The sequence below is a fragment of the Berghia stephanieae genome, chromosome 6 (genome assembly GCF_034508935.2).
Source record: "Berghia stephanieae isolate SIO BIC M18660-M18661 chromosome 6, UCSD_Bste_1.3, whole genome shotgun sequence".
In the NCBI taxonomy this organism is placed as follows: domain Eukaryota; kingdom Metazoa; phylum Mollusca; class Gastropoda; order Nudibranchia; family Aeolidiidae; genus Berghia; species Berghia stephanieae.
This window is the reverse complement of record NC_088365.1, coordinates 61,901,305-61,961,304: the sequence shown is the minus strand read 5'-3', so window position 1 is coordinate 61,961,304 and position 60,000 is coordinate 61,901,305. Positions and strand designations below refer to the sequence as shown.

The window sequence follows — 60,000 nt, the reverse complement described above, 5'->3', positions numbered from 1 at the left end:
GAAGAAGAAGAAGAAGAAGAAGAAGAAGAAGAAATGGAAGAAGAGGAAGAAGAAGAAGAAGACTTTCATAGCTTTAATCTCACCTGTTTCTGATTGTCCCTTAAGCTCCTCAACGTTACATTCTCCATGTTTGTTCGACACAAAAGCTTGGACCCAAATGTCGATTTGACTAGAGAAATCAGCTGTTGGTGTTGGTCTGAATTCATCTCGTAGAAATGATTGAAGTCAATGATGATTACCTCCCCTGAATGGTTATCCAGGAATTCCTTCATTTCTCCAAAGGCATCTGTTATCTATTTTCATGAAACATAATAACAAATGAAACCATATAAGTTGTGGAGTGGTCAATTAATCCTATCAATACAAGGCTTCTAGACTTACACTTGGTACAAGGCTGGGTCTGACTGACTCATATACTCTCAAAGAGTAAAATACTTTTAACGTACACTTCGCACTAGACTCGGTCTGACTGACTCATATACTCTCAAAGGGTAAAATACTTTTAACGTACACTTGGCACTAGACCCGGTCTGCCTGACTCATATACTCTCAAAGAGTAAAATAATTTTAACTTACACTTAGTACTAGACTGGCATTATGTCTAGATGAGTCGGGGAATGAAAAGTGAATTTAGAACTGGCGATTATTGGTAGTTAAAATGATAAGAAATCAGAACTTTGAGTGTTTATCAATGAGAGTAAATATTATATCAGTTCTCCATCATATCTAATACGGTCAGCGGATCAAACCTCTGAAGTCTACATTCGAACTTTGCGCACCATGTTTTATTTAATTTCAGTAAGATCAGACCACTGATGTCATCAGCGGTGTGATCCACCCAAACTTAAATAAAACATGGTGCGCAAAGCTCGTATGTGGAATTCAGAGGTTTGATCTGCCGATTGTGAAAATCAGGACTTCAGAGGTTTGATCTGCCGATTGTGAAAATCGGGACTTCAGAGGTTTGATCCGCCAACCATTGATAACAATTTGGTCCCAAGTTTCATATCTGTGTCAATAAATTAAATTTCATGTACCAAGTTGATCCCACCATATTACCACTTTGAGATAGTGGATCACAATTTTATATCAAGATTCAGAGCCTTGCAACCAAATGAGCTGGAGTTTGTTTTTAATTATCTGTATTGTAGAAAAAGCAGTTAAAACTATTTAAAACCTCGTTATCTTCGAGACGATCACAAATATAGATAATCACACTATGTTAGTAGAATTCAATTTTAAAAATGATTGTGAAATAAAATGATTATCTACAATTCGAATTGCTTGATGGCACATCTTAATAAATTTGATTAGGGGAGTTAGGTGGAGTGGTCAATTGAGCAGAGTAATTTTTTCAAGATATTTTTTTTTTGTTTTTGTAAAAGTGTAGCACATAAGGTAAGTATGTGCAATTACGCTGATTGAATTGTATTAGAACTTTTTAAACGTTTAAACTGTCAAAATTCCTAATTTGATACATTTGAATCATACTGTCGCTTCTATCAAACCATCAATGTGTTTACATACTATTTCAAACAGAGAAAAAAAATAATTCAAAACACAAACCTTTGGTCCGCAGAGTGAATGCACAAGATAAAAATCCTCAGACCCTAACTTTGAAGAGATTCGTAGATCCAGATACCGAATGCCAGAAATTAACTGATCTTTGATGCATATCTTTTGGCAGTTGGACCACTTTTGTAACACAGCCTTCAATCTGCCAGCACCGGGGAATTTATACAATATTTTCAAGAAACCAAGAGCATCTGGAGCCAAATCTGATGACAAGTTATATGCCCCTGAATTGTGGGAACCTGTAAAGGAAGCAAATTGTTGGGGGTACCGTATGTAAAACATGGCCAGTTGGGAGGGGAGATAATGTAAAAAATTGTATTACATCATTGATTGTTGTCTTCAGTTTTAACTCACTCAACCCTAACAGCGACTATATCCGTAGTATGCCCCGGGTTACTTTTACCCCATGCCTATTTATTACATTTTTTCTAGGACAAATTATAGCCGTAGTATCAAAGCTAATGTTCTTAATGTTTACATGTTCATGGGAGTTGAATAAAAATATCTATGCGCATGCTCATTTTTAATACATTTTTTTCCAATTTTGAAAAGTAACAAAAATCTCTAGGATTGAGTGAGTTAACCTAAATAAATAACCCCTTTATTTTCTTTTGCTGTTTTAAGTGCGTGAAGGAAATGCTAGCAAAGGCTGAGTTAATATGACAAATGAAACATGAAACATGAGCATTCATATAGAGCAACATCCACTAAACATGTATTGGATTGTCAATGCAATTCTGTGGTCCTGTGCATAAACGTGATCAGCCACATTTTCTTGAAAAATGAATTAATAAGAAAAATATATTGACTATGAAACTTATTTGTGTAAGTATTAAATATTTAATAATTTGAAATAGTAACTATATACTCAAAATTGTCAGATTAATAATGAATGGTGCTAATACAATTTTGAAAAATTGTATCTGTGTATGAAAGTTTCATAGAGCATTTAAAAGTTTTTAAAACCCCTTAAATGATACAATATATATAGTCGAAAACGGATATAACTACATCTATATATCTACCAGGACTGAAATAAAATGTTGATATAAGAGTCAAGTTGGTATTTCAAAAATTCTTTTATACGCCTATAAATGTTTTACTAAGGTGGGTCCTTCTTACTTACAATGAAAGAAATAAACAGCATTAATAATTTTCACAAGAAAGCTTTTAACTGTACAGCTCTACGTCTGTGGAGCTCTCTTTTTTAGAAAATAATCTGCTCCTAGTGTTCTGAAGAAGCATCTTAAGACTGAATTATTTTACACGTCATTTTATGATTGATGTATTTTAAAAATGTATATATACATATGTGTGGGCCAGTTTTATATGTGTGTGTTTGTGTGTGTGTGTGTGTGTGTGTGTGTGTTTGTGTATGTGCGTATGCGTTAATTGTAAAGTGCTGTAGAGCACTTTTAAGTAGATGCTTAGGCGCTATAGAAATATATTATTATTGTTATTATTATTATTATTATTATTATTATTATTATTATTATATTATTATTATTATTATTATTATTATTATATTATTATTATTATTTATTATTATTATTATTATTATTATTATTATTATTATTATTATTATTATTATTATTATTATTATTATTATAATACTATTATTATTATTATTATTATTATTATTATTATTATATTATTATTATTTTATTATTATTATTATTATTATTATTATTATTATTATTATTATTATTATTATTATTATTATTATAAATACTATTATTATTATCATAAATACTATTATTATTATAAATACTATTATTATTATTATCATTATTATTATTATTATTATTATTATTATTATTATTATTATTATTATTATTATTATTATTATTATCATTATTATTATTATTATTATTATTATTATTATTATTATTATTATTATTATTATTATTATTATTATATAATAATAATAATAATAATAATAATAATAATAATAATATATAATAATAATAATTATTATTATTATTATTATTATTATTATTATTATTATTATTATTATCATTGTAATTACTATTATTAATATATATCAGTCCTTCCAAAAAGTGAAAGAGAAACAAACGGTAAAAGGAAAATAACAATAAGGGAAGTTAATCTGGTCTGTTTGGTTGCGTTCCAAGTACCGGTATTGGTACGAGAAATGCTTGCGTCGTTCAGACCAAGACTTCACAACTGACCTCATGATTCACAGAATATCATTGGCTATTATTTTATCTCATAGCAGGATATCAGCATTTTCATTGGCAGTTGTGTTTTTACTTAACTTTGCAGGAGATTGTTCATCGTTAGATATTTATAAATTAGTCTTGTTTGCTTTTTTTAATCTGTTTTTTTTTTATTCTTTTAAAACCAATCATTGATATTTTTGATAGATCGCAATGTTGATATAACCATCTTCTGGTAGAATTTACATCGGTATACGAGACCTTTAATTGGTAAAGTTGTATAGCAAAAATAAACGAGACGTTGATCTGATGTCGATATAAGGGTTGTCAATATATCCGCTCTGCACTGTATTCCTCGTAGCTATTTTTAATACATTTTTCAAGTGTGGATAATAAGTAGATGAAATAAAATATTGTTCCATTTTATCGAAACAAAGCTGATACATAATTATTGTTTTCCTTGCAATTCTGTGTTTGATTTTCTCAGCTGCATTATAATGTGGGTTATCAGGTCCATGCAGGGGCCACATAACTGGAGTAAATTTTACTGATATCAGTCACAGAGAGACGACTTCATCTTTAAAAACAATAATAATAAACAAATAGAAGATAACTATAGGAGAACCTGATAGATAGCTCAGTAGGTAGAACACTCGCTTAACAAGCAAAGGGGCCAAGGTCGATCCTGGGAGCAGTCGATTTTCTGACTCCCTGTCCACCTAGCAGTGATAGGACAGCTGGGCCTATTACTATTAGAGCTGGTGGAAAGTACATTGAGATAGTGGTGGAAAGTACATTGGGATAGACTAGTATCTCATCAAAGGATAGTAAGCAATTGCTATTGTCCATTTTCACGCATGCTATAGACGCCAGAATAAACTCTAAAGTACTAACATGGGCCTTATGGCTCTGATAACTATAACCTACCAGGGATGGCTAGCCTGTTCAATGGAAGATCAAGAAGTTCATCAGGTAAGTTTGACATCCAATCCGATTCCATTATAGAAGATTTGTTTCATTAGAATTTGTTTTAGAATTGTCTTTTTTGGGGGCTATGTTGAATATTGATAGTCTCTAGTCTAGACATTTTCTCTCATGACACTAGATTGTTTTAGTGTGATTGTAATACAGTGGAACTCAAATACAACGGGGATAGTGGGACTTGCAAATAAAAATCCCCATTGTAGCCGAATCTTGTTATATGTATGCATATAATTATAATCAAAAAGGCCATAGGTACTGAAGGTTTTGAGTGTTTTTTTTTTTTTTTAAAGACAAGGAACGCATTTTAAGTTATATATATCTTCTTAATTAACTAAAAAAATTTTTTTTTTAATCAGACGCCTCCCCCCCCCCCCTTCCCCATTATCACCTATTTCAGAACAAAAGCCGAGTTGGAACAATGCAACATTCTACTTTCTACCATCCTCCAACTCCCCCCCCCCCCCCCCCCCCCCCCCCCCCCCCCAACCACCACTAGACTAGATACTACAAGAGACAGCCACTGCCACCGCTAACTGCACTTCAAAACAAAGTATCTTTATACGGCCAAGACTTACAAATGGCAATAAATGTACACAGAATTTTTCATCAAGCTTGAATGACGTGAACATCGTTTGGCTCACTACACTATCACTAAACAGGGCGTCGGTGTCGTAGTCGAGAACATTGGCCGTTGGCTGGCCAACGCCCATGACTCTCTCAGGGCGCCACTTGGCATATCAGAACTATTCAATTTCATAAGTTCATTCAGCGTTATGGTAATCAAGACAGGGTCACGGAACTACATAAATGGAATAATTATATCTTGTTCTTGCACAGATACCGGAACATTTCATGAATAATGATTATGATTATGGATCAAAATTGACTTTGTTTACAGTCGGTATGGAATCTTATGCTTTGGCAGTGCGATAGTTTGCCGCAGTTGATAAAATTTATTTATTAAAAACATCGTTTCTGGTAAATATCGTATTTTATATAAATTAGCAAATAATTAAGTTATAAAAGTGTTACAAATCGTCTCAAAACGGTGTTAAGTCGGTGTGATTTAAGATTGAATTTAGATTCATATATGTGAGACTTGGGAGCTTTACTGAGGACAATCGATAGATTTAAAAAGAAAAAAAAAATCTCAAATCTCTTGTCAATTTAAATCCTCATCATCGTCGTTCTCTAGTAGCTCCAAAGAGATAAAGTAATTCCAATTGTTTGAGGAACGATCCACAGTTTACAGTTTCATCTACTTTCTCTTCTCACATTCATACACGAACGTAATGTAGACTCACACGAGTACATGCAGGACACAAACGGAGATTTTAGTTACCACTGATGTAGAATTTGAATTATTCGTGTGGATGTCTTGTGGGAGTTTAATTCTTATACGTTCGGAACGTCGTGTAATTATTTGCAGGTCTGACATTTGAACCCAATTATGGGCCTATTTTAACATTGTTGTAATGGACAATATTTTGAGTCATTTTATTTTTTTAGATTTCCGTTACAACAATGAGCCCATAATGAATTGGGTTATCAGACCTGCAAATAAGTACACGTCGATACGGAAGGTTGTTCCAAAGTTTAATTGTAGAGGGAGAGAATGGGTTTAACTGTAGCCATCGTAAAGTTATAGCCTGACACTGACCAAAAAATGACGTCAAAATGCCAGTCTTTTGCCACAAAAGAAAACAAATCGTGAGTTGTTATGTTCGACAAATGAAATAACTTGTTTCCTTGAGCTCTACTAACGACAACTCACTGGACGCTACACAAACCTAAGAAGTGACGTAAAACTGCCAGTCCTAGAGGGTTCTAGTGTCAGGGAATTTGTATGGAACATTTTTGCTTTATCTCTATCAATCTTCGTGTGCGGCTTTGTGGTCCTGTGTGGTATGACACTCGCTTTCAGATCGGAAGGTCCTGGGTTCGAGCCGCGCTCGGCGCATAGCTGAGTCCTTGGAAAAGGCTCTTTATTCACATTCTATCAACGTAAAATGTAAAATGAATGCCTGGTCATTAACAGCGTTGTCTCTGTTGAAGAAAAAAAATAGTAATATTGTCCAACAAGAGTCATGTCTCGTTCTACATGTTAGGTGTTGCTAACTAGAACTCTTCATTTGACTGTTTCCCTCCCAGCCAAGGACAAAACCAAGCAATCTCACTCCAAGACAAAGACAGAAATCAAGTTGGAAAACAGATATAAGGGGATAGAAGAACATTAAATGCCACCCTGCCCACTATGGGAGGCCAAGAACCCCACCCAGCTTTCTGCCTTTGTCTTGGAATGATTTTTTATTTTGTCTCATTCCAAGACAAAGGCAGGAAATAAGTTGAACTTGAAGTTCCAAGACAGATATAGGGGGATAGAAGACATAGTAATAACTAAGTGCCTCCCAGCCCACATTGGGAGGTCAAAGACCCCACCCCAGAAGCCAGGACCGGTACTTAATATTACCCAAAAAAAATATTTTAAAATTAAGCTTTATACAGCGCAATATCCACTAAATGTGCTCAAAGTGCTTTCCAATGGACCCTGGACAACAGCAACATTTAACATGTAGGATGGGACATGCCGCCTGTTAGGCGATATTACAATTTTTCGGACAACGACAACGCTGTTAACGGCCAGGTACTCATTTTACACATTTTTGAGAGAATGTGAGTAAAGAGCCTTTTCCAAGGACTCAACTATGCGCAGTGCGCGAGGCTCGAACCCAGGACCTTCCGATCCGAAAGCGAGTGTCATACCACAAGACCACATAGCCGCACAAAGAGGGCAAAGATGTACCAAGCAAAACAAATAATGAAACAACCAGTGGGAAATGGTAATCTAGAACTTTTATTCGTCTTTGACAAAATAAAATAAATGAATATGATATTACTGTATTTACAATTTGGTGAAAAACCATTGTTGAGACAAAAAAAACTTAACAATTAAATAATAAAAATATGGCCAAACATTTATTTAAATAACATAGACAGTCATTTTTAAAGACAAGTGGACTATCCCACATTATAAAAAAGGTTTTGATAAAGCTTCTTCGACACCGTTTAAAAAAAAAAAATTATATATATATATATATATTATATATATATATATATATTCAAAACATATCTAGGTAGTCTATCAAACCCTTAGGACTGGAGTCAATAGCAGTTGCTTGCTATCCTTTGGATAGGATGCTAGTTTATTGCAAAGTACTTTCAACAAGATCTATCAGACCCAGTTACCCAATCACTGCTGGGTGGATGGGGGTCAGAAGAAAAAAAAATCTCAACTACACGCGCTGGAATCGATCACGCCCCTTTGCTTGTGAACCGACTGCTTTTACCAACTGAGCTATCGGCACCCCCAACAACAAGAAGAACTGAAATGGTGAGTGGTTAGGAGGAGGTCATCTTAAGGCCAATTGTCCGATGAAGACTATCGGACAGCCCACTTATCTTCTTACCGTCAATATCTTTTAACACATCTCATTTTTTTAAAAATGTGTTAGAGCACGACATAATCAGTCGGAAGGTGAACATTTGGGATTTGCATTTATTTACATCATCTGAAAACATATGCTCACCACAGCATTTTAATCCCTAATTGAAGTAAATAGGGTGATTTTTCATGAGGTCATGGTCAGATGTATGGCAAAGCATCCAGATAATTTTCTCAAATTTCATACTTTTTCAACTTGACTTGCTGTAAAAAATATTTAGAAGTGAAATTAACCTTTGATATATCCCAAAGATGAACAAAAAAGGTTGATTTAACCATTTATGACAAGAACTCAATTTGGATAAAAATTGAGATTCTAACTAAACTTGGCAATATCTCAGTTTTCACCATCCGACTGATTATGTCATTCATTGTAACATATTCCTAGCATAACGTCTATTCTCACAACACTTTCAAAATATAATTTGTATAAACAATATTAATCAAATAAACAACAGTGTTTCATAAATATCAAACACAGATAAAATATTTTTCAATTCACTTTGCTGTCGAGAAAATAATATATATTTGTAAAACAAAATAATATTTGATTTCATTTTAATACAAAAAACATACAGAACAATTTTGCGTGAAATCTATTTCAATTCAAGACAGATAGATAGATAGTGTATGAGAAGAGAGAGAGAGAGAGAGAGAGAGAGAGAGAGAGAGAGAGAGAGAGAGAGAGAGAGAGAGAGAGAGAGAGAGAGAGAGAGAGAGAGAGAGAGAGAGAGAGAGAGAGAGAGAGAGAGAGAGAGATGTGTGTACGTGTGTGTGTGTGGGGGGGGGGGGGAAGAGGATTGATAAGATCATAAGTAAATTGAAATAAAATCTAACATATAAGTTTTATAAATAAGCTTTGAGATTGGAATGTCACCTGTCCTGATGGCACTCTATCCAATAATTCATTTTTTTTATTTTTAAACATTAACTTCAATTTTACCAATAGTCAAAAATATGATTTTTAAAAAAGCAAAAACCAACAAACAAAAAAATAAAACAATAAATTTTGTATAAAAACAAAAAACAAAAATTCTTTTTAACCACGTACTCATACTTTGCAGGTATGATAATCCCACGCATGTAGTATAGGCTTGATTTAACATTGTTGTAATGGACACAATTTTGCGTTGGTTTGAAAGCACCTAATTTAATAACAATATCGGGCCAATTTGGGTTACCAGACCTGAAAATAAGAACACATCATTTCATATTTAAAATAATAATAATAATAATAATAATAATAATAATAATAATAATAATAATAATAATAATAATTAATAAATAAATAAATTTAAAAAAGGAGTAAATGCATCCATGAAAAGCAATTGTTGCTGCAATTCACTGTAACTTTCGTGCGTTGAGGTAAACAGCTATGCTTATTTTAAAAATTCAAACCTTGGGAAAGACTCTTTAAATGCATTTGAGATGGGTGTAAAATCAGATCTTCTTGATGCAAAAAAAATATTGTAAAAGCATCTAGAAGGTAAAATATATTATTGAAAAAAAAATCCCACCCCCAGCATCCATTGAATTGAAATAGAAAATATTGTCAAGTGCTGAAACCCTGTATAAGCCCAGTATATTGTTTGTTTTTAAGGTTTTGCGCCGCTTGCAACACGTTCAGGTCATATCAGAGCCGGTAGAAAGGATGAAAATGGGATAGCAAAAACATTCTAGGTGTAGAATTAACAGGACTTGAGGAAAAAGTAAGACAAATGGTAATAGTACAAATTGGGAACAGATGTAGATTCCAAGAGCACACTATCAGTGTACTTAGTTTGAGATTATCTAAATGTTTCACCCAGACACCAGCACAAGATCCCACTAAGAGGAATACACTCAAATGTTAACAAATCATACGTTAAAATTAAAAAAAAAATAAAAATAACAGTACATATCAGAGAGATGATTTACAAGGAAAAAAAAAAAAACATCTCCCAAAACTATAATTATACATTCAACTGTTTCCCTCCCAGTCAAGGACTCCGGCCAGGGTCAGGACAAAACTTAGTAATCTCATTCCAAGACAAAGACAGAAACAATTGGAAAACAGATACAAGGGGATAGAAGACACAACGACTACCTCCCTGCCCACAATGGGAGGTCAGGAACCCCACCCAGAAGCCCTGTATATGAAAATAATAATTAAAAAAAAATAATAATAAAATAAAAATTAAGCTCTCGGCATCCCATGAAGGAATATAAACAATCTGTCAAAAAGACGTCTGATGTCAACAGGAATCTCCCATGTTGTCCAAAGTGATCAAAATGGGGGTTATTAATATTGCCCAAGGAGGAAAAATAAATAAATCCAAAAAAACTGAAGTACTTGAAGCAGGCATCGAACCCCGGTAATGGTGCGATGCTTTTAACACCTCAACCACTTCAATAAAGAATGTAAAAATGCAATATTATATCTTGTACACACAATAAAAGCCGACAAAAGAGGTGGCATAACCTTATATAATAATTATTATTATTATTATTATCATTATAATAACAACAATAATAATAATAATAATAATAATAATAATAATAATAATAATAATAATAATAATAATAATAATAAATAATAATAATAATAATAATAATAATAATAATATAATATTTCTATAGCGCAATACCAGTACCAAGTACTGTGCTCACACTCACACATCTAGGCACGAAAATCTGAAAAGGTGAGTATGAAATAAGGCCAGACAAAGCAGAAAAAAAAATTCCACAAAATTCTGCCTCCTCAATTGGGAGCAACACATGTAGGACAGGACACGAAGCCTGTCAGGCGATAATAAAATTTGCTTTTTGCCTGAGATAACGCTGTTAACGGCCAGGTACTCATTTTATACCTGAGTACAGTGAAAGAAAGTGAGTAAAGAGCCTTTTCCATGGACTCAACTATGCGCCGAGCCCAGAAACTTCTGATCCGAAAACGAGTGTCATAACACTAGACCACATAGCCGCACAAACATATATACATATATAAAAATACATAAATGGACAAACTGAAATTGAATCAAAAGTAGGATTAGTCCAAATTAATTTTCTAAAAAAAATTGATAAATAAATAACAACAAAAAGATTAATTAATCAATTAATAAGATTGTCGGTTTTAATCTTATTCAGTTTCTGTTGTTGATATTTTGCTATTAGGCATTTGCTGCTATTAGATCATTTCAGCACCAGTAAAAAGGAAGATGGGTAGATCAGTAAAAAAAATTGGACCCAGCTATTTAGCGAAAAAGAAAATATAAGACATATGTGTGACTTGTTCCAACAGAGATCAGAAGTTGATCCAAGAGAGACATTATATTCCGATTGCAGCTAATCTGAAACAGCTTTAAAATTCCCAATTGATTCCTGCCAATCGGGATACACTTGGTTACAAAATTATACATTTTAATACTAAAAAAAAACAACCTTATATTGGCATAACATAATATTGACACAACAAATACAGAATGGAAAGTTGATTAACAAGGTAAAAAAAAAATGTATCATCTCTCACAAAAAGCCCTTTGTTTTTTCCTTTCAAAATTTAAAAAAAAAAAAAAAAAATCAGGCAAAATCATATGGTCCAGAATATGGACCCAATTCAAAAATGTTCTTCATTGTCGGAAATAGTATGCATATTACTCAGAATACATAAGAGTAATAATAATCGCATATAAAAAATAATAATAATAATTTTTTAAAAAGATAAATGTTAGATATTTATTATCTTTCTCCGACATCTAAAATTATTATTCACAAATAGAAAAATTACATTGTGCACTATAACACTTTTTTCTTACTCCCTTTAGAAATTAGAATTAAGATATATTTTCTTAATTTAAAATATGAACATTTAAATGTAATGACCCACTTGAAATAAACAAAAGCTTTGGGTTAAGAACATTTTTCACCATCGCATAAAGATGTTTTTTAAATTGGATAAAAGAGGACGTTTCTCTTATGTGTTTTGGCAAACTGGTCCACAACACTGCAGCACTATATTGAAAATATTTCTTTCTGAAAGAGGTAATTTTTGGTTTTCAGAAAAGTGAGGCTTTTCGTATGGACTAAAATTATATGTTCTTTCTTTGAAAGTTATTAGGTTGTTGAGTATTGGAGGGACAAATTGTAAAGGATCAAAAAAGGTGTGATGTCCCTATGGACCTATGTGTTCCATCTCCTCAAGACGAATATCTAGTCACACATATGAAGCCCGAGATACGTTAACAAATTTCATTGGGGATACTCAATGCATGTGCTTAATGTCACAAAAACAGAGCTGCCTACTTGAAATTTTTTTTTAAATTTTGTATTTTCAACGGGACAATAGAAAAAGTCATTTAAAAAAGCTTTAGAAATAAATTACTTGCCCTCAGCATGATTCAAAAATGCTTCAACGTCCTTAAAAAGGATGAAAGGAACTAAAGTTTACTTTTCTACAAGATTTATTGAGTCAAAGAGGCGAATGTAGTTCTGTAGCTGGAGCCAAAATTCGTATTTTTACGAATTTATCGTAGTAGTGGGCAGGTCTGCAAAAATTAAAATCTGACATTTCTAGTCATTTTCACTTTAAAATCATTCTTTATAGAAAATCCTATTTTTATTATGCATCTGGGTCATCCCGATATAATACCGATGTATTGAGACAACCGATCACAATTGAGTTAGAGGGATAGAAGAGAAAGTAAGACCGATGAAACTCCCAATGGTTTGAGTTAGATCCCAAGTCCCCGTGGCCCCAAGGGGGAAATTGCACCCATTGCCTTGGATTCTTTAAAATCCTTTCATACTGACGTATGTCTTCCCATATTATGAAACCTACAACTTCAAAATGGTATAATAATATTAATAAGTCGTGATGATTTAGATTTAAAATGTGACTTCAGAGCAAATTGGGGGTAAATAATCTTGCCCAAGGTAAAAAAAAAAAGGGCTGAAGCGTGTTAAGATAATGATTTAATCTTTTGCTTAATACATTATTATTATTTTGATTGGAAGTCTATGTGGAATCACTTCACTTTGCTTGCTATTGTTTTGTTACTTCCTATTTCCGGGTATGATTAGTCTACTTTCACTTTCTTTTTATCCTGTCGACATGGCAGACGTTCCTGTTCATTAAAAACATATTAAACTTATCATCTGCCTCCATCGCGTTTATCCTTTAATTATAAAGATGGCCAAACATATTTTAACAGGTTATGGGCCCAGCGCAACCAGCAAAAACATATATTCGATGGAGACGAACGAAAATTCGAATTATGGGAAACCAAGTTCTTAGCATACATGAAGCTGAGAGGCTTAAAAGATGTTTTTGACAATGATACAGAAAGATGCGAAGAAGCATATGCTGAATTAGTGCAATGTTTAGATGATAGGTCCCTCTCAATTATTATGAGAGAGGCCAACAACAATGGTACTACTGCTCTCAACATTCTGCGGAGACATTACAGACCGAAAGGCAAGTCACGCATTATTGCACTCTATAACGAGTTGACGACACTAATTAAACAGCCACATGAATCAATAACAGATTACATCATTAGAGCGGAGACTGCATCAAATTCACTGATACAAGCAGGTGAGAAAATAAGTGATTCACTTCTGATAGCTATGGTGCTTAAAGGATTACCTAACCAATACCAGTCATTCAAAACGGTGACTACACAAAGGGACAGTGAACAAACATTCCTAGAATTTAAAGAAAGTCTAAGAAATCAAGAAGACAATGTCTCTAACAATGAATCTTCTGTTCTTTCGGTACAGTATTCCCAGCGACCATCAAATTACTAAGATACTCGTTCTGCTGAAACATCCTCTTTGAGACGACAAAATCATTCTGCTGAAACATCCTCTTCGAGACGACAAAATCACTATCGTGCTCCACAGAATTATACAAATGGTGTACGAATTGTAAGACAAATACCCACAACACCAAAGATTGTCGAAGAAAACAAACATGGTGTGACAACTGCAAATCAAAAACCCATGACACATCATATTGTCGAAATATCAATAAACCTTCTGCAAAATTTATAATAGATATCAATAAATCAGTAGAAACTGAAAATCGTCACTTCAGCTTTGCAGTCAACTATCCTGTCCAACTTCAACAACCGATCAACAGTGCTAACTTCTTGCTCGTGGATAGTGGTGCTTCGGCACATATAATCAACGATATTAATAAATTCGTTAAATTAGATTCTTCGTTTCAATCGTCAAACCACGCAATTGAATTGGCAGATGGCCAAAGAATAAATGATATGATCAAAGGTCAAGGTCATGCCCTTGTCACCCTTACGGATACAAAAGGAATCAAACATGAAGTAAGCTTGAAAAATGCTTTATATATTCCAGCTTTTAAACAAAATATTTTTTCTATATCGGCCGCTGTAAATGGAATAACTTCTCCAAAGATATCATTTGATAAGCATTGTGCTATGCTCACTTGTGATAATGATACAAAATTTGAAATGGAGAAATGAGGAAATTTATACTATCTATACTCATCATCGGTCAAAAATCGTTGTGCCACCCATACACTAAAAGAATGGCATACAATTCTCGGTCATTGCAATGTGAAAGATCTGACGAAATTAGAAAAATGTGTTGATGGTATGAAAATTGTTCCAAATGAAAATTCTGATAACAATGGATTATAGGGCTTTAGATGTGAAACCTGTCTTCTTGGAAAGATGACTGAATCAAAGAACCGACAACCAGATGTACGTTCGACGAAAATCCTGGAGAAAGTTCATATTGATCTTACGGGTCCAATAACTCCAATTTCGAAAGACAATTTCCAATATGCTATGTGTATCTGAAATGAGTCCATATGGACATGTTAAGTGTGTGAGAAGTGATGGAGGTGGGGAATTTACTTCAAAAGAGTTTGAAACTTTATTGGTAAATAACAAAATAAAACATGAAAAATCTTGCCCACACAGTCCTCACCAGAACGGGACCGCCGAAAGGTGCTTTCGAACCCTATTTGAAATGGCAAGGTGTCTGCTTATCTCGGCTAAATTACCGAAAGAGCTATGGACATATACCGTCACTTACGCAGCTTACATACGAAACAGGTGTTTCAATCACCGACTCCAGTGTACCCCTTTTGAAGCCTTTACAAATTTGAAACCAAATCTGTCTGAGTTGCAGACATTTGGAAGCATCTGTTATGCTTTTGTACAAAATCCTAGGAAGCTTGATGATAGAAGCAAAAAGGGAATTTTCTTGGGATTTGATAAAAGTAGTCCAGCTTATGCTGTATATTTGCCTGATACTAAAAATGTCATGAAAGTAAGAATTGTCAAATTTACTCAATCAGTCAAATTCAAATATGATGATAATAATATTCATGATGTTGTAGATGAAAATGATTACATGCTTATTCCTTTAACCAAACCACAAGAAAACACAATACCAAATGCAGTAAATCCAACTGCTGATTGTGACCCTGAATACCAAGAGCCTGAACCCACTCTTGATGAAAGTGTGAACCCAAGTCAATCAGATACTGACGACACTGACACAAACACTAATTGTGAAAGAGACCCAAGAAGAATGAAAAGAAACCTAAGTATTTAGAGGACTATGTTGTTAATGATGAAATTGATCATTATTTGAATGCTACTACCCATCATTGTTATGCTATTCATGACATGCCAAAATGCTATAAGGAAGCTATATCTAGTGTTTCATCTGAGAAATGGCAAAATGCAATGATTGAGGAAATAGAGACTTTGAATGAGAATGATACTTTTGAATTAACTCCTTTACCTCCAGGCAGGGAAGCAGTGGGGGGAAGATGGGTCTATGCTATTAAAGAAAATCAATCAGACCAAATTCAGTATAAAGCTAGATTTGTGGCAAAGGGATATTCTCAAGTGCCTGATATTGACTATACAGAAACATTCTCACCCACAGCTCTCATGACCTCAATCAGAACATTATTGCAGTTAGCAGCACAAAATGATATGGACATAGACCAAATGGATGTCAAAGCGGCATTTCTAACTGCTCCTATTGATACTGAGATATTTATTGAACAACCATAAGGTTTTGAGATAAAACATAAGAATAACAAAAATGAATAACTTGTAAGAAATCTTTATATGGGTTGAAACAGAGTGGTCGAAATTGGAACCTTACTCTACATTCTCATTTATCTGATCAGGGATTTACTCAGTCATTGGCTGACCCATGTCTATATGTGAAAACCTATTTTGATAAACAAAATAAGAAAGAAGTCAGAATTATTCTCATAGTTTGGTCGATGATTTACTGATATCATCTCACAGTAAGAGTGCAATAGAAGAAGTAAAGGATAAATTAAAGTCTAACTTTAAAATGAAAGATTTGGGAAGAGTTTCTAAGTTTTTGGGAATCAAATTTGAATTCCAGCAGGATATGATTTCTATGTCACAGACAGATTATATTACAAAGTTCATAAAAAGATTTGGACTTGAACACTGTAAACCCAGATATACACCTAGTGAAATTGATACAAATAAAGTAAACAATGAAATATGTTCTGATCAAGATACTAGAAAGTATAGGGAAATAATTGGAGGTCTCATAGACATTATGACTGCCACTAGACCTGATCTTTCATACATAGTCACAAAACTGTCTCAATTCATGTCCAAACCTGATACATACCATATGATTATGGCTAAGCATGTTTTAAGATATTTGAAAGGTACAATCAACCAGAAACTACTGTTTAAGAAGACAGACCAGCCACTAGCCCTATCGGGATATTGTGATGCAGACTGGGGTAGCTCAAGTGACCGGAAAAGCATTACTGGCTATGGATTCGAACTATCTGATGAAGGCCCATTGATTTCATGGAAATCAAAGAAACAGCCAACGGTGCCTTTATCCTCATGTGAAGCCCAATATATGGCATTAGCTGCTGCTACACAGGAAGGAAAATTTTTGAAAGCCTTGTTGAATGATATGTTTGACTTTGGTATCAACAAATTTACTCTATATTGTGACAACCAAGGTGCTATGGCACTAGCAAAGAACCGGGTACAGCACCAAAGGTCAAAACACATTGATTTAAGATTCCATTTTATTAGAAATGAGATGATTGATGATAAGCTGCAATTGATATATGTTCCATCTGATAACAATTTGGCAGATGTGTTTACTAAACCAGTAAGCAAATTTAGAAATACAAACTTTCTTGATCTTTTAATGGGGAAATGAATAATAATAATATTGTTCATTCTAATCTATATTCACATTATTATTCTTTATTATGCTCTCTTAACTTGAAGAAAATCAAGCTTGATTATCAATAAACTATATTTTTTTTATTTTGTAATTTGTAATAGATAGGTACATAAATTTTCATTGTCCTATTCCTTTTTATTTTTATTAGTCTGTTGCTTGATTAACCAACATTTCATTAAAGTTAAATAAATCAGTTAAATAACCTTTTTTTTTTGATGGATTACACATCACATTTCTCTTTTCTTTAATTTAAATGTCAAAGGATATGATGTGTAACATAAAGGTATATATATATTATATTTTAAAGCTAGATTAAATCAAGTGGGGGTGTTAAGATTTGTTACTTCCTATTTCCGGGTATGATTAGTCTACTTTCACTTTCTTTTTATCCTGTCGACATGGCAGACGTTCCTGTTCATTAAAAACATATTAAACTTATCATCTGCCTCCATCGCGTTTATCCTTTAATTATAAAGATGGCCAAACATATTTTAACAAAGCGGAGCTCAAAACCTAGGATCTTCCACGATCATAATGCAATGCCTAAACCCCTTCAGCCACCTTGCCCCTCTTTGATTAAGTTGATGTTTTATATCACGGAGGATAAAAATTGCTTCTAAAGAGAACAAAAATCTAAAATGTCACATTTTTTTCTCAGATTGCAAAATTGGAACAGACTCGATTTTATCAGAACAGTTGGCCTCTATACATCATGATTCAGTGACTTCATCATTTTCAAAATAAACCAGCTCTTCATTGAGCAAAATCAGAGACAAGTGACCTTTGCCCTATTGTATTCTACACATTTTTAATTTTTAAAAAAATTATTTGCTTTCAGGTTTCTGACATCGACATTCCGAATTAATACTGTTCAGAAATCTGCTGCAACAAGATCAGTCCGATCTAGAAAAAAGACCAGAGGATTTCTAGCTTTTTTATTTTTGACAAATTTTAAATCTTCAAATTCCCATCCCTGTGGTTCTGTGGATAAAAGACAATATCGGCATTGATGCTTAACAGAGCACTTATTTAGATTCTTGAGTTCAGAGTTCACACTGAGATTCCTGAGGTCAAGGTCGGATGGTTAAATTTGAATGTCTGTGTGTTTGTTAAAAAATCAACAAGTGCGCCCTTATGAGAAAAAAGTAACGGTGAAATTTAATTAATTATATTCCAGTAACCTTTAAAAGACTTTCATTCTTTGATGATTTATGCAGGTAAGTAAGAATACTCACCAGTTTGTATGCCAGAACAATTGTAACCAACCCACAAAAGCTTTTATGTTTCAAAGGTTATTGAAGAGAATAAAGTTAAAACTCATCACTCCTTTGGCAGTCTAGAAACAGGAGCAAATAGCTATGAAGTATAAGCAACGATTTCAACAATATAAAAGATGAGAAGATAATAAATAAATATATTTTTAAAAAATAAATAAATAAACAAAAACAACAAAACAATAGATAAACAGAAGATAATAAATAAATATCTTTTTTTAAAAATAAATAAATAACCAAAAAAAAAAACAACAACAAAAAAAAATTGATAAACAGAAGCTCGCGATGAATAAAATGGTCTTTCATCCTAAGTAGATTGTATTGCAGCAAAAAAAAAAAAAGGCAAAAAATAATACCTCACAATATCACGATTGTGCTAAAAGTGTAATTCTCTTTATATCAGCTACGATATTGAATAATATCCCATGTCACCTGCCGTCTGTGAGATCAAGAAGAGAAAGGTAGCAATGGCTGAAGTCGTACATAGCCGTGGAGTGAAATCCGATATTGCAGATAACAATGACTATTTCAACTAAAGCAAACATGCTGTAAACTGGGGAAAGAGAGAAGAAAACATTACCAGATGTGTTTAAATTTAATTGTCAAATTTATAATCTTATAGTACTTTCTGAGGTTAACACATTAATAAAAGAAGTATGAAAATGATTTTATGCCAATGTCATTTTTTAAGCATATGGGTAAGTATACATTAGCTATTTATACATTTTAAACTCATATTATAATAATAATATAATAAACAACAACAACAATAACATAAAAGTAATGATAATAATAATAATAATAATAATAATAATAATAATAATAATAATAATAATAATAATAATCATAATAATAATAATAATAATAATAATAATAATAATAATGATGTAGAGTAGTAGCGTGTGACTACACCTCCAAATGTATTTCGTCAACCCAGCTTCCAAAGTCTTCCTCCGCCCTAAGGACAGTTTTATAGCCACCTTCAAGTTTAGGGACTGGACAGTGGAGGACGATGTGATCGCTGGTCTCTGGGGCTGCCTGACATGTCTGACAGGAATCACTGTTTCCAAGTTTCCATCTACACATATTTGATGTAGTTCTGCCATGTCCAGTATGATGATGATGGCATAAACAATAATTTTTTAATGATGCCCTTTCGCAACGGCACCATAAGATCCCACTGCTAGGCATTCCAAGAAAGAATATAGATAATCCATCCAACAGGATGTCTGATGTCAACAGGAACCACCCATGTTGTCCAAAACGAGCAAATTGGGGGTTAATAATCTTGCCCATGGAAAAAAATGAAAGTGCTTGAAGTGGGGATCGAACCTGGGACCTTCCGGATCACAGTGCACTGCCTTAGCCACTCGGCACTTAACCCCCCCCCCAATAAACAATGAATCAACCTGTCGTTTTTTAAAACAACCTGACTAATCAACTTACCATAGTCTTCGCAATAGCGTTCATGTCTTTTAAAGAAGTAGAAAGCAACTCCTAAAAGCACAACGCTGATACATAAAAAATATTTCTTCCACTGCAAAGCTTTTATTTCCTGAAAGTATAGAAAGTTAAAATATTGAAAATCATCTATAAATATTAGCAGAATAATAACAAATGAGGTTTAACTCGCTTAAGGAATGTGGAATTTATATACACAATACTTGTATATGTGTTAGTGTTAGGCAAATTCTTTCGCAGAGCATTACGTGGATCTACAGAATGAGCAACAATCCTTTGGTACTACTAATACTAACAATACAAAATCGCTACCATTACAATTACTTAAATCAGTATCAATGTTTTCCTCTCCTAGATAATATCATATCAAGATATTTTACAATCCATTGTCAAAGCATTCCTCTCTCAAATTACAAATAACTAACGATGGATTGTTGCACATTCTGTGGATCCACAAAGAGTGTTGCGAGATGGTGCAAATTGACAAAACAGGCCTAACATATGTTCACGAAACAGCAAGAAAACTAAGATCTTCAAATGACTCCGTAAAATGAAACTCCCAAAAGCAGGAAAGTAAACATTTTCACATTTCAGTCTGGTAGTCTAGAATGGCTTACCAAATTCTCTCAGACATTCATTATCTATAAATTAACATCTTTAAAAAGACCTACCGTGTAAGTAAGGCTATTTTTAATGTATTCTCTCCCCTTTGTAAAGAAAAGTATTGTGATGGCCATGTGTAGATGGGAACAGATGAGAAAACCGTAGAAACACTTTTCATGAATACCTGAGAAAAACAAAATAAACAAACAATAATATGAATAAATCTTTTCTTTTTAAAGAATAGGGTTAGGTGTCAAAATTACATATTAAATTTTTGCCAATAACACAAAAATTATAAAACTATTTTATTTTTTACAAACATATGTGAGTAACTTGCAAACCTTTTCTAAATTAAGGGTAATTTTATCACACTTTGACTCCAATGATTGTTTATTAAATCTCCTAGGGCATAATAGAACTAGAACTAGATACACTATAATTATTATTGTAGTTAACAAATCAGATTACAGAACAATATTCTAGCCCTTTCCCCCATCCAATTTCCTTTTATTATTCTACTTTCACTTCCGCAAACCGGCTACCCACCCAACCATCTTGATAAAATTCGGAAACCTAATTCTATTGGACCAACAAAGAAATTACATCATTTAAAAAACCCGAAAAACATAAATTGATTTTTTTAAACCTGCAAGAATACATATATTTTGCCTAGGATTAGCAAACAGGACAGGCTTTATGTTATCTACCTCAGCATCAACCAATTTCAGTCAATAAAATCAATACTTAAAAAATGAGCTTTTATATAGCGCAATATCCACTAAAAAAGCGGATTACAAAGGGTCCTGACCAACAGCAACATGTAGAACGAGACATGACGCCTGTTAGGTGATATTACGCTGTTGATGGCCAAGTAAACATTTTACACCTGAGTGCAGTGAGAGAATGTGAGTAAAGAGCCTTTTTCAATATCTCAACTATGCGCTGAGTGAGGATTGAACCCAGGACCTTCCGATCTGAAGCAAGTGTCATACCACTAGACCACATAGCTGCACAATAGAATAATAGAAAAAATGTAATTTCTTGCCATAATCTTCTGTGGAGGAGACAAAGGTGAGCCCGACAAGACACATTATCTCCATGACATGAAGCACAACATCCAGACTAGACAGAACATGCCACCATATTGTCTTTCCGCTGGGAGGAAAAAGCTCATTATGCATTTTGAAATAGGCTGCAGCAATGGCAAAACGGGGTGTGGCATGGAGAGCGATGAATATCCGCCAGACATAGCGCTGAGGTGTCAGACTTCCAGTGGCCTCAGATATTGATGGAAGAAAATTCCAAGGCTGGAAGAAAAGATAAAATAAAACAAATTTTCAAAATCAAATACTCAAAAATTATTTATCACAAATAAAGAAAAATCTTATGCTTATCCAATCAACCCTTAATGAACTGAATATAAGTTAAAATTATCAAAACATAACAGCATGTGTGTAAGTTTACGAAGTGGCAATTCGGAATCCAAAATAGTCAGTTACATTTAGCTATTGTCAGCGCATGAAATTTCTTGTTTTTATGATGCTTGACTAGTAAAATACGATATTTATTCCATGCCTACTTTTTCTCTTTGTCTCAACAAGTGGTATGGGATAAATATTAAATATCATCTGATAACTCAAAAATTGAAATGTTGAAATTTCTTAAGATGTATTTTTTCATAAAAGGCCACCAAAAACGTAAAAGTGTTATCGAAATAAAAGAGCAAAGAATGTATGTCGCTGTCAGATTCGTCACTATGTTAACAAATCTAAAATTTATTTTTCTTTTTTTTTGTCTGTGATGATATACTCAGTTGGGACTCAGTGGACAATAATAACAGCCTTGGTGGTAGGCACTCGGTGGATAATAGCACTGGTGGTAAGGACTAAGCCGGTAGTAGCATCAGCAGTAGTAGGAGGAACTCAATGGATAATAGTAATAGTGCTTCTGATTTGCTGATTCATACGGTGAAAATAGCCTGCTTAACTATTTTCACCGTCCGGTGATAATAACTTGGTAGACTATATTCATTTTTAAAACTCGCATAAATAGGTTCGAATATAATTCACGAAATAAAATCTGTATTAAAAGACAGTCATTGATTATCTGCTATTGTAGGCACTTTGATAACTCCAGTCCAGTGGCCGCTGATAGGCTCATTGTAAGGTGAAACTCGTTTTTTGGAACTTTATTTTTGACCCTTTACTGTTTTGGTCACCATGGCGTTATTTGTGAACCTATGTGACTAACTTTGGTATCATTATAAAGGGCACAAAACGAGCTTTCTAACGGTGTATTTCATTCTTAATTCCTGATTGTATTTCTCAGAAAGCTTATGTAATAAAAATTTATAAATTTTTGAATTATAAGAACTTTTTAAATTATGGATACATTTTAATTATACTTCATACATCGATAGACAATTAATTGAAGAATATCTCTGCCAAATTTCATCAAAATTGATACACTCACTCATTATTTTATTTTTTTCCGCCATCAACCCCACTTTTTGGGACAAAAACCTCATATTTTTTCCCCTTTTCATTTATCCTTAATTTTTTCCGTACTTTCCATCCATAAAAATGATTTATATGAAAATAAAGCTTATTTGCTGACCATCAAAATGATACCTAATACTTGCCATTTATTTTTTAATTGAAACAAAATTACTGAAAACAATAAGTGGGCCATGTTGACTGTAAAACTCAAAATTTCCCGATCGACGCGAGATGCTGGTTTTGAGGCAGCAGTGAGATCACAGATTCTCTCTGTAAAATTGACAAAAAATTTCAATAGAAAAATATAAATAACCCTGGAACCGTAGGTCATAGAGAAACAAATAAGGTATCATTTTTTTTGTTTTTTTTCAAGTCCCATCCCCCTGACTGAGTCAAATCAAGATATTTTGTGTTTGAAAATTTTATCAAAGTGCCTAGCTATTGCTATGTAGTGCTGCAACAAAACTTGTTTATATAGCCTACCAGGATATTAACACAGTACAGTGAAAATAAACTTCCAATATATCACTGTATGGTGAAAATAGCCTACCACACTATTGTCATCGTAGAAAATAGCCTACCCATACCAAGCTATATTCACTATAGACTATTCCTAATAAATAGAAGAAAAAAAAAACTCGCCCCTTCAACATAAAGAAACAGTTCCATAACCGAAAATACAGATCTACTCCGGGAAGACAAAAACTTGATCTCCCTAGCCAAATTAATATTGGTTGATTTTGGCTAGCGCTAGGGAGGAGACCAAAATTTTGGTTCCCCTTAGTCTTAGTCCTTAGTCTCACCCCTAATTGAAAGAGATGTTCGACCAAGAAGCTTACGGAATTCTCTCTGATTTTGTTGATGAATGAAAAAAAAAAAAAAGATAACCTCATTCATCATTCACATTCCAATCAATAAGAAAATAAACATGCAGATTGAGTAGAGTTGAAGTTGAACTGGTGACATTGAATTGAGGCCTGGATATGGGCACAGTACTGTGAGAATAAAGTGAAAAGGAAATTTTCTGCGCGTGACTTGTTTTTCTCTTCGACGACAGGGAAAGGAATAAGCTCTTGATAATTTTCAAACTCATTCATTAATTAAAGTGAAAGTGAAGTAAGACTAAGACAGAACTGAGGACTGAACTAACCCTGCGATGAGCACGGCAGGCTGTTGCAGTTGATCTTTCGAAGTCCATAATAACGCTCCATGACTCGCAAAAGAATAGTGCAGCTACTGGTAAAAGGCAAGCAATACCAACAAGACGAGGAAAGTAGATATCGAAAAAAGACACACTGCTATTTCTCAGGAACACCATTATTGTTTCTTTTTCAGAGCAACCGAAAACTGAAAACGGAAATCTCCACAAAAATTGTTTTGAGGTTGTGATGTTTGTTGCAGTCAAGACGTTTAATTTTGTATGACTTAAAAACACAAACCTTATTACTAGAAATAAGACACAAAAAGAAAAAAAATGAAATGGAAAACTTTTATCTTATTATATCAACTATACATAATTTTACAACATAGCATATAATCAAAATATATCATCATTTAATCAAATTATGAGTAAATGATCGAAACTCTCATAAAAAGTCAGGTTGTTTTCTCTCCTCAGTGTCATCAGTAATTGAAGTCGTTCTTTTTACAAAACCAACGTTGCGAAAACGAATTCGAAAGTGAAAGTCGAAAGTTAGCAATGGATTGATAGAGCTCAAATCAAAGAATTTGATTATAAAAATAAATACAATATATATAAGTATAAGAGTCTACCCCTGTCGCAGGTCAGAGACCACATCAACTGTTACCTCATGTTTTTCACTTTCATTATCATTTGCTCTTACTTTTAGTAGTCTAGTCTCAGTAGAGGCCTAGGCACTTTGATTTTGATAACATTTTTTTTTCATTTGCCTAGAGAGGTGGGCCTTTGGCCTACCAACCTCCGCTGCACGTCCAACTCGCCTTGAGCATGCATTCACGTAAAATATAAAGATTTTTTTTAAAAAACCTACCTCTGTTTCAAAAACTAGCATCTTTCACCTTTCTAAGAAACATTTTGATTTTTCAGAACTTTAGTTCGTTAAAAAATACCGGCCAATCTGACCCGTTGAGTCGAATGAAAACGAAATTTTGTTGTTTACACGGTTCAAAGGAAATGCCGTAAATAAGCTTTCATGGACTTCCTGTGTTGTTTTTACAGTGTCACCGTTTTGAGAAATTTGTCGTCTGCTACAAATAATTAGACCGGTAGGGGGTAGGTATTTTCGTTGGAGCAGAGAAAAGTGAGTATTATTTCTTGGACTTGTAGAGAGGCCTAGGGTCCACCAGCAGTCAAGTTTATTGAATAAAAGAAAAAAAGGCCTTTTTACTGCACTAATGCACCAAATTGCATACCTATCTATGGACACTTTGACTTTGTTCCGTATCTTTTTCCCAATAAACTTTTTTAAAAACCTGGGGCCAGGGTTGCTAGTTTGGCCTCCTGGTGGCCAAATTTGAGAAATTTGGCCTTTTCCCAAGCCATTTGGCCTCCCAAAATTTGGTTTGGCCACTTGGCCTCCTGTAACCAACTTTTTGGCTTCCTCTGACTTTCCCCGTTATATCGTTTTACTCTGGTACCGGTAAAACTTATTTTATTTGGCAATCTAAATATCTAAATGCAACACGTGCTAACGCCACAGATTGCATTTGCTAATGCTTCTATATATACGAATTTTCCTTATCCTATCTAAATTGTTTAACAAATCTAAAGAGTTTTCGCGAGGCTAAGGTGGGTTTGGTGGTATTTGGGCTCCTGCCGAGGAATCTGGCCTCTTGCTATAGCTAGTTTGGTCTCTTACTCAAAAATGATCTGGCAACCCTGCCTGGCTAGGCAGTACCTTGATAACAGAAACGATACCCACACGATTTCGCGAGGAATTAATCATGAAAACAATTAGGATATAATTTCAACACAACTTTTGAAATTCATCAAGGATTGTCCATTACCGAATGTTTTTTGATAGAAAACAAATGCATCTTCAAATCTAAACTGCTTTTGACGGTAAGCGGTAAGTTTTTTATTTATTTTTCGGTCCAAACGAATGATTTATCCTGGTATAATAATAATAATTATAATAATAATACTTTATTGCATCCCAAAAAGGAAATTTTTTGTACAGACGTGTTATAATTTACACATAAGATAAAAATACAATGGAAATAGGATGTATATATATAAAAAAGGAGCAGCTCTATAACCAGAGCTGCGCTTTATAATATGAATAATTTCAACACTGTAAAATAGTTAAAACTGTCACTATAAATTGAAAATTGAAAAGATTGCAAAACAAATAAATTAATATTTATATTTTTAAAAAGTAAAAATGAGAAATAATTATATAAAATGATTATTGCTTGTTGTTATAAAGCCTAATACTGGACGGCAGAAAAGATTTTCGGTGTCTCTCTGTTTTCGTTGAAATAGAGAAAGGGCGACCACTTCTTTCTGACATAATAATTGATTGTCTTAGTGGATGATACTGGTCATTTAATATTTTAGTTATTTTATTTATACAAAATTTCTCGTATAAAAGATCTACATCGTCAACATCATTTATATAGCGTTTAATGGATTGTTTAATATTTGAATTTATTTTGTTCCTTTCCACTGCTAAGCAATTGCCTCCCCAAGCTGTTATACAAAATGACAAAACACTTTCGATTACTGCTCTATAAAATAATGTGCAGAGGGTTTTATCTATTCTAAACTGAGAGAGTTTTGATAAAAAATATGTACGTCTGCACATCTTATGCCTAATTATTTTCAAGTGTTCATCCCACTTGAGCCTGTCATCAATCGTTACACCAAGGTATTTGTAGTGAGGAACTCGCTGGACGAATTGGTCCTTTAATTTTAACGGTTCTATCGGTTCCTTCACTCTCCTAAAGTCAATCACTAGCTCCTTTGTCTTGCTTATGTTAAGCTCTAGCTGGTGGGCATCACACCAAGACACAAATCTATCAATTTCTTGCCTATAAGCCACTTCGTTGCCATTTGTTATGAGGCCTTGAAGAGCGGTGTCATCTGCAAACTTTATTAAAGGTACACTCAGGTTTTGACTTCTACAGTCATTCGTGTATATTGTGAATAATACAGGGGACAATACACAACCTTGAGGAGCCCCAGTATTTGTAGTTATACAGGAAGATTTGTTTTGTCCTAATTGAACATATTGTGCTCTCTCCGTAAGAAATTCGAGCACCCAAGCAATTATATACTTGTTTAAATTTCAATTTTTGAACAACCAACTGAGGTTGCATTGTATTGAACGCTGAAGAAAAATCTGCAAAAAGCAATCTGCAATAGCTCCTAGCGTGATCTAGATGCCTGTAGATTTTGTTTGTAAACAGCAAAATGGCATCCTCTACGCCACGTCCTGGTTTGTAAGCAAATTGATGACTATCACTCAATGGCATAAACTGATTCCTAATTTTAACAAGAACAAGTTTTTCTAAAGATTTCATGACTATTGAAGTCAGTGCAACAGGTCTGAGATCGTTCATAGTTTCAAGTTTTTCTTTTTTTGGAACAGGAATAATTTTTGAAGTTTTCCAAATTTCAGGGATCGAAACGCATTGGAGGGACCAGTTAAAAATATGTGTATAAATGGGGGAAAGCTGGTGGGCACATTCTTTTAATAGTTTTCCTTTCAATCCATCTGGCCCAGCAGCCTTCCTCTCGTTTAGTTTCGAAAATACGAATCTCGTTTCCTCTTCACTGACCTCAATAGTCATTTCATCTTCCAAAGCCCTGTCTAATTTATGTTTTTCATTTTCAATATCAAATTTGTTTGCTGTGTCGAAACGTGAATAAAATTTATTTAAAGTTTCAATTTCGATATCTTCTGATATAATCGTGGGCTTTGGATTATAGTTAACAGCAGTTTTAAGCCCCCGCCACGTGTCCCGTATATCCCCAGAAGAAAAGCATTTTTCAATTTTATTTTTGTACTTATCTCTACAACTAGATATTACCCTCTTTATCTCTTTTTGTTTTGTTTTCAGATCTTTTTTGTTTCCACTAGTATAGAGAGTTTTCTTTTGGTTCAATAAAAGTTTTAGATCTTTTGTTATCCAAGGCTTGTTGTTAGGATAATATTTTATTTCTTTTTTACAAGACACTAGCTGTTCACAGAATTTTAAATACTCACTCACACAGTCATTCAGCTCATCCACACTATCACATGATTCGATAAAAACATTCCAGTCAGTGCATTCAAAACAACCACGCAAATCTTCACACACACTTCCATTCCAGATCTGTACACTTTTCTTTACTGGTTTTACACATTTAAAAACAGGGCGGTAGGTGGGGAGTAGCAAGAGCATGCAGTGGTCAGATAAACCTAATGGGGCACGGGGTAAACATTTATAACTATTTTTAATATTACACAGGAATAAATCTAATGTTTTTTTGTCCCTTGTCTCGCAGTCCACGTATTGATGAAGTCCCGGGAGAGTAAAATCGTTACATTGGTTAAAATCGCCAGTGACCATCAATACGGCATCGGGTGACTTAATTAGAATGTCCTGTATTTCTTTCCTCAAAATATTTTTCGCTGTGGTGTTGTCTGATGATGGTGGAATGTAGACGTTGATGATGATGACATGAGTATATTCCCGGGGTAGATAATATGGTCGTGACGAAACAGTAATAAATTCAATATCATCGTCACAATACATTTTCTTTATCTGACAGTTATTGGGGTGGCACCATTTGTTGTTAATATATGTGCACATCCCACCCCCAGTTCGTTTATTTACATTAGTCCGATCTCCTCGAAATAGTGAATATTGTTCAATATTAAAACATGATGATGGTATGTGAGGAGATAGCCAAGTCTCTGTTAACGCTATTATGGAGGCTTGACGAAAGTCACTATTAAAACGACACAGTGAAAACAGTTCATAGAAGCTAAGTATTGGTAACACCGGCCCACCTCTCTACTTAAACTTAAACATCTTAATTTGACCCAGTCAGTCAGGTGGCTGGAACTTGAAAAGAACCCATAAAATTTGATACTTTATTTGTTTCTCTACGACTAACGGTTCCAGAGTTATTTATATTTTTCTGTTGAGAATTTTAGTCATTTTTTTACAGAGAGAATCTGTGATCTCTCACTGCTGGCTCATCAAAACTCACAGAAAAAAAACAGCATCTCGCCCTCGCGGCGATCAGCAAGGTTTGGGTTTTTTGCAGTCAAATGGCCCACTTATTGTTTTCAGTAATTGTGTTTCAATCAAAAAATATATGGCAAGTGTTGGGCATCATTTTAATGGTGAGAAAATAAGCTTTATTTTCATGGTATAAATAGGGAGTTTAATAGAAATTCTAAATGTACCTCACACACTTGAAACCAATGTCATATGAAAGAGCTGGCAACACAGATTACAAAACAGTTTGAATTTTGTTTCTATCTTGATTAGAAATGTAGTTACGGCAGTTCAAAGTCTGAAATTTCAGACCGATTTTTACCCCAAAATTACCATTGCAAAGTTGTGACCGAAATCGCGTGATGTTAATAAAAAATGGTTAAAAGAGTGAATATGGAGTTCTTATCATATATTGTATACCAAAATGTTTGTTTTATCGAGGACAATGCATTTACATTAATATAGAGGAAGATAAACATTTCAAATTAACACATTATTACATAATATGATGCAAATGTTACATAATCAAAAACTCGGCTAGACGTAAGAAACAATTTGCTATATCACTTTTGGATTTATCCCCAATATCTCACTGAAACAATTGCAAATAATTCCCCTCTTTGATTTAATACATAAGAGAATAAAAAAGGGTTTGAGAGTATTTAAAAATGAAAAGATTTAAACATGTTGCGTAATGACATAATGATTTTATTTTTACCTCTGGCAATTTAACTGCATATAAATAAAATGGTAGATTGAAAAAGTTCAAATAAATTGAAACGGATTCCCTATTTTAATTAGAAGGAAAGTTCTGGCTTTTAATACTTTAAAAAATTCTGCTAAACCACTTTGGGTTTATTGCTATTACATCATTTGAACTGACAATTAATATTATTTTATCCCCCCACCCCCCCCCCCCCCTTCTCTCTCAATGTATGGGGATGTCAAAATGTATAACTAATAGAACTTCTTACCATAATAATTATTAAGGCTAAAGCCTTTAGAATATGGATACAAATGATAAACATGTATATCTAAACATATGGGAAAGAAACTTGATGACTTGATGGCAAAGTAAAATAAAATTGAATTAAAGCAATTGGTATTTTTAAAATATCGATATTATTAATATCGGATTTCACTAAGAGAAGAAATATACAAACTTTTAAAACAAAAACTATAAAATGCCCATAAGTAGAAAGTTTTAAATACCTAGGTTCAATAGTGACAACAGATGGAAGATGTAACCGAGACATACGAGCAAGAATAACTCAAGCCAAACAGGCCTTCATGGACCTGGGAAACATTTTGAAAAACAAACAGATGTCGTTCGGGATTAGATTCCGAGTCTTGAAGTGCTACGTGTGGCCAATCTTGTTATACGGATGCGAAAGCTGGACTACAAATGCAGAAACACAAAAGAACATTGAAGCTTTTGAAATGTGGTGCTTGAGAAGGATGCAGAGAATATCGTATACTGCACACAAAACGATCGAAGAAGTGCTAAAACAAACATACCAACAAAGGAAACTAATGCCCTTAATAGTGGATCGACAACTATCCTTTTTCGGACACATAGTAAGGAAAGATAAGAATGAATACCTGGCAAGTTGTGGAAAAATACCTGGTAAACGCGCCCGGGGGAGACAAAGAAAAACACTCATAGACCAACTGAAGGGCTTCACCAACCTAACAATCCAAGAGCTGTTTGAAAAAGCAAGAGACAGGGAGGAATGGAGAGAGATAATTCATGCAGTATCCGAAGCCTGGACCAGGCATGGAACCTAGAAGAAGAAGAAGTATGTATTCAAAATAAAAACATAGTAAATAATAGTACTGAAAATATTATGGACTAAATTGAAAATAATAAATAACTAAATTTAAAATATCGATATGAATATCGATATCATCCGGCAGCCATGATGAGAAGATAATGTAAACATGGCATTTCGGCGCAGAGTTAAAAGGTGTCTGCGCATCGATATATAGCCCTGAAATTTGGCACGAATAAAGTTTAGATGTTATTCTAAAAACAAGCGTTTAAATTTTTAAAACACACGCAGTAAATAAAAAAATAAATGCATTTGAAAATTGCCAAATTTTAACTTCATATAACTTCTGGAATTATAAAGGGATTTTTCCTTAATTAAAAAGGAAATTGAAAGACAAAATAATGATACCAAAATATCTGCGATATTCCTCATTAGAACGAAGTTATGCATCTTTAATTGACCCCCCAAAACGCAAAGGGCAATTTCCAGTCACAACTTTCCTATGGGCGAGTTGGGTCAAAATTTGACTCCACTGCTGCTGCTCACTAAACTGCCTATTATAAATCGTTTTCATGTTTAAATGAAAATGGGAAAAAAATATGATTTTTTTTTTGGTTCTAAAACTAAATCGCGGGGTTGATGGCGAGTAAAATAAAATAGTGAGTGAGTGTATCAATGTTGATCAAATTTGGCAGAGATATTCTTCAATTAATTGTTTATCGGTATCAAGTATAATTTAAAGGTGTCCAATATTTTAAAAGTTCTTATAATTATAGTTCAAAAATTGATATATTTTTGGTGGCGTTTTTATGCACCTCCTTTGGAGGTGTACAAAAATGCACCGTTTTTATGCACCTCCATTGGCAGTGATGGTAAATTAATGAAAATGTTGCTGCATACGTCCATGAGGTTTAAATAGTTTTAGATTGTAGTTTAGCACGCTGCTTAGTGATTACCGATGTACGTTTATACAATGATAATAAATTAAAGAATAATAACAATAATGTAAAAAGAAATATGGCACACAAATACTGATCTCAAATAAATAAATAATTTTAGAAAATTAAAATCGAAGTTGTTTAAAAGCATGATAAAAAGTTTTTGAAAAAAAAAAAATAAAAAAGAGAGAGATAAAAAAAAGCAAACAAAAATAAAGTAAATTCTTTTTAAAAAATTGTCTACAATGGGAATCGAACTCGGTACTTTCAAGGTTAGAGTCTGGCAGCTTGTCCACTGCGCTACGGAGCTACCTAACTGTTCATCACATTTAATAAGGTCTTTCTAAAACATTATTTTACCTTCAATGCAACTTCTATTCTCTGGTTTTATATTTCGATTTTTAAAATTATTGTTATTTTTATATAAATTTATTAACAAAAACATCCTACAGATGTCACAATATAACTTTCGCCATGTCCAAATACAGAAACACAATATCACTGATGAAATTGGGTGGGATGCGCATGCGTGATGGAGGTGTAAAAAACGATCCGGTAAGATACACTGTCAACGGAAGTGCACAAAAACACTACATATATTTTTACTTCATTAGCTTTCTGAGAAATATAATCAGGAATTAAGAATGAAATGCACCTTTAAAAGGCATGTTTTTAAATTAAAAATTATACCAAAATTAGCCACATAGGTTCACAAAAAATGCCAAAGGGCCAAAAATAGAGTTTCACCTTACAGTTACAGTGAGCCTATCAGCGGCCACTGGACTGGAGTTATCAAAGCCAAAGTGCCTTCTTAGTCTCAGTCTTGTTCTAGTAAAATATAGAAGTCAATTTAGCCAACAATCTATTTAGACTCAGACCATAAAAATTTAAATCCTACCGTCCTACCTTTAAAAACAGTTTAAATTTAAAGAGATGCATCTACTTACTTCAAAGAAACACCCTTGGCTCTAACTTGATAATCATAATACAGGTCCAGGATGAATTTCAAAAGTTAAATTTTGAAATTATTTTGTAATTTTTTTCATCTTAGAATAAATATTCTTTATTCCAATTCTAATCTAAATAGTTTCAAAACAAAAGCTTAGATTATGTTTTCTATCATTTTCATACAAAAAGAGCTCAACAAGAGAAGTGTGCAAATTGCTGTCTTTCTATTTCTACCTTGACTTTTTCAGAAACATTTATTGCACGGTTTGGTGATGTAATCTGTTGTGCTGGGCAAATCTGTGCTTTGCAAAAAATAACTGGTTAATTATCCAGATTTGGGAGGCCCACACTCCGCAACCCTGAATTCAATCAACTACAATCCAATTAACTCTATTCCAACTATCCACATTCCTAAATCACATTCCAGTTAAAGTTTTTTGTTCACAATCATCTAAAGAAAAATTCATATCTGAATAATTATTTAAACAATTTATATCGATAATTATTTAAAGGGAGCATAATTTGATACCCGAAACTCAGGTCTATTCAAAAACACAAACTCGCAATTTCTATCACTCTCGGTTTGTCTCCCAAAGTCACATAAACCACCAACATTACATGAAAAACTCTCTCTCTCTCTCTCTCTCTCTCTCTCTCTCTCTCTCTCTCCTCTCTCTCTCCTCTCTCTCTCTCTCTCTCTCTCTCTCTCTCTCTCTCTCCACACATATAAACCTACACTCTTCCTCCTCCCCCCCCCCCCCCCCCCCCTTTCCCTCTCTCTACATACATGCATAGAATTAAAATAAAACATATATTCTCTTTTTTTCTTGAAATTTTTCATCTCTCTGCACACTGACCCACCCCAAACATTCCCCTACGTTCACATCTTGTTAGCAGGTCTGTGCATAATTATGGGATTTTTTAAATCATTGTTGTTAGGGACAATGTTTTGCTTTGGATTTGGATTGAAAATATTTCCATTACAACAATGAGCTCCTGACACCAAACCTACAAATAAGTATGTGTAGTATCACACCTTCCTCTCAGCACACAAGCAGGCTCTCGTTTCATTCAGACTCCATCCATCAAGGGAGCACACACTACAGTCTGTTTCTTTGTTTAGACAATTTTCTTTTTGTTTTGTTAAGCGGACAAAGCGTTTACGTTCAAATTGTTGATTGTTTACATGGCTTCATCCTTAAGCATTTTGATTAGTCCCTGCCTTCAGACAAACTTGAAAGAATGAGACAAATTTTTCGAATGAGACTTTTCTCTGGACATATTTATCTATGGAGTAATTGCCCGGAGTAAAATTATAAAATCTTTTTATAACATCATTCCCTATGATTTGCTGATGTAAACAAAGTTAGTCTCAGAACATGATATAAGATGAATGAGTTTTATTTATGAAGCGCATTGAGCATAGCTAAGTTGTAAAAATGCACTAAGTAGATAAGAAGATTTACATTTTAAAAATCTGCCCATCTCTTCTGAAGTGGTAATGACATCTTTTGGTTCCTAGAAAGAATTCTAGTCACAAACAGAATTTTAAAAAGTTGATTAGTTTTTAGCCTCAGATTGTTTAAACTATCGGATAATGGTCTCTGTAAACAAAGCAAGATGGCGGTAGGGACCTCGCTCCTTGTGCCCATTAAAAAGACCATTTTGAATTATAAAATGACTGCTAATTCCCAATATGCTGAGTTTGTAAATTTTCTGAATATTAGACAAGATATTTGCAAGATAGAATGATAATTTATATTTTGTTTTCTTTTTAATGGATTTCAGAAGTAAACTACTCACTGTTGCGACAGAATAAGAAAACTGTTCCTAAGCATCCATTTCTCATTTAATACTCAACAAGATGTCTCTCAACAAATATATGCACCCTCGTAATAAATACAAGAACAAGAAACCAAGCTTCTTGGAGCTAGCATTAAAATACCCAGAATTTCGAAAGCAGATCACACAAGACGACTCTGGGAAAGTTTTTCTGGATTTCAAAAATGCCAATGCTTTGCGTGCTTTGACGACTTGTCTTTTGAAGGAAGACTTTGGACTCACGGTCCACTTACCGGGTGATCGTCTAGTGCCAACCTTGCCACTGCGACTGAATTATCTTCATTGGCTAGAGGACATAATTGGAACAGAGACCGGAAAATGGGGTGTCGACGTTGGTGAGTTCATTACACCATGGAACTGTTCAATATCAATATACACATGTAATGTCTGCATATATTCTCAACTTTTTAAATGTCAGGTTGTGGTTTGTCATGCATAGCACATTATACATTTTTGTTAAAATATACGTTGACAGGAATAAATATGTGAAGAAGAAGGTAGGAAAAATGGTAATGCCAACAATTCAAACTTAGCATGCCAAACCGAGATTGGTTAAATAAAATATTTATTTTATTTTCTTCGTGTGCAGCTATGTGGTCTTGTGGTATGACACTCGCTTTCGGATCTGAAGGCCCTGGGTTTGAGCCTCACTCAGCTCATAGTTCGAGTCCTTGGAAAAGGCTCTTTACTCACATTCTCTCACTGTACTCAGGTGTAAAATGAGTACCTGGCCGTTAACAGAATTATCTCTGTTGGAAAGAAAATTGTAATATCTGCTAGAAGGCATATCATGTCTTATTCTTCATGTTACATTTTCCTGTTGGTCAGAGAGACCCTTTGTAAAGTGCTTTGAGCATGTTTAGTGGATATTACGCTATATAAAAGCTTGAGTTTATATCTTACTGCATGCAAAAAAAAGAGAAAGATAAATAAATAAAGGGGAGGGTGGGGGTACGGGATCCAGGTGGTCTGGAATAACAATTTTATTCTCTAGTACTTTAAAGTCATAATACTCTTTATCTCACTCAATCCCAGAGATTTTTGCTACTTTTCAAAATTGGAAAAAAATGCTTTAAAAATGAGCATGTGCACAGATATTTTTTCAACTACCATTAACGTGGAAAAATTAAGATCATTAGCTTTGGTACTATGCCTATAATTTGTCTCAGAAAAATGTAATAAATAGGCATGGAGTAAAACTAACCCTGGGTATACTATGGATATAGTCTGTGTTAGGGTTGAGTGTGTTAAACTTTTTTGAATTTTAAAAAAGATTTCAATTGCATATTCGTTCGACTTATTTGTTTTATTTCTTCATAATTTACACATTTATTCATTATTTATTTCGATATGCAATTCATCCTGAGTAAGTTTGGCATATAAAAGAAGAGGAAAATAATTCCTATGTGTAGCTTTTTTAGAATTTTGTTAGAGATTAAGAAATCTTAATGTCACTTTAATTTTGTTTTTGTTTTTCTTTTATGGCCAGGCACAGGAGCAAGTTGTGTTTATCCCTTGTTGGGAGCCACAGTACAAGGTTGGAATTTCTTGGCAACTGAAGCAGACCCCGAGAATTTTTACCATGCCAAGAAAAATGTTGAGACTAATAGTAAACAAGAGAATGTTCATGGTATGAATAATTCCTATTATTGGACATAAATGAAGCACCACATACTGGGTGGGGTTCTGAAATCCCATAGCTGGCAGGGAGGTACTTTCTGTGTCTTCTTTCCCCCCTGTATGTTTTCCAATTGCTTTCTGTCTTTGTCTTGGAATGAGATAATTACTTAGTAGTTTTGTCCTGAGCTTGGCCGGGGTTCTTGGCTGGGAGGGAAACAGTCGAATGTATAGTTATAGTTTTGGGAGATGATGTTTTTTTCCTTGTAAATCATCTTTCTGTTATGTACTGTTATTTAAAAAAAATTTTATTCCTCTTAGTGAGATCGTGTGCTGGTGTCTGAGGCAAGACTTTTAGGTGATCTCAAACTAAGTACACTGATAGTGTGTTCTTGGAATCTACATCTGTTCCCTATTTGAACCATTCCCCTTTGTCTTACGTTATTGGGTGCTTTGATTGTAAATCTAGAATATTAATATCTCATTTTCTTCCTCTTTACTGGCGCTGATATGACCTAAATGTGTCGCAAGCAGGTGCTGTAAAACCCTTAAAAAAACAATAAAAAAACACCAAGTAGTTCTCACTGGCCAAAGCAAGTTTCATAATAAATTAGCTCAATCAATATTCATGGTCTATCTATATGAGGTTACATCGTCCTCCACTGTCCAGAAACTAAACTTGAAGGTGGCTATGAAAGAGTTCTTAAGGCGGAGGAGGACTTTCGAAGCTGGGTTGGCGAAATGAATTTGGAGGTGTGGCCATTCGCTACTACTATTACTACTACTGCATGAGGTCATTTAACCTTTTCGATTTTTATATACATTGAGCAAGAGTCTTATAAAACTTGAGCTTTTATATCGTGCAATATTCACCAAACGTACTCAAAGCACTTTACAAGGGGTCCCTGGTCAATAGTAATAGTTAGTATGTAGGACGTGACATAACGTCTGTTAGGCAATATTACAATTTAAATCGGACAGAGATAACGCTGTTAACGACCAGATACTCATTTTACACCCGAGCGTAATGAGAGAATGTGAATAAAGAGCCTTTTCCAAGGACTCAACTGTGCTCTGAGCGAAGCTCGAACCCAGGACCGTCCTTCCGAAAGTGAGTGTCATACTACAAGACCACATAGCTGCACATATAAAGGTAGTCATGATAACCAAATTATGATTAAGGCTATCAATTTTTCTTCAGACGTTAACACTGAAATTAATACCAAGAACCAATACTGCAATTTTGTATTGTTAGTTAATTTGTTGTTTTTTTTTAAATTTTAATTCAATATTGTTAAGAACACTTTCCTTGCAAGCAAAGGTTAAGTTTTGATTCTTCATAACGGCAGTCTTTGAACTAAGATTTCAGTGCTGTAGTTGTTATTTTATTTTCCCTTTCTGAATTTGTGTTTTATTTGTAAAGCGTCTTAGAGCATGAATTCATGGAATTTGCTACACTATACAAATGATTTATTATTATTATATTTTTATTATTATTATTATTATTATTATTATTATTATTATTATTATTATTATTATTATTATTATTATTATTATTATTGTTATTATTATTATTATTATTATTATTATTATTATTATTATTATTATTATTATTATTATTATTGTTATTATTATTTATTATTATTATTATTATTATTATTATTATTATTATTTATTATTATTATTATTATTATTATTATTATTATTATTATTATTATTATTATTATTATTATTATTATTATTATTATTATTATTATTATTATTATAATTATTATTATTATTATTATTATTATTATTATTATTATTATTATTATTAATCTAGATTATATTATATAATAGTCCAAACATACTGCTGTTTTGGATCATGAAGATAGTGTTATGTTAGGGTGTCCCAGTTTTTGAAAAGTTGGCCGATTTTTAATTGAGTTGAGTTTTTTTTTAAATCAAATATCCACCTGGGATTGGGTAGTCTGGTTTGGTGGAAATTATTTTGTTATTGATTGGCACCCTATTCAAGGTGTAGCAGTTACAGTGGGATCTTCAAAAGTCAATTTCTGACTTCTAGTCAATACCTCTTGTTGGTCCTGATAGAGAAAAAAAAAACAAAACCCAGCTTCTTGAGCTCAATAGCTGTATAGCTGTATAATGTTTTAGTTTGTGTGCGCGCGTGCAGTTGTGTGGTCATGTGGAATAACACTCGCCTTCGGAACTAGGTGAGAAGTTGCCAGGTTTCTCCACCAGTAAGAGGAGACACTGGGTGGTAGCGAATCGGCTTTGGTCGAGAACTTGCTTCACAGCAAAATTGCTTCATCAGTGGGGACTTTCCACCTGTCCAACATGTACCCGATGTGGGATAGAACCCAAAACTACAGAGCATCTAGTTGAACAGTGTGTTGTGACGAAGCTTTCAGGCGGGTTTGCGACGGTGCACAAATGCGGTGAAGAATTTGCTGATACGGTCGATCGTCATAACATAGTAGTGTGAGCACCATTAGAAGCTGCTGCTGATTGGGTCGATCATCATAACATAGTAGTGTGAGCACCATTAGAAGCTGCTGCCTTTGGATCTGAAGTTCCTGGGTCCAAGGTGCGCATGGTTGAGTACTAAGAAAAGGCTCTTTACTCACATTCTGTCACCATACTCGGGGTGTAAGTTGATTACCTGGCTGTTTGTTAACAGCAGTGTTGTATCTGTTGGAAAAAGTAGTATCATTTGACAGGCGCCTTGTCTCGTCCTACATATTAAGTGTTTCTGTTAGCTAGGGACCCTATGTAAAGAGTCTTGATCATGTTTAGTGGATGTTTTAATAGCTATATAAAAATTAAAGTTTTAATCTTTTTTTTTTTTTTTAATGAGTACTTGATTTTTCTTTTTATTTCTTGTGACTTATTGTTTTATTTAAAATCAACCATTTCAGTCAAACAAGTATCTACCGACGATGTAATACTTGATCCAGTGGAATCTTTCAAACTTGTTGACAAGTTTGACTTCTGCATGTGTAATCCACCGTTCTTTGCTGATCACATGGAAGCTCAAGCTGTGACCACAACCAGATCCGTAGACCGGACAGAGGCTCACAGCGTGTCCACAGCAAGTCCACAGGAGTGCATTGCAAAGGGTGGGGAAGTTGGGTTCATTCGTCAGATGATTGAAGAGTCCACAATACTGAAAAATAAGATAAGGTAGTGAGTGGTATTCTGTATCTCTGCGTTCTCTTTTTGAATTCATTTATAATCGTTTCTAAATGTTCATTTTCTACTAACTTTTAAAGTTTTTATACAAAATAAAAATCAGTGTGTCAATGGGGTTTATAATTGTTTTAAAACTTTAAAAAAATTGTATGTGTGTTTAAAAAAAAAGATTTAGATAGTGTCTTTGGTGTTGTATTAAAAAAAGTTTAGGTCCAATTTTTCTAGTCATTTATTAGATACTTCAACGGTTCTACATTTTCCTCATCCTGTCAAATATATGTAAAAATTTGACTCTCTGTTGTAAAGCATCATTATTTTTATATGAATATTACGTTCTTAACTTGCCAAGGCCTTTGAGCAAGGCGATGACAGTGGACAAGCACTATATAAGTGCTGCAGTCTTTTTTTTTTTTTTTTTAAATATTTTTGGACAACACTTTAACACACATGATGACATTCAAAAGCTAAAAATACTTGCACTGGACAGAGATTTATGGAAACACATTACTAACTGGATACTAGAAGCAGACTGACACACTTGAAGTAACACAGACATTTACGACAAGCATCCATAGAGACAGCTCAGCTATATTCATTGAACTGTTACAATTTCTTTCTCAAACATTTCTATCTCTCACAAGCATTGTTGAACTTTAAGAATACAAATATTGAGAAAATATTGAATTTAACCTGAAAAGATTTGACCGTATATTGATAAATATTATTATTTCTTTGTTTTTGCTTTTTTCTCACAGAGTCTACTCTAGTATGGTTGGAAAGAAATCAAGCCTTGTACAGTTGAAAGAGGAGATGAGACAGTTGAAGGTGTGTTTTCTGTAGTTAAATTTTGTGTTTACATAGAAAGGCACAGATTGCAACTTTTGCTTTCTTCACCAAACCTCATCTGCTAATGATTTATTCTATATCAACAATAAATTGAATAGAAGCTTCAATGTAATTAACAAAGACTGATGATATGGACGTTTCGGGTTTCCCCCTGTGTTAACAAAACACTTAAGATGAAGATATTTATCTGTAGTGTTTCGTTAACCATATTTTGTTGATAAAGGGAAAACCCGAAACGTTCATATCATCTGTCTGTCTTCGCTAATTAAATTAAAGCTTCCATTCAATTTGACCATCTATATAATATTTTATATATCAGCAACACTTGTATTAATATATATATATATATATATATATATATATATATATATATATATATAATATATATATATATATATATATATAAACATTTGAAAGATAATTAAGATAGATTGACTTCTACAACGTTGTTATCGATAACAACGTTGTAGAAGTCAATCTATCTTAATTTTCTTTCAAATGTTTATAAATAGCTCCTTTTATCCTAAAGTTGAGCACTATTATTTCATGGTTTTTGTTTTTATAATTTATATATATATATATATATATATATATATATATATATATATATATATATATATATATATATATATATATATATATATATATATATATATATATATATATATATATATATATATATATATATATATATATATATATAAATATATGAGCCAAGGTCAAAAGGTGCCAATTTTTATTCTCAAAATAAAAGTGACATAATAGTCCATTCATGTTTCTATATGTGAAGCAAAAACCCTGTACTTCATGAATCAAAGGCCCTTTAGATAACTTTTAAGGTCTAACGCAGCATAATATCGCCAACAATACCTATAGGTTGCTCGTGTCACCTGTGACCGGTGACACCAAAATGAGACAAAAAACGCAATAACCAAATGATTTTTCTTGAGTATCAAACTTTATTTAGTAAGTTATAGACAAAATGACACAATCAACAACAATCATAGTACAATAATATTACCAACTATTGGAGAAAATGTTGCTATTTGGTGTCATCGGTCACAAGCAACATAGAATGCAAATATATTATTTCATAAAAATGTTTGTACATTAACAACAACAGCAATATTGCATATGCTTATTACCAGCAATGTTCAGAAACTTTTGGAATAAAATGTTGGGAAATAATGTGACCAAAGCATATCGTATTAAGCGACATTGTGTCACTTGTGACATTAGACCGATGACACCATTACTTATGTCACAAGCAATACCAAATTGCAATTTCGACAATATATCATTAATTTCAGTCAAACCAGTGTAATAACCACAGTTAAATATGGAATTTAATATTTCAGAAACCAAAGACTTCAAAAATAAAAATATACATGGAAATTAGAGCATCTGAATGTGACTTGTGACATAAGACCGGTGACACCATTACTTATGTCACAAGCAACACCATATCACACTTTCGTCCATAATATATCATTATTTTCAGTCAAAAAAGCACAATAACCTACTCTAAACTGAAATTCAATAATATTTTAAGAAACTAAATACTTCTAAATTGGAAATATACTTAGAAATTAGTAATACCATTGTTGCTATTACTTTGGTCAAAATCGGCACTAGAACGCTATTTTGCCTCAATAAATCAAGAATATCAACTGAACACATGTAATATAGCCTGTTAAAATGTAATTCAATGACATTTCACGCTTTGAAGAACATGAAAACAGAAATACATTAGAAACTTCAAACTTAAGTGTCACCTGTGACATTTTAACCAATGACACCAATGGTCACAAAAAGTACCAGAAGTCACACAAACACTCGATAAATATCAGCCATGGTAATGAATTCATGTAACCATACCGTAACATCAGCCCTACTGCTCAAATCTGCTAGTTTGTTGTAATTAAGTGTGTTAATAGTAAAACAAATCAAATTTCTTGACAACCCTTCTATTTATCTGGATTCGTCAAAAGCTTGAGTTTTGTCTTTTTCTTGATTGATACAACCCTGAAACATAAAAAAATTAGAATTACAAGGAAATAATTAATTGTGTCAAAATCACAGTCTTATGTGAGATGTCATAATATCATATTTGTAAATAGAATAACAGCTGAAAACATAATTTTTTGGTGGCACTTTGTAATATCAAATATAAAGTGTTGCTTGTGACAATGTAAAATAGCGATGACACCAAAGTTCAACTTACCTTTTCTCCCTGGAGCCACTCTGGAAAGGCAAAGGAAAGTGCTGCACTTCAAAGACTGGTAAGAAGGGTGGATCAAAATTGCGAATCGCCATTTAACGAAACAACCTTCCACGTGTTCACGCATGTCGTGTTACTTGTGACAAATGACACCAAAACCAATAAACCTCAATATCAGTAAAACGGTATACATTTACTCCAAGATTTGAGTTCAGATAGTAAATCTATGCTTTTTTCTCATAATAAAACATTTTATAAACATTAAACATGAGCTTTAAAGTTTCGTGTTGAGTCTTAGTATTGTGCTGTGTTTGATGACACCAAAGGTCACAAGCAACACCAACTTTTTAAGAACTCTATATGAAACTTATTCAGATATGTAATATACTGCAATTGCGTTTAAAAGTAAATTTTGACTTTATACTATCAGACAAATTTCAATCACGTGAGCTAAAACATCACATTTAATTTCTACATGATTTCTAAAAAGGTGATGCATTGACCTCGTTTTAAGCACATGCCAAACAGCATTCAAATTTCACTTTCAAGTTGTTTATTTCATATTCTGTTGAACAGAGTATGTTGAGCTATCTCATTTTATCTCTTCTTCATATTATCAATTGATTACAATCATTAACCCAATGAAAACAGCCCATAATTAAGTAAAAATCAAATTTTCTTAACACTGGTATCAGGCGGGCACCTTTTGACCTTGGCTCATATATACATATATACATATATATATATATCTCAGCAATCAAAATCTATTTGTAGAGTTCTCCTGTCTCCCTAAGCTCTTTGGACTTTGGATGGTGGTTTTGGTAAACCGAAAAGTCAATAGATAAACAATGGAGAAGAAAAAAAAGGTTCATAGCCTATACCAGATATTGGTGTTCAAAGAATGTTGAGACTTTTAAAATGCAATACAGACTTTTACTTCAATGAAAATCCATTCGTTTGTTTTATTTATATGATTTTTTGCTGTTATAAAAAATTTATTAGATTTTATTCATTTCTTTATTTTTAAAAAATGATCTCAACATGGCAGCAGCTTCTAATGTTGTTCACACTACTATGTTATGACAATCGACCCAATCTGCAAATTCTTTACCGAACTCGTGCACTGTCGCAAACCTGCCTGTTCAACTAGATGCTCTGCACGTTGAATCAGTTTGTTAAGAGTAATGAGAAGGAAGGATCATAAATAGTGCAATATAATATAGATTGTTCACTGTGACCGTTCTCTTCCTTCATCAGATTCCCAAGTTTGCAACAACAGATTTTTGTCAAGGGAAAACAATGAGATGGGGCATCGCTTGGTCCTTTGATGAGTCTGTCAATTTTCCTGTAAGGTTTTTGGTAAATTTTTGAATCATGATGAAAATAATAATAATAATAATAATAATACTAATAATAATACTAATAATAATAATAATAATAATAATAATACTAATAATAATAATACTAATAATAATAATAATAATAATAATAACAATAATAATAATAATAATAACAACAATAATAATAATGATAGTAATAATAAAAATAGTAATACTTTATTTTCATCCTTTCGTAAATTCTTCGTCCAGACTTATGGTACATAATAAACATCCAATAAATAATTACAACCATATCAATTAGCATTAATTCGAAGAGAATAAATCCAATGTACTTTGTATAAAGAATTTTTAACAAAATGAAATAAGGGTAAATTTAGTCAATAGACTTTAGGTTATGGCCATATTTGTGAGGAAATATATAGCATTAAATCAAACTGTGTAACATGAATGTAAAATCACATGGTATTACAAATAAAAAAACACATCAAAGAATTATAGACAAATGAATAATTAAGTTCTTAAAATTCTTATTTAGCTTTTTCAGAATTAATTACAAATTCTGACACCAGAGGTTAGTAAAGATTTCCTGTGTCTTTCAATCTTATTCTGTATAAATCACAACTGTTACTTTCAGAGTGATCAATTTCTTCGACTTCCACTTTTGATTTTTTTTGTCCGTCAAAGGCCTCTATTAGCCTGACTACATTATCTATGAAACATTTTTAAATGCCGACAATAAATGAATATTTGAATTGAATTGAATTGAATTTTCCAGAGATCCCAGTTTGAAAAGGAGAAGAAGCCCATCCAATTCGTCATACCAGAAGGATCAGGTGGGGTCCAGTACAATGTCCATTCCATCGCAGGATTCCTGAAAGATGTCTTGGCAACCATCAAGGTAAAAAGATGGCAACAGACATTCAACCACCTTAAAGATAAGATAAGATAAGATAAGATAAGATATACTTTATTGATCCTTGTATGGAAATTATAATTTTGTATCACAACACAATTCAGTAATATATAAAAGAAATATCAAATGTTAATGAATTAAATGAAACTTGGCAAAGAATATTAAAAGTCTTAAAATGTACAGTGGAACAACAAGCGGATATTATATCATGGTGACTTTGTGTTGATTATACTTATAATAAAATTCTTGTCCAATAAAAATATAAATAATCAAATGATTAACAAGATACTTTATAAACTGGTAAAGGTTTACACTGCTTTGTGCGGCTATGTGGTCTTGTGGTAGGACACTCGCTTTCGGATCGGGTTCGAGCCTCGCTCGGCGCATAGTTGAGTCCTTGGAAAAGGATCTTTACTCACATTCTCTCACACTACTCAGGTGTAAAATGAGTACCTGGCCGTTAACAGCATTGTCTCTGTCAGAAAAATTGTAATATCTCCAAACAGGCATCATGTCTTGTTCCACATATTGCGTGTTGCTGTTGGTCGGGGACCCCTTGTAAAGTGCTTTGAGCACATTTAATGGTTATTCACTCACTCACTTACTCAATCCCATGACCGGATGGTCGACGGGGGGGGGGGGGGGATCTGCGTGAAGCAGAAGTTACAGTCTTCCTCCATGCCTGCCTGTTACTAGCCCTATGTAGCAGCTCCAGAACCGACATCTCTGTCCATTCTTTTACATTGTCCAGCCACATCTTCCTTTGGCGCCCTCTTCTGCACTGGCCTTCGACTGTGTCCTGTGGGATATTGTGTTATATAAAAGCTCAACTTTTTGTTTTTTAATTTACACCGAAAAGAAATCATAATTTTTGACTCTCTGCTCTCCCCATTAAATCTTCAAGATAAAGATTTGAAAAAGTGTGTATGAAACAGTGCCAGACAATGCAGAGAGGAAAATACAAGAAAATAAAATCAGCCTACCTTGAGTGTGGGGATCGAACCTCAGACCTTCTGATCAGCAGGCTGATTTTTTTTAATGGATGATTTTTTTTTTTCTCGTAATTTTTTCAATTTCAAATTCAATTCATTCCTTGAAGTTGCAGCGTTGCTTAGCAAAGATAATCACAACTGTTGGGATGTTGGTGGTGATGGGGTGTTCATGTCTCCTTTTTTTAAATTTTTTTTTTAAACAGGACGTTGGTGGGCCTGTTTATTCTATATAAGCTTACAAAACTCTTCTGTCTTAATTTCGTGTTCCAATGTATTCAACATCCGGTTGGTATGAGGAAAATATAATTTTTTGTGCACATGAACTTATTGTGATGGGAGTGATGAAATTTTTATCCTTTCTTCTAATCTTCTTAGAATTTTTAATTGGGATTGTGGCTTGTCCATTCCAGCTTTTAAAGAATGTCTCTCTGCTCTCTCTGATACTTTTTCATGCACTTTTTTTATTAGACCTTTATCTTTCACCAGTGCCTTCTCCTGAATTTGTCACTTTAAATCTTAAGCAGTGCTGTTGCCCTCGTCATCGTTTATCATTTTGAGCTGAAGCACCCACCGTCACTTTATTGTTTATGTGAATGGCGCTTTCTTTTTAAAAATCAGATATAACTTTCTCAGAACAAAGTCAATCAATGTGTTTTTATGCAATTATGGCCCCATAATTGTTTCCTTGGGTAATGCACTTTACACATATTACCCTTCTGACTCATGTGTGAATAAAAGCACCATGTGATAGGCATATCCGGGGTTGTATATCAAATTTTATATGAAAAAATCACAGTTTCATATGGCCTGCTGGGGAAACATATTGAGCAGTATTTAGTATATTTATCAAAGTAAATTTGTAAATGTCATATGCAAATGCTTTATTTTAAAAATAATTCTACATTGTCAGTTTAGAACTTTGCCAAATTATTGTCATTTAGCGTTATTTTTCATATGACAAACTGTAATCAATTTTATAGTGGTTTGGGTTTTTTAAAAAAAATTTCTTTTGTCCTTTTTTAAAATGACAATACAGGTTCACTGCTATCAGGGGAAGGTAGATATATCTTACATCATTTTTGATTTGACAAACTGTAACCAATTTTATAGTGTTTTTTAAAATAACTTTCTTTTTTCTTTTTTTAAAATGACATTATAGGTTCACTGCTATCAGGGAAAGGTAGCTAAATCGTACACAAGTATCACTGTGACCGCCCCAGAGAATACCTGGTGTCATCAGAGACGACAGAGAAGACAGAAGAAGAGACAGGAACAAAAGGAAGCTGCTGCAAAATTGAACGGTGAAAGCAGTTTCAATGCAGATGAGAATCCAGGAACCAGTGATAAAAAGGACGGGGGTGACAACAGGGATGCAAAGTCTGTTGAGACAGATAAAAGTTGTACATTGGGACCAGTTTCGTCTGTCGATCCAGGACAAAAGGGAGACAATTTGCAAAACTCTGACATGAATGGTTTGAATACTACAGAGGAAGGAGGAGAAATGGGAAGAAAACGATTGTTGGAAGAAGGAGGAGGAGGAGATTTGGAAAGTGATCAAACACCAGCCAAAGTGATGAAAATGAAAGACGAGTCTGTTAAAACTGAAACGTCAATTGATGAGGAGAGTAACAATAACAGATTCTTGGAAAAAGATAAAGAATCAAGCTCAGAAATGACGATGACGGAATCAAAATCTGAAGACTTAAATCTGAGTGAGGAAGCCGCACCATCGAAAGGTGGCGATGATATGGAAAGTTCTCCTACGAAAAATGCTGATGTTCTCAAGGAGAGAGAGTCCCCAAAGGAATATGTATTAAAATGCGTCATGCGTTTGAAACGAGCTGGCCATGTCATTAACATGGAATTAGAGTGGTTGGATGGGACATCGAGAGAGCTTTTGCATCAGATTAAAACGTTCCTCGTTAACAAGCTAGGGGAACACGAAAGATTGAGTATCGATGATTGATGGGTGATTTTTGTCATAGGCAGTTGTTTTAACTCTCTTGCAATCACACGAATAGGCAATGGAACAAATTTATGTGATTTTCGTTCATGGTCATTTAGGTGCAGCATATTTACTTTATCATTGCTGATGGTTTTTTGCATGATTTTGAATTCATAGGAGGAATTGCCTTCTTTTTCAGCCTCATACGTGCGGCTATGTGGTCTAGTGGTATGACACTCACTTTTGGATTGGAAGCTCCTCGGTTCGAGCCTGGCTCAGTGCATAATTGAGTCCTTGGAAAAGGCTCTTTACTCACTTTCTCTCACCATACTCAGGTGTACAATGAGTACCTGGCCATTAACAGCGTTGTCTCTGTCGAAAAAAAATTGTAATATCGCCTAACAGGTGCCATGTCTCGTTCTACATGTTTCGTTTGCTGTTGGTCATGGACCCTTTGTAAAGCGCTTTGAACACATTTAGTGGATATTGCACGATATAAAAGCTCACGTTCTTTGTCATGTATTTTTTTTTTTTTTCCCCCACAATACCCTACTTTTATGCGAATTTTGTGAAATTTACATTCATTTATAAGTTCAGCAAATCTTTTTATAAATAATTGGTAAAGACATCTGGAGTCTGTTAGTATTGAAGATTTTCTTTATTATCTCTATTGTAAAAATGGGGGTTAACACCATTAAAATCGGGTTTTTTATCACTTTTTGTCACCATGATATATCATTGAATTGCTTTACAGACCAAACCGGTCACTTCCTATAATGTCAAAGTAAGAGTTGTTTTATTAATACTGCGTTTGTCATTTTTGTTACAAAATATCCTACAATGCGTAGTAGTTGATGAATTCCATGTCACAAGGTAGGCATAGTGATACGTATTATGATGATATTCAATCAAGTAGTTGATGAATTCCATGTCACAAGGTAGGCATAGTGATATGTATTATGATGATATTCAATCAAGTAGTTGATGAATTTCATGTCACAAGGTAGGCATAGTGATATGTATTATGATATTCAATCAAATAGTTGATGAATTCCATGTCACAAGGTAGGCATAGTGATATGTATTATAATATTCAATCAAGTAGTTGATGAATTTCATGTCACAAGTTTGGCATAGTGATATGTATTATAATATTCAATCATAATTTCGTAGTTTTCATAAAGCATTTTGTTGCTTATATATACGATTTATACATTTCAAATAATCAGTTTTGTTGTTTGAGTAGCAAAAACATGTTACATGTCTTCTTATTTCAAGCTCTTCTGTCGGTCATGCTCCATATGTAAACGAGTAATCATTGTAATATAATAAAAGAGGACACACTTGAATGTATCTACAGCAATGGCTTTCCTTTGTTAAACATTTATCGATTTGAACTGGGTGGGGTTACTGACCTTCCATAGTGGGCAGGGAGGCACTTACTGCGTCTTCTATCACCCTATTTCTGTTTTCCAACATGCTGTCTGTCTTTGTCTTGGAATGAGATTACTTGGTTTTTTCGTGGTCCTGGCCAGATGCCCTGGCTGAGAAGGAAACAGTCAAATGTATAGTTCGTTTTGGGAGATGATATTTTTTTCCTTGTAAATCATCTCTGTTATGTATTATTTTTTTTATTTTTAACATTTGATTTGTAACCATTTGAGTGTATTCCTCTTAGTGAGATCTTGTGCTTGTGTCTGGGTGAAACTTTTAGGTGATCTCAAACTAAGTACTTTAATATGTAGTGTGCTCTTGGAATCTACATCTGTTCCCTATTTGAACGAATTCCCCTTTGTCTTACCCTTTCTTGTGTGTTTTAATTATAATTCTAGAACGTTTTACTATCACATTTTCTTCCTTTTTACTGGCGCTGATATGACCTTAATGTGTTGCAAGTGCCGTAAACCTCTTAAAAACAAAAAAAAAACAACATAAATTTGAAGATTTTCATAATGTATAAATGATTTTAGAGATGGTGGTGTTTTAAAAAGCTGATCCTGGGTACGTAGGGTATTTTGTACTCCGTTAGTGGGCAGGGAGATCGCTTACTGTGTATTTTACCTGCTTTCATGTCTTTTTTTCTTGGAATGATATTTGATAACTTAGTTTTGTCCTGACCCAAGCCGGAGTCCTCATCTGGGAAGAAAACAGTCAAATGTATTGAATTAGAGTGTTGGGAGATGATTTTTTCCCATGTAAATCCATCTCTCAGTTATGACTGTTTTATTTTTTGTTTTAAATGTATTAATGATTTCTCCCATAGTGGGCTGGGTGGCACTTACTGTGTCTTCCATCCCCTTATACTTATATATCTTTTCCAATTTGCTTTCTCTCTTTGTCTTGGAATGAGATTACTTGGTTTTGTCCTGTCCCTGGCCGGAGTCCTTGGCTCTGAGGGAAACAGTCACATACTAGTTATTATTTTGGGAGATGATATGTTTTTCCTTGTAAATCATCTCTCTGTTTTGTATTTTTATATTTGTTATTTTGAATGTATAGTATGTATAGTAGCTGGGTGGGGTTCCTGACCTCCCATAGTGGGCAAGGGGGTACAATCATCTCTCTGTTATGTATTATTATATTTGTTATTTTGAATGTATAAGCGGGTGGTTGGATGGGAGCATCACCCTTGAATCATATACCTATGATGTTCGCATGGGTGTACGATCCGATAGTGATGTCGTTTCTTCTTCTCTTTACTAGCCTATCCTGCTTCTTTGGTTTGTGATTGTATTTTTGACAGGGGATATTTTTTTTTTCTGTAAATCTTCTGCCTGTTTGTTCTTGGTTATTTATAATTTAGCTTATGATATCTTTAGGTTATGATTTTGATTGACATTTGTACTATTTTTGTTAGATTGCTTGTTTTTTTTGTTACAGCGGTCTCTCATATAACCTCAATTGTGTTGGAAGAGACCTAAAGCAACAACAAACAAACAAAAAGCAACAAACAATTGAATGTATAATGTAAGCATTTGAGTATATTCCTCTTTGTTGGATATTGTGCTTGTGTCCGGATGAGACTTATAGGTGATCTCAAACTTAGTACATTGGTGGTATGCTCTTGGAATCTACCTCTGATCCCTGTTTGTTCCCACACCTATGTCTTACTTTTTCTTGGGTGCTTTAATTGTAATTCTAGAACTTTTTACTATCCCATTTTCTTCCTTTTTACTGGTGCTGATATAACCTAAATGTGTTGCAAGTGCCGTAAAACCCTTAAAATAAAAAACAAATGGGTTCGAGTCCCGCTTCAGGCACTTTCGTTTTTTTCCCTTGAGCAAAATTATTAACCCCCAATTAGCTCACGTGGACAACACGGGTGATTCCTGTTGACATCAGACATCTTGTTTGGTAAAAAATCTGCTGTTTAATTAAATGGAATTGAATCTTTTACTATTTATCCGTTTTCCCTTTCCATGTTGCTCTATGTCATCGTTCTAGATCGAGACTGCTTCGTTTTGTTTTGTTTTGTTTTTTTTTTTCTTACACTGGCAAGGATCCTTAGCTGGGAAGGAAGCAGTCGTATGTATTCGTTCGATTTTATTTTGGGTTTCTTTGTTTGTGTGTTTGTTTGTTTGTTGAGAAGGTGATATTCTTTCTCCTAGTAAATAATAGTATCTGTTTTGTAATGTTATAGATTTTAGTTTACAAATTCTGTTAATTTCTAGCCATTTGAGTGTATCCTTCATAGCGTCTGGTTGGGGTTCCCGACTTCCCATAGTGGGCAGGGAGGTACTTGCTGTGTTTTTTACTTATATCCCCCTATATCTGTTTTCCAATTGCTCTCTGTCTTTGTTTTGGAATGAGATTACTTAGTTTTCTTCCTTTTTACTGGCGCTGATATGACCTAATTGTGCTACAAGCGCCGTAAAACCATTTAAAACAAAACAAAAAACATAGCGGGATCCTTTTCTTGTGCCAGAATTAAACTTTTAGGTAATGTCAAACATGCACATTGAAGGATTGCTCTTGGAATGTACTTTAGAATTTAAATTTGACCTTTTTATATAGCGCAACATGCACTAAATGTGCTCAAAGCGCTTTTCAAGGGGTCCCTGGCCAACAGCAACATTTAACATTTAAGACAGGACATGACGCCTATCAGGCGATTCGGATAAAGATAACGCTGTAAACGGCTAGGAACTCATTTTACATCTGAGTACGCTGAGAGAATGTGAGTAAAGAGTCTTTTTCAAGGACTAAACTATGCGCCGAGCGAGGCTCGAACCCAGAACCTTCCGATCCGAAAGCGAGTGTCATACCACATAGCCGTACTTCTCTACCTCAATTGAATCAGTCCCCTTTTGTCTTACTTTTTGGAAAGGAGGAGGAGAAAAAGCAGAGGAAGATTGTTTAGTTTTTTTGGGGATTTTACGGCGCTAACGACATTTTTAGTTCAATTTAGCGCCAGAAAAGAAAGGATAAAGGTGTGGTTGGGGGGGGGGGGGGGGGGTCTGAAGGTAAAAGTAAACTCCCCCTCCACCTCCAATTTCCTGCTTCATTTCTGGCGCTGAATTTACCTGAAAGCGGCGTTTGCAGCGCCGTAAAACCCCTAAAAATAAACAACTTTGTTGTTGTTGTTGTTGTTCTTCTTCTTCTTCTTCTTCTTCTTCTTCTTCTTCTTCTTCTTCTTCTTCTTCTTCTTCTTCTTCTTCTTCTTCTTATTCGCGGGTGGTTGGATGGGAGCATCACCCTTGAATCATATACCTATGATGTTCGCATGGGTGTACGATCCGATAGTGATGTTGTTTCTTCTTCTCTTTACTAGCCTATCCTGCTTCTTTGGTTTGTGATTGTATTTTTGACAGGGGATATTTTTTTTTCTGTAAATCTTCTGCCTGTTTGTTCTTGGTTATTTATAATTTAGCTTATGATATCTTTAGGTTATGATTTTGATTTACATTTGTACTATTTTTGTTAGATTGCTTGTTTTTTTGTTTCAGCGGTCTTTCATATAACCTCATTTGTGTTGGAAGAGACCTAAAGCAACAAAAAAACAAACAAAAAAAAATCTTCTTCTTCTTCTTCTTCTTCTTCTTCTTCTTCTCTTCTTCTTCTTCTTCTTCTTCTTCTTCTTCTTCTTCTTCTTCTTCTTCTTCTTCTTCTTCTTCTTCTTCTTCTTCTTCTTCTTCTTCTTCTTCTTCTTCTTCTTCTTCTTCTTCTTCTTCTTCTTCTTCTTCTTCTTCTTCTTCTTCTTCTTCTTCTTCTCTTCTTCTTCTTCTTCTTCTTCTTCTTCTTCTTCTTCTTCTTCTTCTTCTTCTCTTCTCTTTTCTTCTTCTTCTTCTTCTTCTTCTCTTCTTCTTCTTCTTCTTCTTCTTCTTCTTCTTCTTCTTCTTCTCCTCCTCCTCCTCCTCTTCCTCCTCCTCCTCCTTTTCCTCCTCCTCCTCCTCCTCCTCCTCCTCCTCCTCCTCCTCCTCTTTTACATCGGCCCATATCATCAAAAGCAACCCCTTCATTTTCATCATTTATTGATATATTATTGATTATAGCGTGGCCCATCATAACTGTTCTGTGATATCTACCTCGATTACTGTAGCGCGTTTGTTGTCATTTTTATTTGAACTGGGTGGCCTCAAGGGATTTAAATCGGCCATTGCACCACTTTTGTTGACATGGACAACAGCGTTGAACCTGAGTCAGTTTGTGAATCGCATAGTTTAATAACATTGTTTGCCCTAGATATTATCCCCATAAACATAGAATTGACTCTTCCGGCAATGGTAATAAAGAAATTCATACTATAGTTTTTTAGGGGCCTCCGATAGCTCAGTTGGTAGAGCACTCGTTTCACACACAAAGGGACCGAGATCGATCCCGAGATATTTTTTTTCTTCTGACCCTCCAGTTTTGTTTAGCTGGGTCTATTGAATCTAGCGGAAAATACTAAGACCACCGTCCTATACAAAGGGTAGCAAGCAATTGCTATTGTCCGTTTCACGTTATAGAAACCGGGATAAACTCCAACTCCCGAACAGCTCTAAATAACTACTCTACTACAGTTTATTCTTACAAGTTTTGCCAGCTAGAATAATAGACTATTCTTACCCTCTTGCTTTTTGAAGTTCCTAACTTATTCCCAGCCCCCAAGTCGTACTACGCGTTGGAAGCAAAGTTAGGATTCCAAGAAAGAACGAGTGTAAGAAATCTTTTATTCTAAGTTAGAATAGTATTGAGTTTGAATCATATATCATTTGGATTCAGTTATCATTTTACAGAATCAATCTATGGCAATAACACACTACTAGATCAACTATTGCAGTCACTTTTATATTTAGTGATTTTTTAGGTGTCATAATTTTTTTTGATTACCAGCTTGGTGGGTCCCTGGACTGTTTCAGGTTTTTTTGTCTATGGCATTCAACACTTTCAGGCGAAGTGACCGTTGCCAACTTTGATCCATGATTTTAACCCTAAATCGATCGATTCAGATTTCGTTATCTCTCTGGGCGGTGTTCCTGGCCTCCCATAATGGGCAGGGAGGCACTTACTGATACTGTGTCTTCTATCCCCCTATAATATATGTTTTCCAACATGATTTCTGTCTAACTTGAGATAAGATTATTTGTTTTTGTCCTGGCCCTGGCCGGATACCCTAGCTGGGAGGAAAACAGTCAAATATAATATAGTTAGAGTTTTGGGAGATGATATTTTTTGTCTTGTAAATCATCTCTCTGTTATGGACTGCATTAGGTTTTGTTTACAAATATTATATATGATTTGTAAACATTTCAGTGTATTCCTCTAAGTTGGAATCAGTGATTGTGCCTGGATGAGACTTTTAGGTGATCTCAAACTAAGTACAAGGATTGTGTGCTCTTGGAATCTACATCTGTTTCCTATTTGAACCAATTCCCCTTTGTCTTACTTTTTCTTGGGTGTTTTAATTGTAATTCTAGAACATTTTACTAACTCATTTTCTTCCTTTTTTACTAGCCCTGGTATGACCTAATTAATGTGTTACGAACGCTTAAAAACAAACAATCGTTATTTCTGAATAAAAGACATTTTCAAAAAAATTACTTTTCGGCATCTAAATAATAATGATAATAATAATAATAATAATAATAATAATAATAATAATAATAATGATAATAATAATAATAATAATAATAATTTGTATAGCGCCTTACCCGATTTCACCAGGCTTTAGGCGCTTCATCATCCTAATATAATATATTGTACCTGTTTGATAAGTGGGTCACATTTAGCTGATATTGCCCAAATATTATAATTATTATACTCCTCGGGACATGCAATACCATTCGAGGAAACGTGCCTTGCCAGAACGACCTTGTGAGGGGGGGGGGGGGGGGGGGGAGTGTTGCAAAGCAGTTAGTATGGAAATTGAAATGCACCCGAAAAATAACTATAGATAGTTCTAAATATCCATCGCGTTATGTGGTCTTAGCAAGCCACTTCTCCCTGGCTCGTGTGTAGAAAAAAAAAAAAAAAAAAAAAGAGAAATAGAACAATAGATAATAATAATAATAATAATAATAATAATAATAATAATAATAATAATAATGATGATGATGATGATGATGATGATAATAATAATAATAATAATAATAATAATAATAATAATAATACTTTATTGCATCCCAAAAAGGAAATTTTTTGTACAGACGTGTTATAATTTACACATAAGATAAAAATACAATGGAAATAGGATGTATATTTATAAAAAAGGAGCAGCTCTATAACCAGAGCTGCGCTTTATAATATGAATAATTTCAACACTGTAAAATAGTTAAAACTGTCACTATAAATTGAAAATTGAAAAGATTGCAAAACAAATAAATTAATATTTATATTTTTAAAAAGTAAAAATGAGAAATAATTATATAAAATGATTATTGCTTGTTGTTATAAAGCCTAATACTGGACGGCAGAAAAGATTTTCGGTGTCTCTCTGTTTTCGTTGAAATAGAGAAAGGGCGACCACTTCTTTCTGACATAATAATTGATGTCTTAGTGGATGATACTGGTCATTTAGTATTTAAGTTATTTTATTTATACAAAATTTCTCGTATAAAAGATCTACATCGTCAACATCATTTATATAGCGTTTAATGGATTTTTTAATATTTGAATTTATTTTGTTCCTTTCCACTGCTAAGTAATAGATATATTTATAAAAAAGGTGCGCAATTAATTAAGTCAAAAGAGAGGAGGCGGTGAGGAACTAGTCAACCGTGTGCAGCAGTTATGGTTTTCACACTACTATGTTATGACGATCGACCCAATCAGTAGCAGCCTCTTATGGTTTTCACACTACTATATTATGACGATCGACCCAATCAGTAGCAGCCTCTTATGGTTTTCACACTACTATGTTATGTTATGACGATCGACCCAATCAGTAGCAGCCTCTTATGGTTTTCACACTACTATGTTATGACGATCGACCCAATCAGTAGCAGCCTCTTATGGTTTTCACACTACTATGTTATGTTATGACGATCGACCCAATCAGTAGCAGCCTCTTATGGTTTTCACACTACTATGTTATGACGATCGACCCAATCAGTAGCAGCCTCTTATGGTTTTCACACTACTATGTTATGTTATGACGATCGACCCAATCAGTAGCAGCCTCTTATGGTTTTCACACTACTATGTTATGACGATCGACCCAATCAGTAGCAGCCTCTTATGGTTTTCACACTACTATGTTATGTTATGACGATCGACCCAATCAGTAGCAGCCTCTTATGGTTTTCACACTACTATGTTATGTTATGACGATCGACCCAATCAGTAGCAGCCTCTTATGGTTTTCACACTACTATGTTATGTTATGACGATCGACCCAATCAGCAAAGTCTGGTCGTCTAGAGAATACAGGACTAGATTGGACAACAGGTAGGAAAACGTCATCAAAAGTGGCTAGTGAGAGGTCGAGCGCCGCCATTTTCTTTTTTTTATGAAACCAGGGACGCTGTGCGATTTAATCTCTATATGAATGTCTTTGACTGAGCTCGATTAACCTTGATTTGTGGACGGAAAATAGAAAAAAAGGCCAGGTTTATGATGATAAACCAAATTAGACATATTAAACTACACTTTTACTTGTACATTTTAGACTTGGCTCCAATGATCGAGTGGTCTGGTCCGCATTCGTGAACCGTCGCAAACCCGCCGGGTAGCATCGTCACAACACACCATTCGACTAGATGCTCTGCCGGCCCAGAATCATGTTCAAATCATGGCCCATGGCATTGGAATTAGAAGAATCAGTAGAGAGGTGTCGGTTATGAGAAATGGCAATGGAATGGAATGTGTGAGTGACTGTGTGTGTATCTGTATGTGTATAGATGCACTTGCAGTGTCGATAGATACACACGAGAAACACATACGTCAATGTCATAGTAAATTATTAGTGGTCGAAATCACCTGGCGCATTAAAGAAAAAAAAACTCTTTGATAATGATTATTATTATTATTATTATTATTATTATTATTATTATTATTATTATTATTATTATTATTATTATTGTATTATTACTATTCTTATCGTTATTATTATTATTATTATTATTATTATTATTATTATTATTATTATTATTATTATTATTATATTATTATTATTATTATTATTATTATTATTATTATTACTATTACTATTATCATTGTCATTATCACTATTATTATTATTATTATTATTATTATTATTATTATTATTATTATTATTATTATTATTATTATTTTCATTAACATTATAAATATCATTATTATTATTATTATTATTATTATTATTATTATTATTATTATTATTATTATTATTATTATTACTATTATCATTGTCACTATCACTATTATTATTATCATTATTTTCATTAACATTATAAATATCATGATGATGATGATTATAATTATTATTATTATTATTATTATTATTATTATTATTATTATTATTATTATTATTATTATTATTATTATTATTATTATTATATAAATATATCTATATAATTATAAAAGCAAAACAAAAAAAAAAACACGAAATAATAGTGCTCGACTTTATGATAATGGAGCTTTAGCCTATATAAAATATGTCAAGTATAATTATGATCTGCTTCTATAATCTTGTATTCGATCATTCGCTCTCTTCCACTCATCCTCATTCTCTCTTTTACTGATGAGAGCGAATGCTCGAAACAATATTGAGAAGTTGATCATAATTATACTAGAGAGAGAGAGAGAGAGAGAGAGAGAGAGAGAGAGAGAGAGAGAGAGAGAGAGAGAGAGAGAGAGAGAGGTCGTTGTCGTTGTCAAGAATAAAACTAAGAACAACCTGCTTTCCTTCTTTTCCTCAAGAGGTGAATCACTTAACTTTGACCTTTGATATATCGTGGTCACGTGTGCGGCTATCAATCCAACCTCAACTCGTCTTCTGACAAAACGCGTTGAAATTTTCCCTTCATATATTGATAGCTCAGTTGGTAGAGCGCTCGCTTCACACGTGAAGGGACCGAGATCGATCCCGGGTGCGGTCGAGACTTATAATTGACCCCCTTGTTCACCCAGCAGTGATTGGGTAGCTGGGTCTGCTAGATCTGTTGGGAAGTACTTTGCGATAGACTAGCCAGCGCTATATCCAAATGGTAGCAAGCAATTGCTATTGTCCGTTTCACGCTATAGAAACCGGGATAAACTCCGGCTCCGTTGGCTTTATGGCTCTAATGGATTATTAACTAAATATTGATAGATTGAAATAATCCCGTCTGGACCGGGTCTTTTGACCTCCCTTGAATGGCAGGAGGTCACGCTGTGTCTTCTATCCCCTTATATCTGTTTTCCGAGTTGCTTTCTATCTTTGTCTTGGAATGGGATTACTAAGTTGGTTGAAGCCGTTCATTGTGTCCATCAGATCTGATGTCCTATCCATCCAATTCCATTCACTGGGTGGGGTTCCCGACCTCCCATAGTTGGCAGGGAGGTACTCGTTGCGTCGTCTATCCTCCTATGTCTGTTTTCCAACTTGTTTTCTGTCTTTGTCTTGGAATGGGATTACTAAGTTTTGTCCCAGCCCTGGCTAGAGTCCTTGACTGGGAGGGAAGCAGTCAAAGTTATAATTATAGTTTTGGGAGATGATATTTTTTTCCTTGTAAATCATCTCTCTGTTATGTATTGTTTATTAGGTGTTCTGTAAACATTTGAGATGGGCCTCTGAGTGGGATCCTGTGCTGGTGTCTGGATGATACTTTAAGGTGATCTCAAACAATAACAATGATCAGAGAGAGGGCGATTTCATTCAGGTTATTGTTTATAAACAACCATGTTTGTCCGAGCACGTGTGAAGGTGTGTCACAAATTCCATGGTTTGATTGGTCAAAAATCTACTGGTTACTTGCATTGAGTTAATTGACCTGCTAATATGTGCAACTAGAATCCGAAATTAGATTTTTCTAAAGATAGTATGAAGTTGACATCACTCGGGTCTTTGCTATTCCTTTTTGCCATCCGCGATTATGAGTAATTTTCACTAAACTGTATGAACCAGACTATAAACGTTCAAGGTTACACATAGTTTTGTGTGTTGGTCTGTTATACTTCCTGGTGGCAGTCTTGTGAGCTTCTTAGCCAAGCGCATACTATCTATAGACTGTGGGTCACCAAAGTTTTGACCAAAATGAAAATACGCCATTTTGTCATGGAATTGTAGAGAATTTCTTGATCATTGATAAGACCTTGAATTGTGTAAACACCCAGGAAATAGTAATGAAACATGATAGATAGTACGGGCAGGCGAGATAAGAGATTAGATTCAGGATCATTCTTTGCTTAGACTGTCATGAGGACTACATGTCGAGTAAACGGCTTAACTTTATATTTTGACAATACGATTCAATAGTCTGATGTCACGCCGCCCGGCAACGGCGGCCATCTTGGTTCTAAACAAAGAAAATCATTACTTCTTCTTTT

General features: G+C 33.9%; 3 protein-coding genes across 7 annotated transcripts in view; 1 reads left to right on the top strand and 2 right to left on the bottom strand.

Annotated features, from left to right (window-relative positions):
• The window catches only part of LOC144975411 (PI-PLC X domain-containing protein 2-like), a 7,996-nt gene extending 2,349 nt beyond the window's left edge, over window positions 1-5,647 (bottom strand). The window contains exons 1-4 of one of the 5 annotated variants that reach the window (XM_078919447.1): window positions 5,315-5,647; window positions 4,683-4,994; window positions 1,567-1,814; window positions 84-293 (exon numbers count right to left, since the gene is read on the bottom strand). In XM_078919447.1, coding sequence (XP_078775573.1) covers window positions 84-293; window positions 1,567-1,814; window positions 4,683-4,755 — 531 coding nt within the window. In that variant the 5' untranslated portion in view covers window positions 4,756-4,994; window positions 5,315-5,647. The remainder of the gene's footprint in view (window positions 1-83; window positions 294-1,566; window positions 1,815-4,682; window positions 4,995-5,314) is intronic. The other 4 variants (XM_078919448.1, XM_078919449.1, XM_078919450.1 and 1 more) reach the window with 4 other exon arrangements.
• Window positions 5,648-17,607: 11,960 nt separating this feature from the next.
• LOC144975392 (acyltransferase PGAP2-like) lies at window positions 17,608-24,700 on the bottom strand. Its single transcript, XM_078919413.1, has 5 exons — window positions 24,462-24,700; window positions 21,859-22,120; window positions 20,882-20,997; window positions 20,196-20,304; window positions 17,608-19,302 (listed from the first exon to the last, which is right to left on the bottom strand). Exons 1-5 carry the CDS (start codon window positions 24,627-24,629, stop codon window positions 19,178-19,180), a joined length of 780 nt encoding a protein of 259 aa, XP_078775539.1. The 5' UTR covers window positions 24,630-24,700; the 3' UTR covers window positions 17,608-19,177.
• A 79-nt stretch (window positions 24,701-24,779) lies between these two features.
• On the top strand, window positions 24,780-49,431 carry LOC144975391 (RNA N(6)-adenosine-methyltransferase mettl16-like). The gene is made up of 8 exons (XM_078919412.1): window positions 24,780-25,095; window positions 34,953-35,341; window positions 36,496-36,636; window positions 39,542-39,806; window positions 40,571-40,640; window positions 44,140-44,229; window positions 44,998-45,120; window positions 47,287-49,431. The coding sequence occupies exons 2-8, from the start codon at window positions 35,029-35,031 to the stop codon at window positions 48,091-48,093; spliced, it is 1,809 nt and encodes a 602-aa protein (XP_078775538.1). The 5' UTR covers window positions 24,780-25,095; window positions 34,953-35,028; the 3' UTR covers window positions 48,094-49,431.
• The last annotated feature ends 10,569 nt before the right edge of the window (window positions 49,432-60,000 follow it).

Excerpts from the sequence above, each read along its gene's own strand:
- LOC144975391 (XM_078919412.1), top strand. The coding sequence starts at position 35,029 with ATGTCTCTCAACAAATATATGCACCCTCGTAATAAATACAAGAACAAG. Across the intron at positions 44,230-44,997 it reads ATGAGTCTGTCAATTTTCCT|AGATCCCAGTTTGAAAAGGA; the intron begins GTAAGGTTTTTG and ends TGAATTTTCCAG. Across the intron at positions 45,121-47,286 it reads ATGTCTTGGCAACCATCAAG|GTTCACTGCTATCAGGGAAA; the intron begins GTAAAAAGATGG and ends ATGACATTATAG.
- LOC144975392 (XM_078919413.1), bottom strand. The coding sequence starts at position 24,629 with ATGGTGTTCCTGAGAAATAGCAGTGTGTCTTTTTTCGATATCTACTTT. Across the intron at positions 22,121-24,461 it reads CCTGCCGTGCTCATCGCAGG|CCTTGGAATTTTCTTCCATC; the intron begins GTTAGTTCAGTC and ends CTTTTCTTCCAG. Across the intron at positions 19,303-20,195 it reads ACGCTATTGCGAAGACTATG|TTTACAGCATGTTTGCTTTA; the intron begins GTAAGTTGATTA and ends CTCTTTCCCCAG.